This window comes from Pelecanus crispus, chromosome 1 (genome assembly GCF_030463565.1).
Source record: "Pelecanus crispus isolate bPelCri1 chromosome 1, bPelCri1.pri, whole genome shotgun sequence".
NCBI classification, from domain to species: domain Eukaryota; kingdom Metazoa; phylum Chordata; class Aves; order Pelecaniformes; family Pelecanidae; genus Pelecanus; species Pelecanus crispus.
The window spans coordinates 86,246,138-86,318,226 of record NC_134643.1 but is presented as its reverse complement, the minus strand read 5'-3'; the positions used below and the strand labels follow the sequence as shown (position 1 = coordinate 86,318,226).

At 40.8% G+C, this 72,089-nt stretch overlaps 1 protein-coding gene across 1 annotated transcript; it reads left to right on the top strand.

The window, feature by feature from the left end:
• Positions 1-11,495: 11,495 nt before the first annotated feature.
• RIMKLB (ribosomal modification protein rimK like family member B) lies at positions 11,496-50,777 on the top strand. Its single transcript, XM_075727652.1, has 5 exons — positions 11,496-11,670; positions 43,486-43,716; positions 45,652-45,738; positions 48,674-48,877; positions 50,314-50,777. Exons 1-5 carry the CDS (start codon positions 11,496-11,498, stop codon positions 50,775-50,777), a joined length of 1,161 nt encoding a protein of 386 aa, XP_075583767.1.
• The last annotated feature ends 21,312 nt before the right edge of the window (positions 50,778-72,089 follow it).

The following is a 72,089-nucleotide window of genomic DNA, read 5'->3' as shown; positions in this document are numbered from 1 at the left end:
ACTTTCAGTGGGCATTTAAGCAAGTGATAGTGTATTTTTCCCTATACAGTAGTACAGAGTAGGGTGGATGGGAGCCTGGAATCCAGAAGTGGTCTTTGGCTTGCAGCCAAGGACTAATGAGAATCAAGAAGTCTTGGCAAGCTACCTGAGCAGACAGGAGAGTGTCAGGTGATGTCTGGGTAGATGGGGAGTTTGGCCACTGACATCATTTGTGAGGTAGCCTTTTCTGTACAGCATGCTCATGAGGCAAATAATTTTCAGAAGAGCTGTCTGAATCACACCTGAGGTTTGGGGAGTAGGACCCAGATGTTTGCAGAAGGAAACGAACAAACATACATACCCTTCAGCAAAGTCAGTCTTAGAAATGCTCAATGATGTTTGCATTGTGAGTATGTTAACTGTCAGCTGTAATTCTGCAGGCGGTATACCAAAGGTGGAGCATATGATACTATGGTACCTCCTTCTGCAGTATCAATGAATAAACGTTGCAGCAGATTTTAGGGCATTCTGTCTTGTAATATATAGGTTACTACTGTGGAAATCACTCCCGTTGTGTCAGTTAAATATCGGGGGTACTGCATCAAAGGTTTGTATGGCACATCTTTATCCTGCAACCGCCCGCAGGTTTTAGAGCCTGTCTGAAATGGTTCTGGATGTGTCGTGCATAGATGAACTACACTGGGGAGGGAAGGGGTATGTAAAGTGTCTGTCCTTCAGGTGGGAGAGTCAGGATGGTTAGGGTGGAACCACCACATGCTTAAGAGGCAGAAGAAAGCAGGTGGAACTGATTACATTCATGACAGGGTGGGTGTTTGGAACTACCAGACATGTCCGAGTGGGTATGTCCTGTCTTGGCCAGGTTGGGAGTGTAACACAGATTGTTGAGCAACATACACATTGTGCTCCCGGGGCACAGACTGTGTGTGCTGTATGGTTATGGAGATTGGTGAAGGAGAAATTCACACCAGACAGAATCAGGGCAGTAAGTTGGGTATGTTTGGTGCGTGTGGTGAAGCGTGGTGAGATCACACCTGGAGTACTGTGTGCAGTTCTGGGCTCCCCAGTACGAGAGAGGCATGGACACACTGGATGAGTCCAGCGAAGGGCCATGAAGATGATTAGGGACTTGGAGCATCTTCTCGTGTGAGGAAAGGCTGAGAGAGCTGGGTTTGTTCAGTGTGGAGAAGAGAAGGCTCAGGCAGATCTTACCAACATGCATAAACGCCTATCGGGGAGTGAAGGAGGTGGAGGCAGGCTTTGCTCCGTCATGCCCAGTGAAGAGTCTTGTTTATTCAAAGGGCATGAACTGAAATACAAAGAAATTCCATTTAAACATGAGAAAACCTTTTTTTTTTTTTTTTTTTTTTTCTGTGAGGGTGGTCAAACACTGTAACACGTTTCCCAGAGAGATTGCAGAGATACTCAAAACCCGACTGGACACAAGTCTGGGCAACCTGCTCTATCTGACCCTGTTTTGAGCAGTGGGGCTGGACTAGACATCCTGCAGAGATGCCTCCCAGCCTCAACTACGCTGTGATCCTGTGGCAACGGATGGAACGGAGCTCAGTGTGCCACGTACACGAATGACGATTCTTATATGTGCAGTTCGTATACGTGCCCCTTGGTGCCTGTGGGGCCATAGCGTGGGTTTGCTGTGCACACGGCAAGACATCAAACCAGTCAATGCTAGTGCGTATTTGGGAATTCTTGGGAATATCCTGCTAGCCGTCACGTTGGACTAGGTAGTCGGTTGTACCGGGACTGTCAGATATGTGACAGTTTCATACAGGCAGCATTTTATTTATACCGCTCAGGTGAAGCAGGTGAGGTAATTACCAGATGTAAGGTAGCAGCTAGGGGATTTTCAACACGCGCTGCTTAGCAAGTAGTCGTATGCTGCAAGTGCCATTTCAGCCGTTCATGGCAGTACGGGAGATGGGAAAGAGGAAGGACCACCGATGCGTTGGGTGTTTTGTGTGCCCAGCATGTGTTTTGGGGCCAATGTGCTGTCAACAGGGAATATACGGCTAACATGACATAGGGAATAAAAAAGGTGTGGTGCGGAGGAGACCGAGTAGGTGTGCCACAGAAACTGATAATCAAGGTGTGTTGGTTAACACATGGGATGTGTCACAGTCGTGTGTTGCCAACAGTTATTTTAGAGGAGTGATAGCAGTGAGGGATGATGCCGCCCAGGCTGTGCACTGGGTATGTCAGACGTGTGACAGCGGGTGGCAGCTGGCGCGTGGGACACCTCACGCGTTTATCTGTCACACGAAGGGCAAAGGTTTTGGCTCTGCGCACTGCCAGCCGCAGAGACGAGCGCAACGGGCATCACACCTTTTGCCGTAACCACCTGACGGCGCAGCTGCCGGCTACCCGTGCTGTGCCACAGCCGGTCACCCGGAGCAGCCGGACCATGTCCGCACCCACGAGCAGGCAGCCTGTGGTGGAAGCTGGGCCGCGCTGGGCTGCAGGAGAAGCCGGGCGGGCCCGGCGGGGCCACGCCGCAGCGCCGTCAGCCGCCTCTCCGCCCGGGCCCGGGCCGGGGCCTGCGGCGGCGGGGCTCAAACCTCTGGCGGGGGCAGGTGGCGGAGGGCCGGAGCGGGCAGCAGGCCTCGGCCGTTAGGTTGGGGCGGCCTCAGCGCGCCTGCGGTGCCGCCGCCCAGCCCCGGGGCGCCGAGGGCCCGGTGGGGCCCGGGCAGCGGTGCGCTGCGGTGCGCTGCGGTGCGGTGCGGTCCGGTTCGGTCCGGTTCGGTTCGGCCCCGCCACCCCTCACTCGTTGCCTTCGCGCCGCCGGGCGGCGCGCGGGGCGTTCAGGCGGGAGCGCGCCGCCGCCCTCGCGCTCTTCCCCGCGCCCCACCCCGCCGCCGGGCGCCCCGCCTCGCGCGCCCCGTGCCGCAGCGGGCGGCAGCCCAGCTCCGCCGTTAGCGGCAGCGCTCAGGCGGCGGGCGCGAGCGCGGGAGGCGGCAGCGGCGGCGGCCGCGGGGGGCGGGGGTCTCGGTGCAGGGAACAGCCGGCCTCCGCGCCCCAGCCGCGGGGAGGAGGGACGCCGAGGAGGGGGAAGGGGGCGGGGGGGGGGGGGGGGGGGCGAGCGTCGCGTCGCGTCGCGTCGCCCGCTCCCCTTTAGGACCGCGCCGCCGAGCGACCGCTGCCGGCGGGGAGGAAGGGGCGAGTCTCCCCGGAGCCCGCTTCGCCCCGCGGCTTCCCTTCCTGGGCCCGGTGCCGGAGGGGCGGGGGGGGGTGGCGGGCGCCGGCGGACCCCCGCGGGTCCCCTCAGGCTCGGGCTCGGCGGTGCCCGGGGCGGGTGAGATGTCGGGCTGAGCGGGTGCGAGCCCGGGGGTGGGGTCCGCCGTGCCCGGGGGGGGTGGGTGGGGGGGAGGGCGGAGGGGGGGGGGGCGTTGGGACCGTCCCCTCAGCCGTCCCGCCCCGCCGCCGCCGCGCTGCGCCCATGGTGATTGTGCATCCCTGCGCGGAGCGGAGCGGAGCGGGGGCAGCAGCGCTGCGAGCTGCCGGCGCCTTCCCGCCGCGCCCGCGCGGGCCGGCCAGCCGGGGCGGCCAGGTGGGTGGCGACCGGGGCCGCCGGTCGTGAGGGGCGGGCGGGCGGGCGGGCGGGCGGGGAGTGTGGGGGGGGATTGCTCCGGGGCTGGCGGTTCCGCCGGCGGGTCGCGCTCGGGCGTAGTGCTGCGTGTGCGCGGAGGGGGGGCGGGGGTGGGTCGGCTCCGTGCCTCCCGCCTTGCACACGGGCGGGCGTGCACGCCGTCTGCCTGCTCACGCGCGTTGGTGGGTGCAAGCAGCCGCGGAAACGGGGTGCAAAACCCCCTCCCCTGCCCCGTGAATGTGGAAATCTGCGCTTGCTGGGGGCAGCTTTTCACGTGATGCAGGGGTGTGCGTGTCTGTCGTCGAGCCTTACGACGAAATCTTTACAACTAGGTTTCTTCTCTTTTGTTTTCTGATGTTTAAAGAGCTAATTGCACATGGGTGACTTCACTGCCTAGGATCTACCAGGAGCTGCGTTGTCAAAGTGTGTGACTGTTAATCTTTAATTAACTCCATCATTTAAGCAAGCATCCTCTAGACATGTTATTTTGGATTGGTGGGTTTTTTTTCTTTTTTTTTTTTTGTCACCGTTTATAAACCACAGTTTATTTTCTGTGGCAGAGTGGGGTCTAATGCATAGGAATATATGCTTCTGACCTGAAACATACTTTTTTTCCAGTCTCCTCGTCGGAATTCTAAACGTTATTCTGGGGGAGGGGTTTAAAGACTCACACAAATAAATAGGAATAGTTTTTTAAACTTAATTATTCATAAGTTCACGTGTAGATACAGATTTATCTTTCCTTTGAATGCACGTTCTTCAGTAAAGGAACAAACTGCTTAATCTTGTCCCCCCCCCCCCCCTTAAATTGGGTTTCTGTGGTAGTGCATTTCTGTAAATGATTTAAAGTTGCACATTTCCCCTAATTATGTTTATCCCATCTTTTTTGTTTGGCTTTGCTTGCTGTCTTGTACAGTACCTTTTCTTCCATTGGGATTTAGTTTATTAGATACCTTTATATGTTTGTTTATGTCTAATAGGGGTGTCTCTCCTTTTTTTTCCTCCCTAGGTGTTGGTGACTTCCGAGTCATTTAGGGGTTTAGTCCTGAGGAAGTAGAGACACGAGAGGATTGAGTCTATTTTACGTAGAAAGCTACAGCTCTTCACCAGTACTCTTTTTCCTCCTTCCCATCCCTCCTCCTCCCCTCTAGGGGAGGACAATTTGGGAATTAATTTAACAGTCATTTGCTCCCCCTCTCCCCCCTCAGAAATCCGTCTTGGTCCCCGAGGCATCCGCTAGACATTGCCCATTGTAGGACCAGGAGAAGGTTGTCATCATCACCCCTTGCTTGCTTTGGGAGCTTCAGTAGTACCCTTCCCTCCTCTGGAGTGCAGTGCAGAGAGGCATCCAGAAGACTTCCTTGCCACCCTTTTTGGTTAGTAGAGGATCCAGGAAAAGGGGTACCTAGCAAGACACGTGACCTCGTTAAGGGAGCCAGGACTGAAGCAGCACTTGGCACACTGAAGGAAGCACCCATCTTTGGTGTCTTTTTTTCGTCTTCCCCTCCTTCCTCACCAAATTTCTGGTAAGTCTCTTCAGCCCATTCATTCATACAGTGCATGTTTCCCTTCCCCCCACTCGAGGCGCTGGGAGAAGCACGCACAGAGACAGAGAGTGGGGTGGGGGAAGGGAGGAGGGAAAACTGGCCGTGCACACACGGATCGGGGAAGGGGGGGGGTATTGTACCACATTGCAGGGGAACCTGGGCAGAGGTGGAAGAACCTCTCTCCAGAAAAGCAGCTGATGTGGGAGGAAATGGGTGTTTTATTTGCATGGGTGGGCATGCACGCACAGGCAGAGTGGAGGGGGGTGAAAAAGCTGAGAGCCTGTTGTAGGAAAAAACCTTACTAAGACCGAAGTAGAAGGGTAGCTGATGCTGATCAGTATCAAGCTGGTGTTGCAGACAGGGAAGGGAATAGATTATTCACTGGAGATCAGGAACTGGGGTGTGTGAATGAGGAATGTTATCACCTACTTGCAAGCATGAACATAGAGGAGGAAAGACGTGTGGCGGGGGGTGTGGATGTCTGCCTTTTAGAGGCAATTGTGCCTGGAAGGATTGCTGCTAGCATCTTTAACGTTACACTCAGTGCAAAGGTGGGGACAAGCAGATGAAAGCCATGGCAGGGAGTGCAGTTGCCTGTCTGCGGGGGTGGGGGGTTGTAGTGGGGATGAATGGGAACGATTAATATATTCCCATATCCTTTGACTGTTGCAGTCTACAAATCTCACAGGGAAAAGGAGGTGAATACCGTGATACGCTTTCAAAGAGGTGTGCTTGGGGTTCACCTGCCTGCAGTGACTTTAAATTCTATGATGCATGTGTAGAGGGCGGATGATAATGCAGCAGCACTGGACAGATTGCGCTGCAGCTGCTCAATATATTATAAAAAATGCATTTAAATAAATATTTGAATTTTTCAGATTCTTCAGTTTTTTAAAAATATGTTCTTTCCAAGGATTCTCAAACAGTTATGTTGCAGTCTTAGGAAAACTAGTCTCTAGTCGGTAAGAGAGGAATTTTTCTTGAGGTTGTCCTTAAGCAGCATCATGAAGCAGCAGTGTCAGGAATGACTTGATTCATCTTGGATTTATTTTTCTAAAGCAATTTTAACAAGTGGTTCAAGATGTCAGGTTTTATCTCTGTATATATCACTGTGGGTTATATTCATCACCCATACATATTTCCTTCAGGTTTTCTTCAGATGATCATCATTCTGGTATCTTTGTGTGGAAAAAAATTAATGGTGCTTTATACTTGAAACAGCTGTGAACTGTTTTCAGACCTGCTCTCCCTATGACATAGGAAGTCATATTTCTGGGATGTTTTAAATACTGCTCTCTTCTCATTAAGACGAGACGGAGACTTCCATGGCAGCATATGATGGATCATATGCTGGGTCATATGCCGCACGACACTTCGTTAGCTGTTTAACCGGTCTGCTACCTAAGATTGAATTTATAATTCAGATCTGCCTTGAGGTATCTCCTAAAGGAGATAACTTAGGAGCATCTGCCAACTGTTCTTAGGTCTTCAGCGTCTTGAGGTGTGGCCTCCAAAATAGCGTTCTAGAAACTGCTGTAATGGTAGAGACAGTTGGTTTATTGGAAGTGCATACTCAGTTTCAAGCCTTAGCTAATTTATAAAAAGGAAGGCAAAATACCTTTTTCCACTTGAATAACACTGTCCTGCAGACAAGTATTGAGGGATATGCATTAATGATAAAAGCGAAGGCGCAGTGTTACTCGTAGTGAGGTGAGTGCTTAGAGCTATATTTTTTCTAGTTTTCCATTTCCCATGACAGTCATGGCTGTCAGTCTCTTTGCTCTTTCCTTCTCACTTCTGTGAGATTTTTATTATCGTTATCTGCGCTGTAGGGATTAAACATGCCTAGAGGTATGCTAAAACTTAAGATTAGGTTTTACCTCTCTATTAACTGCTGAAGTCTGTGGAGTTGTGTTAGCTGCATAGTGCTGTAACTGAGGCCGAGAGGAGTCTGAGCCAAGGTCTAAAAAAGAGGCGATTCTGGGAGGGGCTGATGGTAATAATTGTTCCACTAACGTGTTTCCCAGATCGCACTATAGGCTATGGGAGCGTGCTACAAGTCGAGCAGTTGAGGTAGCTAGGTCACATTGATTCCTAATGCTACAAAACATCTGGGATTCCATTCGTCATTCCCATAGGGAAGAAACAACCTAGTCTTTTTAGTTTACAAAGGCATTGAGTAATTGCATGCTGAATAGAAAGGATACGGAACAATCTTGCTGCGTACTAGATATCTTTTATGTGACGCATTTATCAATAATACATAAATGAATTAGTATCTGCTAATAACTGGGTTCTTGTTTCAGCTTAGGGGAAAATACATCATGATGAAAAAAGAGACTAGTCCATTTTTCTCCTGCTTTTGGGTGTTGAAGACAGGACAAGGATTAAGTGGACAACGGAGACCAATCTCCCATTCCTGGAGGCAGGTCTTTAAGGCTCTCTCTGTGAAGAGAAGACCCCTTCAAGGGAAAAAGAGTGGTCTTCAGAGAAGATTTCCAGATCTCTCTAGACAGCTGATCTGATTGGCTGAATTCCCTGTTGCGCCAATAAAACATTCACATGTGATGTAAAGTGGAAAAGTAGCACAGTGAATGCTTTTGTTAGAACAGCTGCTGAAGGTGTATTACAGATTCAAGGAATGCAGGAGGAAATACGTTTGCATGTGATGGGGAGGGGAGGAAGCTGCTGTGTGAATGCCAGAATAAAGCCTAGCTTAAGCAATACAGGGATGCCACAGCTCAAAGTTGAAGTGAGCGTTCCATTCCCTCTACAAATTGCTAAGAATCTTTTCCACACGGTGTCTTTCTGAAGCAGATGCAGCAGTGGGTGCTTGGCTGGCGTGACACAGAGTTAGTTTGATTTTTATCATAGAGATTTTACTTTGATGCCACCCTTTTACCTCTCCCAGTCTGTTTCATGCAGTTAAGTTTATGATGATTTTTTCCTTTTTATTTCATAAATCCATTAGTTACTGAAAGATTGTACTTACATTGACCGTAGTACCTTTGAGTGAAAACTGCATTTCAGCTGGCCATTTGAAGACATTTAAACATCTGCACTTCCCCTTATATATACTGTACTTATTTTGCAATAGATGCTTTCACGGATTAGGAAGTATTCCATGCACACCCAGCATTGTCTGAGGCTGTGTCTTTTAGACTGTAATGGGTGGAGTTGGTTTTCAGGGAAAAATTCTGGAAATCATATCCAACTTGAGAGCTCAATGCTCTCGTGCATCTGACTGCAAGGCAAGCTTTCCTCCTACAGACCATTTTCTTGAGAATGTGGGAGGGATTGTTAAGATGTTTGGGTTAATAGGGTAAATTGCAGGTTTTGTGTTCCATGAGACTTCTTACACAATCAAAATAGAGATTATAAGGAAAGGCTGAAACTAAGGAGCAGAATGCTGGCATGAAAAGGGTATTTCTCCAGGTGGAAGAAAAATGTGGTATTGGGTTGGAGGTCAAGGAACCGGTAGTTACGATTACTAGTTTCTGCCTCTGCCACTGGCTTGTAGCTTGATCTAAAGTGAGTTTCTTAATCCTTACCTCCAGACTTGAGGTTGTTACCTGCCTGCCTTGTGATGAGATGTGAGCCCTTGTATATACGTTTACAAAACTTTTAAGATTTGGAGGAAATGAGGCATAGTATTAGGAGGGAGATGAATACTCATACTCAAGGCATTTTTATATGCCTGCTGGTTTAATGTGCTAATTGAGATACCTGGATGGCTCTTCTTGATGATGCTGTAGCTCCTTTCAAAAACACAAGAAAGATGGAGGAAAGAAAAGGATATACTTTTTTTTATTTCTTCTTCCCCTTTGCTGATTTTTAGGAAAGGAAATGCTGAAATGGCAATCAGGGAGAGATGATGGCAGCCTCTGCAGATTTAAGGGGTTGGAGGTGGGGCCACATAGAAAAGAGATTTGAGAAAAATGGGAGCAGGTCCCTGTTGGCAAAGAAATAAAGGGTGGGTAGGAAGCAAAAATGGGGAGAAGGCTGCTGGAGAGAAAATACTTGTTTCTTTGCACGAGTGTTAGAACCAGTACTGAGGGGACCCCCCCCCCTCCCCCCCCAAAAAAAAAAACCAAACCAAACCCAAACAAACCCAACCCCCCAAAAAACCCATCAAACCAAAAAACCCAAACAGGCTGAAAATCTGTAATGGCTTCTAATTTTTTTTGTTTGTTTGTTTTAATTATGACAAAGTTTGTCTAGTATATATTTTTTTAATGTACTCAGTGTTCTATAGCTGTTTTTTAAAATGAAATGGATTAGCCTGTTAGGTAGAGCTGCTTTTCAAAAGAGAGGCGGTAGGTGGGGCTGTTTGGTCTCCCCAGTCATTCATGCAAATAGAAATAAAGGTAAATGGACAAGAAGCCTTCTGAACTGTGCTGTAGCGGTGCCATTTCTGAAGAATATAGCTTGTCCCAATTCTTAGCTGAGGATGTTGTCCCAGGAAGTCTTCTGTAAACTACCATGTAGAGAAATCCATTGTTGAGAGAGCTGAAAGTGGGGCAGGATCTGACAGTGGTCAGCCATTGCAAGCCCAAGCGTCATCTTGCCCTTTTCACTTTCAGCTGCTTTGAAGAAAAAAGGGGTTCTTTGAGATATCAAAAGATATTCCTTACAACCTCCCATACCCATTTTCCCGCAGGGAGCAAACATTCCTTTTCGTGCTTTACCTTGAGCATCTTGACTGCTGTCAAGGGCTGGTCTGCGTCTATGGTTGCCTTTCTCTAGCTTCTGCTTTCTTTCAACCTGTTAGTGTGAAGAACTTCAGTCCTTGGCTTCATTGTTGCTCCTCATTTACCAAAGCAATGGGGAAAAAAAGTCACAGTCTTTGCTTGTTGTCATTATGGTTCTCGATACCAGGAATAAAAATGGCCACTTAATTTTATCTTCTTGTTAAGAAAAAGCTGTACTAGTAGAAAAAAATTGTTTTTTAATTTAAAAAAAAAAATCAGCTTGTTCTTATGGTTGTAACAAAACAATCCTTTTGTCCCAAGACCTGCTGCAGAAACTGAAATTCTTTGTAATATTAAATGAAAACAGTTGTATATCTATGGTCTTTCTGCATTCATATTTTCTGCTGACGCCAGGTCCTGTCATTAGGACTACCAAGCAAACCTCCTGTTTCTGTCCCAGAGTTCATTTCTGTTTGAAACCCATGTAAGCTATATTGGTGAAAGCAATGATTTCTACCTCGTTATTTTCTATGAAAGTTTAAAATATGTCACAGAAAACATCTCTGTTTCTCCAGAATTCTTTTTCACTACACTATGCTGCTTTTTGTTCTTCTTGAGTGTAAATGAGTAGTCCATTAACCTACCTGTAATTGTTTTACAGCTTTTAAAATATTTTAATACACAGTCAAAATTAGTCCAAGTCCTCTTTATTCAAAGCAAAAAGACCAGTACCTTGCTGTTATCACTTCTAACACCATTGAAATTCTTCAATTTGACCTGTTTTTTCTGGTTTTGGTGCTGAATTCATTAGTGCTGGTTATGTATAAAGTTTTTTTTTTTTTAAATTTTGGAGCAAGAAAGGGCTAGCACTGAGATTGAAACCTTGATTTTGTTTTAGGTTACATGTATTAGTGTTCAGTTTTCTTAACATTTTGTTAATGCTCCTTGTTCCATTGATTTTTACGTTAATATGTTCTGGATAATACTAAATATATGTCACAGTAGATGTGAAGTATTTGTATGAGCAAATCAGTCTTGAAATACTTATGTGGAAAATTATTTTTTAATGGATTTGTTCCTTTCTTCTGGACTGCTTTTTTAACAAAGAATTTGGCACACTCTGTCTTCCATATATGGTGGAAAGTGATACATCAAGTTTGTCACTGGTGTTTTAGGAGTACCTAGGAGAGGGGCTGACTTATTTCCAATTGTAAAGAATTATCCCAATTGTGAAGTTGAAATTCTGGCCTTCAGAGATGGCCATTCAACATGTTTTCAGTCCTTCGCATGCCTCTTAGTACTGTCAAGAAAGGATGCTACTACCAGTACTAGTCGTTATCTGGAGTGTGTACTTCTTGTGGATGAAACTAGGATGAGGACCAAGACCTGATTTTTAGTATTTACATTCCTTTGAATGTAAATGGATTTGTTTGTTGTTGTTACTTCTGTTGCAGGTTAGGCGTAGACATTATTTTCCCACTTGGAGGTTGGAAGTTGCCTTCCATTGAAAAGGACTGACTTGTGCAGAGGGAGTAGGACTTGGTACAGTGGGGAACATGAAGATAGGAGCCTATGTACTCTAACAGAGTCTCATCTTCTCCACCATCTAGAAGTCCCATTGAAAGGAAACCTTGAAGGTTGCAAGACAAGTCCAAGATGTGCAGTTCGGTTGCTCCCAGGCTGTGGTTCTTAACAGACCGTCGCATCAGAGAAGACTACCCTCAGCAGGAGATCCTGAGAGCACTGAAGGCCAAGTGCTGTGAAGAGGAGCTAGATTTCCGGGCCTTGGTGATGGATGAAGTGGTGCTGACCATTGAGGATGGAAATCTTGGTGAGAATGAGCTAAGGCTGGGAATGTGCTGAAAGGGTACTTGGAAAAAGATTGTAATATGGAGCATCTCTTTAATAATGAATTCCATGTGTGCCAGACTACCGTACATCGTCTAAATCATGTAGATGTACATGATAACCATATTCTTTAGTATTTATTGTGATAATCAAATATAATTGTTGCCTTTGCTAATTTGCATTAGAACTATTTTGCCTTCCCTCTGTAGAACAGAGAGGAGGGTTGCTTTAGTTTGTTGATTCCAGGAAAAGGACTACGGGGCCTCTGAATTAAGAAGAAATTACTGAGTCATTTTTGCATAGGTACTTGAAGTTTATGGGTCACATTTAAGAGTTTCAGGGGGACTTTTTTCTTCCATTTATGTTCTGACTCCAAGATAGCAAACGCATTTGAAATAAACTGAAAGGAATTTTCAGTGGACAGTACAAATTGTCATGGAGCTAGAGGTAATAATGTGACCTAACTAAAGCATGATGCTGTATGGATGCGTAGTTACGTATATGCCAAAAAAACCCCAGAGCTGAAAAACAAAAATACGTACATCAGAATAATTTGAACTATTACTGCAACTTACAGTGTTAAACTAAATTGTAAGATTTCTGTTCTGTTTTCCTATTGGCTTTTTTTTTTCTGTGACAATTAAAAAGGAAAAGCAAGATGTTAATGTGTGTAAAAATGTTCAGTAAAATGATTCTGTAGATAGTAAGCTTATGTTATAGGAAGAATATTAATACCACCGATGTCAAGCTGTGTAACACTTACTATTATAATTTTTTTTTCAACTTTTTAATTTGGATTTCCTAAAGGAAGGAGGCTGCAGTGTTGTTTTGTATTTTACTTCTTCCATTTCTCTTCCCATTTATCAGTCAAAAAACATCACTGAGATCCAGGGAAGAATTACATTTCTGAAAGGTGTATTGGAATAATTCTGTGTGGGAAGAAAATACAAAAGTACCCTCAGCCTTGAAGAAGAGGCTGCCTTGTGGTCTTATACCTTGTTCCTTACTAGGGAATCTGTATAGGAGGGAAATCTTAAAACTGACTCTTGGGGAAGATCTTTGGTCAGAATTTGTACCGTATTGTAGCATGAATCAGTCAAGCATAAAACAAATGCATGGGAAAACAGAATTTTCGATTCTGGTATTACTAAACTTCTATTTATGTATTTTGTCTTTTATTGTGAGGTATCTATGATTTTTATCAGAGCCTTGAAATTCTGTAGCATGTCTTCAAATCAAGGCAACTTGTCAGAAAGTGTGAACATCTTACTGCTCTGAGCGTGCTGTCCTTTGGACAGTATGTTCTGTGTCTGTGAAGGCAGCCATCCTGGACTGTAGCTGTAGCCTCCAAGATGCATAACTGGTCCTTCAGCATTTCAGTATTGTTTTTATTTTTTGGTGATGTTTTCTTCTTTCCTGTCTTCTGCCTGTTTTTGGGGAATTAAATATGGCAAGCATGAATTTTGGGCCTTTCTGCTCTCTTCCGTTTAATGTCTCCTAATGCTGCATGTGTTGTAAGAAGAAAAGATAAAGTATGCAAGTTGGAAAACTAATACTGAGGAATGTGTAGTACAAGAATGAGAAAAATTAAGGAAATGACCAGAAAGAGAATGCAAAAAGGGAAATGATTTTCATACAAAGTGTTCATTCAAAACGATGTAAATAACTGACCTTTTGAAAAGCAGTGAGGTGAAAGTGCGGGAAGGTTGTGGATAGAAATGTCCTTATAAATAATCTGGTCTGGCTAATTGTGGTGGGTTTTTTTGGTTGGGGTTTTTTTTTTTTCTTTGGGGAGCGGGGCAGGCATGGGAGTTGTCTTATACCAGACAATTCTTTCTGTTGGAGTGACATGAAAAATCTTCAGTCTTCAATTTTCCAGTTTTCTTTTTCCTCATGCTTGCCCACATGTTTTGATACAGATTTCTGGTGGAGGACACAAGCAAAAATTTTGTGTTTCATTTTCCTTGTTGAAGTGCTCAGTTGGCCTAGGAAAAGGTGTCCTGGAAGAAGATCCAGGAGGTAATGCATTCTGTTATCTACTGTTGTGTGGAGGATCCAGGTTGAGTAAAATTCCATACAACACAGAGGAGTTGATGAAGAGAATGTATCTTCAGTGGATAATAACCTGCCTTTGCTTCCAGTTCTACTGTTATTTGTGTTGAAAGCTTAGCAAAATGGGGCTCAAACTCTGACGGTAAATACATGGTATTGGAGGAAGTAATAGTTAGACTTTCACATACTCACACTTGTGATTAGAGCTTTTTTCTGTCCTTTAAAACCCAGGCAATTTCTTAAGTAAATTGTTAGAAGAATGTTAACTTTACAAAGTCAAGTTGGAAATTACAGAATGTGATTTAAAACTTTGAAAATGTGGTATTTCTGTAGATGATACAATCAGTGATACCACTTTGTGGACTTGCTGACTGTCAGGAACATGGCTGAAGACTTCAGAGACCAAAAATTCAGCATAGGACATTAAAAAGCTTGAATTTACCTCACAGAGGTAAAGTAGAGTGGAAAAGACTTCTAAACTTAGGAAAATTGAGCGTAACAGTGGGATACATAGCAAAACTGAAAATTGGCTCTTCCACCAATTACGTGGTATATACCTTAACAGTAGAGCACATTGATGTAAGTATCACTGAAGCCCAGAGCCAAAGGCAAATGTGGAAAACTTCTGTGATGCTGAGGCTCTTAAAAATCTGTGTATGCCAGAGAATGATAAGATTTGCCATGTACCTGATGTGGACAAAGGGAGAGGGAGAGGTAGGGTTGTTTCAGTCAGTGGACACAGCAGTAGCGACTCCTTGGGGCATTACTGTGCTGTACTGCAGGGCTGGATGGGAAGTGTGGCTGGATTCCCAGGTGAGCCAACAGTTTAGCCCCAGCAGTCCCTACTGGTTCCTTTTCTTCCACAGCTGAAACTTGGAATGACCCAGCATCCCAAGCACCCCACACTGCCCCAGTATTACTGGCCACATGATGAACCTGCATGCAGCTCAAGATCCACGTTAGGTGCCTCAACACAGCATGACTCCAAAAATGATTGTAAATGCAAGTTAAGAGATGTAGAATTAAAGTTTTTCCTTAAGTTTAGAAGGAAACTCTTAAACTGATTTATGCTTAAACTGTTTTGGAAATAGTTTAAGTTCAACAAATAGTTTTTGAAAGTAAACATGGTTTATGCCTTATTTAGGTAAGTGCCTGCTTACCTGAGCCATGCATTCCTGTTTCCTTTGCATGCTGGCAGTATTACTCTGTAGATCCCCAAGGCAAAATCTGAGTTAAAATAAGTGGAAAAGTCCAGCTGCATAAAACAATGAATATTTTTCTGCTGCTTTGGTGGGCTGAACCTGCTGAAATGGTTACTGAATGAGATGTGCACAGGAATGTGTGTATGGAAAAAAGTGGAGGGTGATATTGCAGCTGTTCTGATTTAAACTGGCTGAAACTATGGCGTGGCTGTAGCCTAGGTTTCTTAAGAGCTAAACTGAAGCTAAACCCGTCTAGTATGATGTACTGTGGAATGGAGTAGCCGTGTTCCTCTTGTCTGTCCCTTTCCAGCCTTGCTCTTGCTGCTTGCCTTGTATAAGGACTTCATGTCTCTCTTGGCTTGCTTTCGTGTTGTAGCTAAGCTAATCTAATTCAACAACAGGTTGACCAAATTCTCTGCTCGTTTGCAGGGTCTGGCATTTGTGTGAGTTGAGTTGGCTAATCCAATGCAACACTAACTCCGCCCAAATAATTAACAGTTTGCTGTTGGAATAGCTTGCTGTATCAGCCCATTTTGTGGTCACACAATTGCTAGCTCTAGTACATGAAGGCAGGGGAGAATGGCGTTGCTCTTTTAGGGAATGGCTCATATTTATGTTGATTTAGTTGTAGCTTCAAGGCATACTTTAAAACAGAGGAATTTTCTTATGGTTGGGATGCTTGATAGTGTCGGCTTTAGGATTTTTTTGTGTGTGTGTTTCTTTGAAGCATCTGGTATTTACTGCTGTAAGGAAGGCACTGGATTACGAAATTAAATGGCTAGTTGCCTAATCTAGTTTGGCAATTCCTATATTCATTTGAAATAGATAGCAGGTAATTCAACAAAACTCTGCATGACATTTTCAGACACACATCTGAAGTCTTAACAGTGCATCCTGTTAAAATGTGTAATTTTAAACTGTTTGTCTTAAGTTTGCTAGCGCAGTGGTGTAACAGACTTGGGGAATTTGAAACTAGGCAAATTAAAGCTTGTGAGCAGGAGTATGCGGGGTGGGATGGGGGTGGAGGAAGCCTGTAGCAAATAAGCATGCTATGAGACATAGTGGACAAGAGACAAAAGATAAATCATTGGTTGTCTCCTCTTTCTGAATAGACCACTCTTTTTCTTTTTTTTTTTTCTCCCTTCTCAGCAGTGTCTAGGACTTAGCAGTAACCTTCCCCACAGACTACACACCTTACCTGTACAGAAACAGAGTTCAAGAGCTGTTTGTTGGTGAAGAACGTGCTAGGGAAATTTGGATCTTTATTTTGTTAAAATTATATACAAGAATATCTTCATTAAAATTCTTTGCTACCAGAATAGCAGAAGTTGGAGATCACTGAGCCAGCAACTTACCAATTCCTTTATTGTAGGTTTTGGGAATCTCCATATTTTCTGATACTGTCCTGTGAAGGAAAAATAGTTTTAAGGAAAGTTGCTTTCAACTGTTAAAGATGCTGGAGTGGGTGGAATTGGAGTGTCCTAAAGCATAAAACAAAGTGCGAACTTTTCCTAAGACTTTCTTGGCTTTTCCTTTGGGAATGTAAAAGCAAGTGATCAGCCTAGGTGAGGAATAAAAAGGACGCAATAGTCATTTGTTCTTAAACAGTAATACTTTGTGCATGGTCAGCTGGCTTTTCTTAAGTCGGATGGATGACATGTGGGAACTGATCTCTTCATTTCTTCTGCAGAGGAAGTATTTAGAAGATAGATTCTTTTGGTAAAAGTTGCTGGTGTGCTGGTTTAGGCATTTGGGTTTCCTGTGTGGGCCTGAAATTTGCAATATTAGTCACTATTTTGTTTACATCTTTAATCTTGCAAAATACATTTTTTTTGTTTCGTGTCATCTGTCCTTCATTTCTAATTTGGTCTGAACTAGTAACAAATAGTTGTGATCTTTGATTTTTTTTTTTTTTTTTTTTCCTTTTCCTCACACATGAGTTAGATAGCATTGGAAATAAACGTGGAGGAATCAGGATAGTTGAACGATTGCTGTATAGAAAGCTGGGGAAAAAAGGGTAAGGGTTGGATAACAAATTCCTGTGTTTTCAGTGTAATGGTAAGAAAAGCATTCTATTGGCTAGATCTATAAGAGGGCTTTTACATCTGTGAAACAGTTGCTGTGTCAACATACCAAAACTCTTAATATTTTTGAATCATTGTTAAGTCACCTAAAGACTGTCTTCTGTCACACAGTAGGGGAACATGATCACCTCCTCTTCCTGCTGACTGTTTCAGCAGTCCCCTGGCACTTGTTAGTCCAGCGGTGCACCTTACTGTAAGAGCTTTTCCTGCGGTGTGCAGCAATGGCTCTGGGAGTGATGGAGCAGAGGCAAGTGGCCTTGGCAAGGTGCCTTGTTGAGCACTGCAGAGTTGGCCTGTTTCCTGCTACGAACAGCAGCCAGAGCAGCCATTGCTTCCTCTGCAGAGTTGGGAAATTGGTTTGTAACTCAGTAGTGAGAGATGGAGAAGAATCCTTCGTGTGCAAGGGACTGGAAGGTAGTCAGACATGAAGTGAATTTCGTGGTGTTGAAAGTGCTGGGCTCAGAACTACTTGAAGCTGTTTCTGATGTTTTTTCACTGTGGAAGCCAATCACTTGGCCAGTCTGACTGATGTTAAATCTTATTGAGCCATAAGCATTACTAGGAGGCTATTATGGACTGTATAGAGGGGATTCTGGAATGATAGCTGTGTTTAGAGGTGGGTGACTATGTGACCACCCCAACATTAGATACCTCAGACAAACACATCTGTAGTAGAAGAAACAGTGATTCAAACATTTGCTTTATTATCATAGAAACATTTTAATAACAGTGCATTTCAACAGCTGCCACATGTTTTAGGAAGAATTGTTTTCTTTTAGAACTGTGACATCAAACATAACTTTCTTACAGTGCATATGGGAAGAAAGGATTTGTACTGTGACCCTGGGTACCATGCAGTTTTATTCCTTATTGTCAGGGATTTCTATTCTTACATGAATGATTGCCTGTTATCTCAAGCTGATGCTAAATAACGAAGGCTAACAATGAATTTGATCTCAAAATTGTCCTGTTTCTTCCGTAAATGTCAGTATGTCATCAGTGGTAGATATATGCTCAGTCCAAAGCTACCTTTGCAAGGTGGAGAGGTGGGAATGTTTCTGCATGAAATACTTCATTGTGGTCCTATCAGAGGACTGTCTTAAGGACTGAAGTTTTCCATTTGCATGTGTTCTATAACAGTGAGCCAGGAAAATCAGACTTGTAGGGCACATCATCTTGAACATACGTGCATGTCATCATATCTGAAAATGCCAGAAAGTGTTTCCAGATTTTTAATTGTTGTAAGCATTCTCAGGAATGGCCATCTGGAGGAAAAACAATGTAAAAAAGACAAAAGTGAGATGAAAGAGGTATTTCCATACATCACAGTCAAGAAATGAAAATTAGCCTAACGTTTCACAAGAAAGACAGTCTTTAACTGGCTGGAGGTTTCTGTGTCACTTTTCTAACAATCCCTGTTCCAGTGCCACATTGCCTAAGCGAGTTGTGCTGGCACAATTGTCTGAGCTATTGCATTGTGAACCAGGTCTGCATACTGGTGTAGTTTTAAACCAAATCCCTCTTCTTGGTGGAGGATGTTTTTTAGTGCTGCATCAGTCGTCCAAGGCAGGTAAGAACATGACTGCACAAACAGTTAAGTGCTGCAGCACTGAAATCAGGAGGGCACAGTGTGTGTATTGGGGTGTGAGAGATTAGGAGATGCCACAAGTATTGATGTGAAAAACTTATGAAACTGATGACTATGCTTGCTTTACTAGACCTGTGGTCAGAGAAGTTCTCTATTACCTGTTCTTTAAGCAATGACAGTAGCTTTGGTTTTCTCCACCTTTTCTCCAAGTCCAGTTGTTACCCATTCGTGAATGATGGGCAGTTGATTGAGCCTCAGTGACTGTTGGTATGAGAGAGACTGGTACTGCTGAACTTTGTTCAGCATTGAGATGTGTCTTCCAGTGTGCAGACCTGTGTTTTAACTGATACGGACCTCTAGGAGTGCCAGTAGCTGTGGACAAGTCCCTTTATTTTCTTATTCTTATAAACTCTATCTATAAAATGTGGTGAAATACTGGTTTCAAGAATTACACTTCCCTTTTACATCTGCTGCATGAAAAGATTGGAATGAAAAGGAGAACCAAAAAAAAAAAGTGTCACTAATGAAACTATCACTCATTTTTTATTTCCTTGTATTGTTAATAATTAACATTTACAGTGTCACAAAAATCTGTGATGGTGTCCTTTTAATGATTGTTCTTTGAATGGAAGAGCTTACGTGATTTCTCTATCTGTTTAAAGGTCCAGTCCATTTTAGGATTAAAGGTGTGATACGGAGTTTTAAGATGCCTTTGCAATTGTCAAAAGTTTAAGCAAGCTTTGGTAAGCAGAATGTGTTATATGTGCTCTGACAACATGAGCAGAATACCTGAGAACAAAGGTATTCTGCTCATGTTGTCAGAGAAACCCTGCTAGAATTCCACTAATGAACTGCTTAACTGCTTTAACCAATAGAAGGCTTTTCCTATCAAACAGAAAGGCTTTCTTGCTCTGTACTTCCATATAGTGCAAGTATTGAACTGGGAGCTGTCTTGCTGTGCTTGTTACACATCTTGACACATCTATGAGTAAAACATGGATTTTTTCTTTTTTTTTTACTTATTTTATTCCCCCCCCCCCCCCCCCCCCAAGGGCATGCTTTTTTTTTTTTTTCCCCTTTTCCTCCTTTCAGTGAAATTGTACCAGTGAAGAATTTGACTTCCAGACCCTAGGAATATATTTTCATGAAAGAGGGGAGAGGAATGTGCTCTTTTCTAAGCTAAAGTAAAAAAGTAATCCAATGGAATACTTGCACTCTGTGCTTAACATGAGGAAAGTTCTCTCTGTTTCAGACACGTGATGTTGCATGATATAGGTAGCAGTATTGGAGAGTTGAACATGCCCAGTACTAGCTGTCCTGGTTTCAGCTGGGATAGAGTTAATTTTCTTCCTAGTAGCTGGCATAGTGCTGTGTTTTGGATTTAGTATGAGAAGAAGGTTGATAACACACTGAAGTTTTAGTTGTTGCTAAGTACTGCTTATGCTGGTCAAGGACTTTTCAGCTTCCCATGCTCTGCCAGGTGCACAAGAAACTGGGAGGGGGCACAGCCAGAATAGTTGATCCAAACTGACCAAAGGGCTATTCCATACCATATGACGTCATGCTCAGTACATAAACTGGGGGGAGCTGGCCAGGGAGCAGCGATCGCTGCTCAGGGACTGGCTGGGCATTGGTCAGTGGGTGGTGAGCAATTGCATTGTGCATCACTTGCTTTGTATATTATTGTTACTATTATTATTATATTGTTATTATTATCATTACTTTTTTACTTTATTTCAATTATTAAACTGTTCTTATCTCAACCCAGGAGTTTTCTCACTCTTGCTCCTCCGATTCTCTCCCCCATCCCACTGGGGCAGGGGGAGTGAGCGAGCGGCTGCATGGTGCTTGGTTGCTGGCTGTGGCTAAACCACGATACTAGCATAGTGGAAGAACAGATACTGGAAGAGACAGACTAATGATTTGATTCATTTTGGCAAGGGTTGAAGTAAAAAGACTAAATATGCCAGTGTTCTAGATTTTTTAGTTGAGAAGGGGGGTGGGCTGCAGTGACACACTACATAGAGTAGATAATTTTGTTTACAGTAATAGTTGTAATGGAACATCGCTGAGATAATATGCTCAAAATCCATGCTACCAAATCCTGTTTCTTGGCAGTTTCTGTCTAAAGAAGAATTAGATCTGGTATGGAGACATAACAGTCAGAAGATTAATAAATATATCCCTTGAGTTCTAAGAACTTAATTTGAAAGTGTCCTGTAGGTGTCTAGCCTGTTGTCTTGTTGTGTTGGTAGAATGCTGTGGAACTTCAGGGAGACGGGGTTCCTTTTAGTTAAACTTTTTGCAAGGACAGAAGAGCAAGTTGTTTTTAAAAAGTTATGTAAGTGTTCCCTTTGGTTGTTCAGAATATAAAACTATGTATTGTTTGAGAAGTAGTTTAGGAATAGAAATAAGTAAGTAGCATAGGAATAGAAATAAGTAAGTAGCATAGACGGAGCTGTTGGATCACAATACAAATGTGATTCTCATTACAGGTCTCTCTGATATGCTCACCATCACAACGCTGGGCGTCCCCAGTCACTGGGAAGGCATAAGGGGGGTTAAGCCAGCTCAAGGCCACTGCTCTCTTGAAATCTCTTTCGGATAGTCATTCAGTTTTTATACTCTGGGTTGAGCTGAGCCCTGTATGTGCTCCCCCATGCTGGTCTAGTTGTCTCAGGAAGACATTCATGCTCTTGCTGCTCTCCTAGACAAACATACACACAACCAGCTGATACACGCAACTGAGAGTCAGCCAACCCTTTATCTTAAAAGCCACCTTCCGGTCCCCTTTGTCATAGTATAAGGTCAGCTGTTTTTGCCATAGGTGTGGTCAGTCACTTTCCGCATTCTTCCCAGGGCTTTACAAGCACATCACCCTTGCCCATCTCCACTGAGCCTTCTCAGGAGTTTATTGATCCATCACATGGAGAGAAGAGCTGGCAGCATATAGAATCTGGAGTTTGAGGCATTTGCCTGAGTGTAAGAGACTTCTCTTACAGCTTCTGTCTTAGGTGGAGGAAGTAGTGAAATACAAGTGTATTTCTTCCCAGGTTCATGCCCTGACCTTAGAGAAGTTAACATTTTTATCTTTGATCTGGTAGATATTTGCTTTATGTAACGTAAAACAGATTGATATGAGCAGAGCGAGACCAACTTAGGAAGACTCTGTAGCGTAATGACTGCATCAATATTTGGATTCCATATCCAAGTAACTGTCCTTGAATGATGAGGTAAAAGAGTATCTTCACCACCACCAAATGCTTATTGTGAAAAGTGCCAAGATCCCTTTGTGAACCTAATGTGAAAAGTCAAGCTGCTGCTTTCAAGTTTCTTTTTATGCTCCAAATAGTACTGTGAAGGTCTTGAATTACTGAATTGATTCTCTTGTTTTTCCCCCACCCCCAATAAAAATTGCTGACTTCATTTTTCAATTAGCTTCTGAAGCTGCTTAGACCATCCAATTGAGAATCATCTGAGGATTTAATTTTTGGTAGAAACATTGCTTAAATAGATTAGAACGAATTAAATTTGGCACTCAAGGGAATCATGGCCTTTAGTGGCTTTGTTAGTCTGTTTTTGCTACATTGGGACCATTTGTTTAAACAGTATTTTAGGTAGTGATGGTACCATATATCATGATGGAACATAAATGTATATATAGTTTCGCTGCAGAAGAGTCTGACGTATCTGTAGTAGATAGTTTTTGGAGATACACAGGTTTTTTTCAGTTGTATAACTGTTTTACTCAGTAGTCCCCAAATAATAGTAATCTAAATTAATGAATTAGTTAAAATTTTAGGGCTTTTTCAAAACACAGATTAAATCTTCAGTAATGTTCTTGTAGTATGAGTGCAGTGGTTTGCCATGTTTACCAATGCAGAAACAATATATAGGAAAGTTAAAAAGATTTGTCTAAGACACCACAGTAAATAGAGAACTTGATTTATGCCTATGACTAGATAGCTAGCTGCTTGCTTCTGTGTAGTAAGATTGGTGTTTCTAACTTAATTTGCTCGTTTTATGCTTTGACATCTGAATGGGTGACATAACTGCTGAAATAGCTGATGTACTGACATTATGTTTACTTCCTGTGAAAGTCAGGATTTATTTAAAAGTATAATTTTAGACACTGAGGGTGGTAAATGGATGAGATGCAGTAATATGTAATGCCTTCTTCTGTGCTTCCGGTAAGAAGAGTATATTGCTTGCTTTCTCTCTTATGTCTGAAAAAAACCCCAAAACATGGTTGGCCAGGTGACAGTGATACAAAACTAGTACTTTGCTTAGTTTGGGCAAGGAAATTTTGGGGTTTAGTATTGATTCTGTTCTTAAGTGACACACTGTATCTGATAAAACATTGTATGAGGTATTTTTTGACATTGTGGATGGGTCTCATATCATGCATCTTAACATTACAATGGGCCAAAACTTTCCATTAGAAAACAGACTTTTATTGCTCACAATTTGTCCTTCCTTATTCATATACTCCTCCCCGGCCCTGAAGTCTTAAATGTCTTTTTGAGGGAGTCTTGGAAAGTTTCTGCAAAGTGCTTCAGTGGAAGGAGGGCACTTCAAGGAAAAAATAATGTTTTTCTATTTTTCCCTAAATTTCTAAGGATGTTTTTGGACGAACTAGGTTGGAACAGGAACTCAATTTGGCTGAAGTTGCTTTTGCTTGTTATACCTGTGAAAGTAGACAGAAATTTGTTGCAAATAATTACACTTTCAAAAAATAGTCTGTTAAGCATCTTAGAAACTTGTTTAAGCTTCACAGCTAAAACATTTGAAACTTACCCCTGTATTATGCAAACAAAGGAGTTCTGGTGTTGTGGTCTTGTCTGTTGTGAGATGGGCTTCAGTTTGGTCTGAGCGCACATTTAAAGGAGATTTTCTTTCGTGTTGGTTATACCTCCTCTCACTGATACAAAGGCCTGAATGCAATAAATCACTCCATTCAAATGTAGCTGGCACAAGAGTGAAGGTGGTTGGGATTGTGGGGACTGTGGTGTCAGTGGGGAAAGATCTGGTGTGAAGGCAGTGTGCTTTACAAACATGCTGGAACAAGAAAGGGGAACAGGAAGTGATTGCAGTGAAACTCTTGGTAGATAAGAAATTGCTTCCCTCAAGAAGGAAACCGGAGCTGGAAACCAGTGGGAACATGGGTTGTGTGTTAAAACTTTTTTGGGAAGAGATACAAGCTGAACTAGAAGCCTCAAGTGGAAAACAAGTTTGAACAGAAGGCAGGAAGCTGAGTGGTCAGAGTGGTAGTTCAGAATTGCAGGCAAAGCAGCTACTTGATAGTAGGAGAAATCTGTACTTTGGAAATTAACTGGAAAATTAAGGAGAATAGAATGAAGGTGGGATGGAGAGGAGATGGAAGCACAGGTGTTACATCTAGGGGGATGAATTCTATGGGGGGGTGAGTGGGGAGTGAGAAATTGCAGCAAAGCAAGCTGCATGCATTAGTAGCTCACTTCCAATGCCTGGAGTGGAATCAAACCTTCCAGAGCTTTTCTCTCCTGCAGAGAAACATTCCTCTGCCAGCTGGTTACACAAATATATGCTGACAGTGGAGCCCATTCACCTTAAGTCCCGGTCCACATAGAAGCTGCGGGCACTTAGCTGTCTGCTCAAGTGTCAAAGGTCTGCATGGTAGATGAAACTGTTCTAACCCTTATGCACTATTCCACCAGTGTCATGCATGTGTTAATTAGATGCCAAGTGATGAAGTTTGCTTTTGATTATCTGCAAATGTAAAGATAAAATACTGTTATGAGTAGCAACAGCAAATACTGAAAAAGTAGAAATTGGCAAAAACAAATTTGCATTTTTGACTCCTTTGTTGTGATTTGTTTTCAGATACGACATTTTAAATTACTTCATCACATGCTACTTTTTCATCAGCCTCCTTAAAGTACAGGATATTCTGCTTTGGAAATGTAACTTGTAGCACAGTGAAGGAGAAGACAATTTGTAGGATGCCTTCATTGTGGTTACAGGAATTTGTGACAATTGAAGCAGAACATTGCTGGAAGAAAAGTGTTAGTCTGGTGATTTAAACTGGACTGTTCAGAAATTGCCTTTAATTGCATGTTTTTGCATTTTCTGAGTGCCCAAACTTTGGATACCAGGATCAGCTTTGTGAACGTGCTGAATACTTGCATCTACAAATAAAATAAATCAGAGCAGCATCAGCAACTGAGAAATCATGGTCTTCCAAATGTGGCATGTAGAATTTCTTCCCTTCCCCATATGGGAAATCAGTAGAATACTCACTGGTTTCCAGTGGTGTTGACAAAATAAATTAAGATTGTGAAGCACTTAGATGTTACTGTGATAAGCACAATAAATAAAACTCAAGAAGAAATTAGCAATGGTGTGTTTCAACCAAGGATTTCAGTACAGGAACCCATGGACTACACACTGAACAATATAGAAGAAAGTACAGTGCTGAGTAACTGGTTGTTAAGTGAGTGCTGTACCTCCTGTGCACATTAGATAAATGCTGTGGGGAATAATAACATTTGTTCATGTAATCGAAGACAGTGTGTGGGTGGGGTAGCAGATCAGTGCTACAGATACGTCCTTAGTTGTGGCTTTTTCTAACCTTTATGTGCTTGACTTCGTGGCTTCAACAGTTTTATCTTAGTGTAGCTTTTTAATGTAATGTTGTATACACACATTCTTTGTAAATAATGTATGTGCAGTCACATAGGGACTGTGCTGGATGCATCAACACTGTTTACTAGCCAGGCTTTGAAAAATGTAGATGTAGGGAAAAACAGGAGTGATGCAATGATAACCAATTACTTGGGTAACCCAATACTCTGTCTTTGAATATATGTCCATGGATATATTTACATTCAAGATACATATGTATCCTGTCAGCGAGACTGAGGAATTATTTTACCTGTCTAAATACCTGGAGAGGTTGTGCTTGTGCCTTGTTCTCCCTCATACTTGTTTCATGAAGATGTAAACCAGCGCATCCCCATTGTTATATTACTTCTCAGCTGCTTTGGAAAATGGCTTATTCGATTCCTGGAATTTTTTTTGTTTGGGTTATTTTGAGAGCACTGCTTTCAGTGTTTATATTTCATATTTTATGAGGTGCCTTGCAGGCTGTTTTTCATGGTTAAGAACATCTTCATATATATATATATATAAAAGTAATATATTACTTTTGGATATCAACGTGAAGTGTTGGACCTTCTGTTCCTGGAGGAGAAACAGACCCACGGGGTGAGCGACATTCTTAATTCTGTGGCCAGGCAGGATGCTGTGCTTTGAGTTGACTTTTTGCTTAATATGAAGCAGGAAGGGAGCACTAGTCAACCTGACTGAGCCTGCTGTGGTAGAGGCAGTCAGTTGTTATGATCTTGAAATTAGTTTTTAGGAGTTCCAGGATTTCCTGCACCAACCACATGTATCTTTTAGGTTACTGTTCTAGAAAGCAGAGCCATCCAAATCTTACCTCTTCATGTTGTTGAGGGGTAGCTTTCATTCCTATATCATGCCTTTTCCTTCTCAGTGAAGAAGGTTTTTATTAAAAACAAAAGAGGCTGTATCAAGTTCTCCTGCTAGTGTTACTATGTGTCCCTGTTTCCCTGACTTGGATGATACTCGTGAATGTCCTGTAGTCTAAGATTAAAGGTTTAGCTCTCCTTTGCCTGGGTTGTAATCCATCTCTGTTTATTCCCAATGAGACAGAGTTTTGGTAGTTGTACCTTAAAAATTCTTCAAAGTTTTGGAGTAGCTCCTATTTGTTCCACAAAACTAGATTCAAAATCAACTCAGGACCTAAAGGGGACTACCCTTTGTGCCCCTGACAACCTTCTATATCCGTGTCTTTCTGTGAAGGACTATATTGTTGGATGACTGCTTCTGCCAGGAGGACAGAATGGTTGTGAGCAAGACGTGTTTTCAGTTGTTTATTTATAGCTTAACAATAAAAGCTTCATAACTTTTTTCCCCTCTTTGTGACTTTGCTTTCCAGACAGGGCTTGCCTTTACCATATACTGAATTTCTTCTTAAGTCTCCTTCCAGGTTTCTTTGTGGTCAGAGAATCAGGCTGTGGTTCACCCCCATCGGTCAAACCTACAGAGGCACTTTCAACTTGAAGAACTTTATTTTTTTAATGACTGTAAAAACTTGTCAGATGATCTTGATCGTGCAAACAAAAGAGAGGACATTTCCCAATGAACCCACACATCTAGTTTGAGCTGTGAGATAGTGCATTGTGGAGCATACATCCTACTGTTGCAGCCACATAAGAGGCCAGGCATACCACAGGAGAATGCCACAGAGAATCATAGAATAATTGAGGTTGGAAGGGACCTTTAAAAGTCATCTGGATCAGCCTTCTGCTCAAAGCAGCCAACTTGAAAGCTAGAGCTAGCTCTGAAGTTAGATTGCTTGGGGCATATCCATTCAGGTTTTGAATATCTCTAAGGATGAAGCCTCCACAACCTCTCAGGGCAGTCTGTCACAAAGTTTGACCACCCTCACAGAGGGGGGAAAAAAATCCAAACATATGGTCACAACTGTGTTTGCAAGTGGTATCTGTTGCTAGCCTCTTGACTAGCTCTGCGCACTCCAAAGCAAAGCTGCATGCATGTGATCCGTTCCTTTGTGTGGAGCACAAACTCTCCTCACTTTGACAGCTTGTCCTGAAACAGCCTTTATCCATTCACCACTGTTCTCCAGGCACATGAACTATCCAGCTGCCCATGAGGAGAGATTACGGGTTGGAGTCATGGTGTAAGTGCAGGTAGAAAGGTGGAGAGAAGTTACTTAATGACTGGAAGTTTTTGAGATGTGCGTGTTCATATCCCGCTTCCTTTTGTTTTTCTGTCAATCTTCCCAGGATCATTCTGGCCTAACACTGAAATGGTTCTTTGTGCACTCCTCCTTACATGCTTGGGACTAAAGGTGAGGCAGGATTCTGAAAGTGCATGCCCTTTGTGGATGCTTTGAGGTGAATAAGGTCTGTGGCTGCAGGCGAAAAGGATGCTGTACGTGTAAACTGCATGTCCTAATGCTTGTCATCGTCATGCTTCAACAAGGCTGGCAGCTGTGCCTTTATAGCAATTTTGCTGCAAATTTTTCTTACCTGGCAGAGTGGGAGCCACTGGAGAATGTTTTATCTGCATAGGACAGGAGAGCAAGAGTTGGAGAAAGAGAAATCGGTCTGACAGGCTTGTTTTTACAAAGTTGGAAGCTGGGCTAGCATAGTGACCATAGAGTTGTAAATGTAGTAAAGAAAAAAAAAAGCCACTATGGACAATTCTGCAGTCTCAAAATGACACTATCTTGACAATTTAAGCTGTTCAGATCATTGCTGTTTTTGCTATGATCCAGCCTCCTCTGTTGCTGTTGACACTTGGATTGATCAGATCCTACAGTGAGCTGGTTCAGCTTGCACAAATCGAATTCCACAAAAGAACAGAATAGTTTCCTGCTGGTGTAGGAAGCTTAGGGGCTCGCCAGCGGGTCTGATGAGCACTAGTACGAGTGATAGGGAGTGGGTGGTACTACATGCCGCTGCAGCATTGCATGGGGCTGGAGAGTAAAACTGTTGCAGCAGAGTGACTTAAATTGTCTTAGAAGCACAACCTTATGAGAATGTTTTGTCCAACGCAGGGATTTCTAAAGAGGTGGTAATTTCTTCCCCTTTCTTGCTTGGGTCTTCCAAGGTGCATAGGAAGTGGTTAAACCTTTTCCTGTAAGACTTTTTAACCTTTTTAAATTGTTACAGGCAGAGTTTAGGAGTGAATGTAAATGACAATTCTGTTACTGAGAAAGGATCAAGAGTGGCATCTGGTAATGATATTTCTATGATTGTGTTGCTGTAATGTGGAACTTGAAGTAAAATGTAATCTGCAAATATTTAAAGGAGATTCTTAGAGGAATCTATGGAGGAGTGAGATAAATGAACTAAGGAGACTTGTCATACCTGATGCTGGTAAAAAAGCTTCTGTTTCCCATCTCTGCCATTGATTTGTTTGTGATGAGATCAGTAGCCCCTCAGTGCTTTTTGTTTCTTCGTAAATTGGTCAAATGCTTATTTCAGAAAAGACAAGACAGAGAGAGTTTTAGAGCTTGTAGTGCAGAGTAAATGCATATAAAGATATTTATCAGTTTGTAGGGATTGGTAAATTTAGGACTACACTTACAATCTAGAGATGAGTAGTAAAATAGGTAATCTCTTAAATGTGTTGCCTTCAAAGGTCAAAACAAACTGACAGTGGGGGATGTCCCTTCTGCTTGCTTTAGTCTGCTGTCTGTGAGTAAAATACTACCACTGCATGATCTTTTTTTATTTGATTGGTCTGGCTGGAAGGACTGTATACCTGTGCAATTCTGAGGAGTATTTTCTTTTAAGAAAATAGTTATAGATTGTGTGGAGTGCTTAATTAGGGAACACACTAAGCAAATGTCTTAATTAGTTAACATCTTTTTGGCACTAGGTGGAAGCTTCTGCATCCAGAACAGGTGAGAAATAATACTGGGGTGTTATACTTGTATTTTCATTACAGTATGGGCATGGAGCACATGTGCAGCTACTGCATTGTAGTTTTAACCCTCTAAAGCTAGGAAGAGGGAACAAGCCCAGTGAGCAAGCTTACAGAGGTGTGGGACAAATGGAATTCTTCCTTGTCTAGCTTTGCTTTGCATATGGTTTTACATTAATGTCTGTCAAAACTAAGAAATTTTGGGTTATTCATTTGGTCTAGAACAATTTTTTATTTTGGAATTTTTTTTGGTGTAGGAAAACACTGTACTCATGAAGAGACCCAAAACTGTTGTATAGTGCGTATCTGAGTAAATCAAAGTTTTTTCTGACACCCCCCCCACACACACACCCCCCCCCACCCCACCCCCCCCACCCCCACCCCCCCAAACAGAATCCCGAATCTCACTGGAGATAGGAGTTGATGTTATGTCTGCAAGCTTTAGAGTCAGTTTTAAACCCAAATTTTCCTGAAATCTCACGGATAAATTCCTTCCTTTAAGAAGGACACATTTGTCTCCAAAATCCAATTCATAAATTTGATGCAATTTTGACTAGAAAGTCCTTAGACTGGAACGACAGGTCAAAACAGTAAGCTGAGGGGATTTTTCCGTTCCCCAGAATTCAGACTCAGTTAAATATGTTTAGGAACACTTGGAAAGGACAAGTAGTTGGATATTGTTTATTAAAAGTTTCTGACAGTGTAGAAGTGCTTCTAGATGTCTTTTCTGTTATGGGAGACAGATATGAAGGATACATGTCTTCATTACAAGTTGAAAACTCACATGGGATGCTTCTCTGTTCAGCAGTTTGCTTAAGTAATAGAAGGGCCAATTACTGAGGTGAAAGAAAGTATTGTTTGGTAGCAGAGAGAGATGAGGTGTGTAAGTTATGCATTTTAAAGGTATTTAGTAGATTTTTGGCATTGCAGGGAAGATTTTAGATTCATCTCAGATCAGGGGAGAACCCTGTGCCATTCTGGGTTGCTTGAATTCTTCCTCTGGATTTCTTTCTGCTTTTGGAAAGACCTTTCCAATTACTCATTTTTTTTTCAGGTGTGTCCTTAATTTTTTTCTTCACCTGCTATTTAAAATGAACAGAAATTGGACATTTGAAACATGGGAGAGACTGACTGACTGTTAAGAGTCAAGTGAGTTTGCAGTAAAATTAGTTTATGTATATTTAGGCTCTACTCTTGTTCTGTAATATTTAAGACTTGCATTTTAGGATGGGATTGTTTAATGCTTATGACATGCATTTGGGGGTGGGGGGATTCCAGAATGTGTTATTTCTAAGGCTCTCAGTGTTGGCAGGCTTATATAGATGATATAAAAGGACAGATATCTGCCACAAGTGGGTGTTCTGTCAGTTGAGGATGCTTTAGACTTTGCAAAGCATGCTTATTTGACTCCAGAATGTTCTGAGATCTCCTAGTGGGAATGATTGTACAAAAATCCTGATGAGATACAAGAGGTCTCACCTACAGCCATGTAGAAAGCAAAAGATCATGTCTGAATTATAAACAGATGTCTGGTTTTGCTTTTGAAGTGTGGTCTGTGCTGAGCAGTGGTTTTGGCAAGGCCTTATGATGAAACCTTTACCTAAACAGCTCCTGGCTTACAAAATGGGGTGCCCTTGTTTCCCTCTCGCACCCCTGTTCCCAGTTATGCCATCATTTTTTCTTTGTGCAGGCACTTCCACTCATCTTCAATCACAAGCTAATTAAGTTCCCTAAAAACCCCACCTGTTTCCACCTGTCAATTTTCTGACATTCCAGTTTGTTGAGGTGGCCTGTGGTGCAAGCATGTGGGTACCAAAGCTGGCTCTAAGTGCAAGCAGTAGGGAGATGGGTGTAGGAATATCTTCTTTTGATGACGGAGCATGCTCCTCTTGTTTTGCTTCCTTTGTGTTCGCTTTTCTCTGAGCTCTGGTGACTGCTGAGTCTCTGTAACTCATGGGTGTTTGGGTTGGGTTAGGACCCTACTGCTTTTGTCAACTAAAGCAGGTCAGATAAGCAGGAGAGAGGTGAATATGGGGGTAAGAAGACAGCTTTTAATTCAGATCTCAGGTAACCATTTTTGTAAGTTTCAGTTCTTCACTACTTACTAAGCTTTGCATGGTCTGTTCTAGTCACATCTCTGTTTTCTAGATAGATAACTTCCCCTTTCTTTCTCATCCCTACTGTTTTCTTAGACCTGGTCCCTGCTGCCTTTGACATATTAATATGATACTGGCTTTTCATTTGGGAGTGCTAATCGGTTTTCAGAGTATTCATAGATTGTTAAAACATTGAGTTTCTAAGACCATTACAATTGTGTACAACGTATTTGTCATTAATACTAACTTTTAAATAGTTTTGGTACCATTTTGAAATGGTCTGGTTTTCAGTGCATGTTTAAGGTTTTTCCTGCTTGTCAGTACTAGAGATGAAAGACAGCAACACATCTTTGGGTCACGCAGTGTTCAGTTGTCAGGGTATCACATTAATTTGACATTCATATTCACTGCAGATTATCTGAATATCTTTCTAAATTGATTATCTTATTTAAAAACCATAATGCAAAAGACAAAACATCATCTAAAGGAAGTAGTACAGAGTCCCCTGTAAATAAATAAAATCCTTAAACAGAGGGCTGTATTCCTGACCATTCTCACTGCTTTCTGTTATTGTTTCTGCATGATGCGTGTTCTCAGGTGTTTGCTCAGTTGTCACACTGGTTCCACACTTGGCTCAAACTTTTTTATGGCTACGTAACAGGCCAAACTTAGAAATTGCTCTGGGGTTAAAAAAAAAAAATGTTGGTGGTTTGGTATTAATTCAGAGTAATTGCCTCATCCGATTTACTTTACAACCACATGAATGTTGCTGCTAGCACAAAAGAAGGAGCAGTGTGAGGAGATTGATTGTGAGTACTAGTAGCAGAATAGGACCACTTTTTTTGAATGCCAGTGCAAACTCAGGTCTTACAACTTTGCAACTACAGTATTAAGTGAAAAATATGATAAATTGCTTCGTAACATAAATGCAGACCATTGCTGAAAGAAATGGTCCTGCTGTCCCTCATGCATTAAGCATTCCTATTGCTTCCCTTGCAGTTGAATGATTTCATGACTACTTGGTGAGTTGATCTCCCCCCCACTCCCCGCCTCAGAGCAACAAGCTGATCTGACTTCCTATATGGTTGTATGGTCACTAGGTCTGATGCAAGGTGAGAATTAGGAGTATGGGGGTACAGGAGATGACATGGCTTCTTATTGCTGCAGCATGCAGTTGAACCAGGTTATATTTAACATGAAACTGCGTATTTTATTTGAACAGTTCTCTTTTCTAGAGCCTTATCCATGTTTTATGAGGTCTGCCTACATAGAAAGGTTTTCCTGTTATCTTTAGGGAAGACCAACACCTTACGGCATTTCTAGACATTTCTGGAGAAACTGCTTATGCCACCTTCCCCCCCCCCCCCCCCCCCGATTTCATCAACATTCCTTCGTACTGTTTTTGAGCAGGTGAGGTTCCTGAAGCTGTGGCGCAGCATTTCCACTCCCATGGTCTACACAGTCAGACTTGAATTGGTATGTTAGCACTGAAGCAGTCTCGCTACTACTGATGTGCAAGCTTTTCCTGATTGTGGATACTACTGTTAACAATCTGTGTTACTGTCAAGTGTGGGAATTGTAATCCTGTATCAAAAAGGCACTCCTTGTTTTAATAAACTTATAGTCTTAATATATTAAAGGAATAACCCAAGCCCTTTCTCCCAGCAAACTTTTGAGCTTAAAATTTGGAATTACTTTGCAGCCTTTAACACTGTTGATCATTGAGGAGAGCACAAGAAGCTGATAAAGCAAATAGGAAAGTGCTGTGTTAGAACCTCTTTTAAATTCGTTTTGAGAGCTTTCTTTCATATACAGTTTCTTAAATGTTGCTTTTCCCCTGTTACCTTCTTGTATTTTGCATTTGTAGTTCTCTCTGTGGCCAAGAATTTTTTCCTTCCTTTTAGAGAAGAAGCTAATAGCTGAAAGATAATAAAAGATATTAAATGCTTTTGGTTCTTTTTTTTTTTTTTTTCCCCCCTCCTGTTTTTGACTGAGGTTCTTTCAAGAAAGCTAAAGTTACTTTAAGCATGCTGCAGCAAACTTGGTAGTAGCAGTGGCTGATGAACCTGTTGTTGCTAATCCAAATAATAGTATCTAAAATCCTGGTCTACTTCAGAAGTCATCTGAAAGATTTTAAGATGCAGAAAAGTTTAAGATGACACTGAAAGAAGTAGAGGAAAGCCTTCCCTATTATTCTTACCTACATGTTTTTGCTTCTGTGTTGCCTTCTCTTTCTGTGGATTTAGGTCATCATGTAGGTGTGCAAATACTTTTGCAGGTAAAGTGGAGAGGCATTGCGGGATTTGGAAGCTGCAGCTGCAATAGCAGAAGAGCAGGACTGTTTCTTTCAGTGGCAGTGCTGACTTACGCTGATTTATCGTTTGTGTCTGAGTGTGGTGGTTTGTCAGACGTTAGAACTGACTGAACTTTGACTGCCCAAAAGGCAGTCTGTCTTACTCCTCGCCTCTCCTTGTCGGTCCATACCCACCCTTTGCTCTTGCAGTATGGGATCTGATTGACTGAGGTCTTGCCTCACAAATGTCTCGGGTAAGTAACCGAGTGCAAAACCACCTTGAAAGGTGGTCTGCAAATGTAGGTGTCTGACCTAACTCACTGAGAGCATGAGACAAGTGCCAGAAATGGAGCAAAGGAGCATGGAACTGTATGGTCAGAACAGGGCGGTAAGACCGCCTCCTCTTTCGGTGACAAGTTTGTTCTCTCAGCTATCTTGTGAAACCTCACCCCAAAGTTAGTTTCACTTTTTTTTGGCTTATGCCGATTTAGTACCTTTCTATTACTCAAAGCAGCAGTGGTGTTCTCCCTCTCATCCTGCTTTATTTGTTTTTTTGCAATGTTGATACTAACAACTGCAAAGTTATGGTAAGCTGAAAACTTAATACTGTCTGCCCCCCTGCCTTGGCTTCCTCTTTGTTCACTAACACCTGGACAAAGGAGAGATGCTGGGAGCACATTGCTGGTAGTGTGGTAAAAGACAAGATTGTCCCCATGTATGTCAGCTCTGGCTTAGAACAGATAGGCTTAAACTGATCATGAAACTCGAGGTCTTTTGTTTTTTCATGTAAGAACAAGAAAGTAAGTATTTGTAGTGCAGTTGCTAGAAATGCATTTTAAAGGCACATAGTGAGTGAGGGCAGGATACATAAATCCTGTTTGTGAGCCTGAGCTTTCTCTTAATATGAAGAATAGTCATACTTATTGAGAGCTTTGATGGGAAATAGACAAAAGACAATCTAATCACTGCTTATGCAGTGGCTGCGTGGCATGCGTGCATGCATATACTTGTGTAGGAATTGGGGGACCTTTTTGCAACATTCAAGTCAAAACCATCTGCCTTGCACTCAGTCATTAACTTGAGCTGTGAGAGACTTTGCTTTGTTATAATTCAAATAATTTAAAACTTTGATCAATAGCTATACTTAATTTTTCATTTCAGTAAATTTAAATCGGTCTCATCCTAAATATTTTTTCTTTGGAGTTTATGCTATGGAAAATATTTAAAATTCTTCTAACTTTGCCCAGGAGCAAATTAGAAAAGCAGATGTGTGATGAGAACTTTAAATAAACTCAGTGGGAAAAGCAGAAATTGACTTTCTAAAGTGTTTGAAATCATGTCTTTTCCAACACTGTTTTGTTTTGTTTAATGAATCTTTTGATTCCCCTTTTGTGGCATTTTTCTTTACAGTTTTTTTACAACACTCCATTTAAAATGCATCTTAACTGTTATATCTCTAAAGCATCCATGTTTGGGAACAGGGCTAAAATACTGTATATTTCTTTCTGTATTTGTTTGAATGTCTTTTAAGTAGTCTCTGAAAATGTATTTTTTTGTTAGTGATGCAAAGTTTCTTAATTGTGTGTTTATATACATACAATAATGGTAGCTAAGGCTTTAACGTGATGTCAGTGTGGTTTCCATGTTTATATACCCACCATAAAATCATCAATTATCAGAGCAAGATGGTGGTCTAGAATTAATTTGTGTTTGTAATACACCTTTTACATATGTTTTTTTATATTTGGGTCCATTCACTTTGGGTCCATCCATACATGCATGACTCTGAAGAAGTGCTTGTGGTTTGGAGTTATAAGAAAACAGTGTATTGTAACTAGAAATATAACTCAGAAGCACAGATTTAGCCATAACCACTCTGCTTAGTACTGATTTAGCAAGGTATGCATACAGGCACCTGGTCTGTTTTCCCCCTTGTGCCCAAAAAGAACCCTTAATCCAGAATGGCCACAACCACCTTGAGCGTTGTTGTCCTTGTCAAGTTTTTCACCGTTTTCAATAGCCTGTGCATTTCTAAGAATGATTCTGTGTTCTTCCTGGGGTAGGGAAGAGGTCCTCTGAGTCCAGGAATGGAAATGAAGTAGAGCTGGTTTAACTGGGGTGCTTGCTTGCTTTCTGTTTGGAGCTGCAGCAGTGGCCTTTTGTGAAAGTTTTCACAGTGCTTGCGTTAGGAATTTACGAATTGAAGCTGAAGCTGCTCCTCTTTATTTCTCTGTTCTCTGTTTCAGAATAGAATGGCATAGTACTGTTCTAGAGAGATCAGTTTTGTCTCTGCTGTGTGTGATTTCATTTGAACTGCTGAGCTATGGAAGTGTATCTTGGTGAGAAAACCTCTTTGGTTAAGTTTGTGTGGAGAAGGAGATTGAGTTCGTATTAAACCCATAGGGTTAAATGTCAGCAGCACTTGTTAATTTGGTTTGAAAAACTAGTAAATAGGGTAGGAAGGGAGAGAACATGAACTTAAAACACCCAGCACAGAACTATTGTAGAAACCTGTTTCTGTGTACACTAGAGTAAAAAATAGCTTGATAACACTAGGTATCAAAGGGGCTTTTTGCATGGCAGTGGAATTTTGGAGAAATTGTGACAACTTAGTGTTTGAACTAATAAACTGTGGCTGTCAAGTGGTAAGTGATGTAAAAGAGAAAATGCCTGTGCAACTCCAAAGGACGAAGTTCAATTTGGTGTTAACAAATCGGTGGATTTCTAAAAATTCAGTGCTTAGCTGGTCTTCAAAGGTTAAGTTCTAGTTTAAATAAAATTGCATTTAAAGTGCTATACTTTACTACGTATCACCCAATTTGTGGGAATTTATGTTGCTTACAGTTGTTTGATAAGATAGATATGTAAAGCCAAATCAACATATTGCAGCAAGCTTTTGAGATACAGAATAGTATTTTGTTAATGTTAATTCCACTTTTGTTGATTATTCCTGAATTCTGCCACTCTTTTGGCAGAATGTATGTTCAAAGTATGCTGAGTTTTAAAAATTTTAGAGACCTAGTTGTGTTTGAGTTTTGTGAGGGAAGGTATATCTTGTTATTGACGGTAACCTGCTGTTAAAGTTTGGGGTATTTCCCTTTTGAGCTTTAAGCTTGCTTTTATATGGCAATTAGGACGAAACACATTTAATTCCCTGCAAGTAAACTGTAAATAATTATTAAACACTTTAGAACTTTAACACAAATATTATGCAGTGTCTTGTGGCTGACAGATAACAGAAGGACGAATGAACCAGAAATAGTAATGTGCGGTGTTGAGAACAGGAGTGAGTCTAGGTTTGTAGAAAAATTCAGTGATTTTTGTTAGAATAACTGATCAGTTGGGAGAAGCAGGTAGCAGAATGTGATGTCCTCAAAATATGAGGAAAGGTTCGTGTGATGGAAGGGTAGCCTGTTTTTCCCAGCTGAGTAAGTTGAATTCATTATAGCCTGCTTGCTGAGTGACTGTTCATTTGGGAAACGTTAGCAACTCCATGGATGGATGGATGAATAAATTGGTTTAACGAAGTTGAGAGAGCTGGAGACTTTCAGGATAGCATACAGATCTCTGAGGAAAAATCTGGGTAATATTTTTGGAAGTTCTCAGTCCCCATTAGCTCCTGTTGGGAATGTGATGGGAGCTGGTGTATGTTTAGCGCTTTTGAAAATTTGATTCAAATTTTAGTTTTTGGAATGCTGCATGCACAATGACGATGCATTATTCCACTTGTATGCTATGCCTGTTAGAAATGTATTGCACATACTGGATCCGTCTGCATACTGAAACACTTTTTTCCTGCTTCGTTTTACTTATATATTTCAGAGCAATTGGCCTTTTTTAGGGGTTTTGCCAAAGACGGAGGCAGTCACTGGAGTTAAATTCTTCCGAGAAGTGGCTGCTTGTGGCAGCTGTGGCCACAGAGGTGAGGATTCCTTTTGTAGCTATCCATGCTCTATAAGGAATAATTTAACTTTGTTATCACATTTGGGCTCTTCTCATAGTCACACAGTTTTCGGATAAATTCTGTGAAATGTATACATTTGGAAGTCAGTTTGAAAGAAGAAGGCTTAATGACTAGAATGTTTTATGTGGCTGGATTCATGGCAGAACTGCAAACCCATCATTCCTGCTCTTTTGATCCACTTGGTCAGAAACGTGATATGATAGGTCATGAACTTCCATGGGTAGCAAGGCAGTTATCAGTTGTCTTCAGGCCCAGATTGAAAGGCTTGATGTTTTTCGTTTACTGATTCAGGTTTTTCTAATGTACATATAGAAGTACCTGAGAAAGTTTCTTCTTCGTTACTCTTCTGTCAGTGTTTTTTGGGTTTCTTCCTCAGGCCATAGCTTCTGACAGTCCCAGCTACTGCAGTCTTTTCATCTATCATAGTCTATCAATTAATACTGATGATTCAAATTGTATAAAAATAGGAGCTTGATATCAGTAATTTGATTTACATTTAAGCCTACCCAGATCTCCTTCTGCTTGTGTATCAAAGACTTGAAGCATTTACCTTTGTGTCATACCATTTTATTGAAGAAGTTGGCGATGGTTGTTATGGTCACGGGCTGTACTTGAAGACCTGAATTTGAGTTCCGAGTACTTTATGGTCTCGGTGACTCAGTTTGCTTTTTTTGCCTGTTTTCCAAACTTATAATTTGGAATGAAAATACTTTTATAAATTTATTTGATATTACTGAGATTCATTTTTTGTTAAAAATGCCTGATGTTTGACATTTTCAATGAGAGTTACAAAAGCTCTGTAATTATTTTTGATGTACTTGGAAATCTTTGAGATTTTTAGACCTATCTCCTGAAACTATGTTCCTTTTGTGGAACAAGGAAGGAAAAAAACCCAATTGCATTTTTTGAGCTGAAAGTACAATTGCTCATAACATGCAAACTGGACATGAGATAGTGCTTTGCAGTAGCTATTAATCTGCTGATGAACTGATTCTTGTAGAGATTGGAAGGGGTGCGTGTAGAGTGCAAACTGAATAGAATGAGTTTCAAAAATGTCTAGCAATTAAAAATGCTGCTTGGGTGTGACTTAAGATGTTCAGAAGCCTCACAAAGTTTCTTGAAATCTTGATCCTTTCTGGTCATCCATACTACCATAAATGCAGAAGTGCTTCTTAGAATTTCTAAAGCACAAGAAAGTAGGATAACTGGGCAGATGAAGCACCAATGCTTATGGATTGTAAAAGGTGTGAGGCTGCAGTTTAAGAATTTATGTACTCTGGCTGTGGTTGTGATTGACTTGCAGAAGTGTGTTTGGCTTGCAAGTTTTACGGGATATTGTTACAATGCCTGTATTTGGGCGCTTAGCTTGTCCCAGTTGTATAGTGAGATCCGCTATTGTTGAATCCCTTCACTGAGGCTTAAGTCAAGCATTTTGCCTTGTGTTCTACTGTAGGGTGGGAACAAGCACATAGTCAGCTTAGGAGTCTTAGCTGATGGGCAGCAACTTGTTAAATCAGGATAACCCAGTTTTGTTTGTAAGTTTGTATTTCGAGGCATTTAATTTGGAATGTGTGCCACCTAAATGATAACTCTCTTAAGAGGGTGAGGCTTTTTAATTGAGAAATTGTGATTGTGAGATAAATTTGTCATGGGGAAGAAGGCAGAAGGTACTAAAAGAACCCCACATGCATGAATGAGGGCTGGGAAGTTCCAGAATTTTGTGGTTTTTTTCCAAAGTATGTGCATCCACCCTAAAATTGTACTAAATTGGGTTGTCGAGAGGCAACTCTCATCCTGAGTATCTTGCTATGCAATTAGGCTCTACCATGTTAGACGTTACTGTCTTGAGAACTTTCTTAGGGTATAGATACATGTCTTCTGATCTCACTGGTAACAGCAGTAGAAGTTTCTCCCTCTTTCTTCTGTCTTCACTAGAGTTTAATGCTGTTTCCATTTACTGTGGACTTCATGGGTTCATGGGATGGCTTCTAATCTGTTTGGGTCAAAATAAGCCTTTTTATCAGAGACCAGCTACTTTGCAGTTTAAGCTCATGTACTTGGGAATGAAAAGCAGCAGGAGCAGTTGGGCCAACTGATAAGGAATCATGCATTTACCCATGCAGTTCTATCATGTGCTGCTTTGAGCTCTCTTTGGGAGAAACTTGAGGCTTTTTGGCTTTATTTGAGGGATGTGGCATAACTGGTCAAGTTCATTCCCAGGTGATTACAGTTTACATGCAAAAATCCCTTTTGTACTTTCATCTGAATCATAGAATTGTTTAGGTTGGAAAAGACCTTTAAGATCATCAAGTCCAACTGTTAACCTAACACTACCAGGTCCACCACTAAACCAATTAAGGGTAGACTAATAATTAATTTCATGTTTCCTGGCTTGGTGGCTGGATTATTTTTTAATGAAAGTAAAACTAGCATAGAATCATTAAGGTTGGAAAGGACCTCTAAGATCACCAGTCCAACCACCAATGCAACACCACCATGCCTACTCAGCCATGTCCCGAAGTGCCACATCCATGCATGTTTTTTGAACACTTCCAGGGCTGGTGACTCCACCACCTCTCTGGGCAGCCTATTCCAATGCCTGACCACTCTTTCAGTAAAGAAATTTTTCCTAATACCCAATTTAAACCTCCCCTGATGCAACTTGAGGCCATTTTGTTTTGTCCTATCTCTAGTTACTTTGGAGAAGAGGCCAACACCCACCTCACTACCACCTCCTTTCAGGTAGTTGTAGAGAGTAATAAGGTCTCTTCCAGATTAAACAATCCCAGTTCCCTCAGCCGTTCCTCATAAGACTTGTGCTCTAGACCCTTGCCCTTTTCTGGACATGCTCCAGCAACTCAATGTCCTGAATACTGTGATGTTTAGTTTATAACGTTAAAGGTCTACCACGTTCCATTTTGGAGAGTTTCATCTTCCAGAGGAAGAACAACAGAACGTGGTACTGAGTGAAAGAACAGGTCTTGTTCAAGTGCAGGATTTACATCTGTTTTTATAGTGTGATATTCCAACTCAGGAGTCTTCATCTCATCAGGCCAGAGAATACCCAAATGTTTTATCATAACCTAAGAAATTGTTCCCCAGGCACTGCTAAAATGGTTTTTACATGTTGGTAAAGTTCGTGGTATTAGATAAGCATGAAATCTCCCTTTCCTGGCTCTCAGTATTGGTACTTCAAAGCACTGTATGGCTGGTTTGCTGTGTCTGCAACGTCATGGGCATCCACTGAGAAAACCCAACAAATAGACCACCTTGTTATTTGTCATGGTACTTCTGTATGATCTGAACATTTGCCTTCTGCATGTTTGTGAGGTTGGTTCGTTGTCCACAGGCAACTGTGAATGTAACTCACTACTATTGTTCTGGGACCAGAATGGTACTATTACTGCGAAGGAAAGAGAGGTCATCTCCATTTTCAAAAAAGTTTGACTACCTCTTAACCACTCTTCAAGTAACATCTCTGTAACGTATATTCTCTTTTTTCCTTTCTCCCTCTTTGCATTCATGAATTGGTTCTTTGGAAAATAAATTAATTGTATGCATTAATATCTTCTATGTTACTGCTTTCAGCACGTCATAGTGAATAAATATTATTTTATCAGCCTACTTGGCAATAGTGACCATTAACCTGATTGTTAACTGCTGGGTCTCAGGTGGAATGCTCAATACAAGCTTGTTCCAAAATGGCAGAATCTGGCTCTCCTTTTTACTGTAATAAAGCTGCTTCTGTGTGCAGCAGTGTGTTGCTGGGAGACTGCAGCTAATTTTTATGGTGCATGTCAGTAGCAGTGATTCAAATTATACATTTCATTGAGTAGGTATTCTCTTTGTTTGTAAACTGTCTTCTATGAGGGGAGAGATTTTTTTTTTGTTCTGGGGACAACAGTATTCAGACCAGAGAAAATGATTGAATCTGTAACAAAAGCTCAGACTGTTCTGTTGATAACATCATTTTACTTCCAAAGTCACTCCAGGGGGGATGGTGGCCTGGCTGAATTTACACCAGTCTGACAGTAAAGTCTAATGCAGGTATTCAGGAGAATTCCAGGTGAGGCGCATACATCTCCTCAAACTGCTGTTTTTCAGACTCTGTGGTGCAAAACTTCAGCATGTGATGTGACTTTAAAGCAAAACAACAAAATAGACTCTGAGAGATTATGAATTAGAAAACTCTAGTTTTGGTTCACAACAAAGATACAGTGGCAATTTTGGGGCTCTGTAGAAAATGTAGTCCTCTTTAAAATGGTTGTTACACAGCTTGCACATGGATCAGGACATGCATGCAATTACAGTGGCAAAAAGTGGGTGTAATTGGGCATGCACCTAAATGAGAAAATACATGCGTAAGGTGGAATCTGACTGTAAGTTAAAAATCTTTTGCTTGCTGAATCTGTACTCCTCTTCTGCCTAAAGGACATGGCAGTCCATTTCCTGATGTTCACATTCTGCTTAGGTTTTTAGCAGTGTCTTGTTTTTAAGCTTGCTTGAGATGCCTCTATAAAATGGTGTGTGTGTGTGTCTGAAGCCTGCTTGCTTAAACACGCAAGTCATGTCAGCTGCAATGCGGCAGTGCTTGGTGCTAATGAGGTGAGCAGCCAGAGCACCCGTCTGCTTATGTTTTCTCATCTCTGTGCAGTTATGGCAATGGGGATTCGAAAAAGGGATTTGTATTGGATATGGCTCTGTTTTCGGCCTTTGCAGAGTGTGGCTCTGTGTCCTCCTGAGGACTGGACAGCATATTTCTTCTTCCATTTTGTGAGTTAGGTGGTCGCTTCACTATATTTAAGGCAAGCTCTAAAATACATCCTGGTTGGGAGAAGATGGGAAGTGCAGAGAGGGGGACACCCTCCCTTCTCTGCCCCCCCCCTTCATTCAAATGGACCTTGAAATGAAATATATTGTCTGGCAATGTGTGTCTTCAGGTTGAGTAGATGTAAGTCTGTATTTGAAAAGTAACATCTTTGGAATAGAGCTAATCAGGTAATTAATTTGGGCTAGATCTGACTAGTTACAGCTGGCCTTTCATAGGCACAGAAATGCAGATGCACTGTGATTTCTCAGCTCACCTTCTTTCTGTTTTTAACCCTTAAGGTGCTGACAGTGGTGCGAGCTGTGTATTTTACGCTGAAGTCAGAAAGTTTTACTTTCAACATAAGGCAAATAAAGTGAATATCAAATCCTGTTTGTCTTTTCCCATCCTCAGATGCCAGACTGTCCATCGAGCTTGATGCCTTCCCGTCCAGTCCTGTCGTATTCCCATTCCTGCAGCCTGCAGTCTTTCAGTGTTTCTTTTTCAGAGACATAGTCTGTAAAACTTTAGGTCATGATTAAGTAATACATTGGTCTTGGTGGCAAAGCTAGCTTTCCTTCTAGTTCGTGCCTTAATGTCACAGGGTGCTGCCCTGTTAGCTGATAAAGTTATTTCTGAGTACTTATTTAGTATAAATCAGACTGTTGAAATTATCTGTGTTTAAAAATACTGCTTTTTTTTTTAAGGGTCATATCTAATCTCTGTTATTTTGGCAGTATGTTGTGTAATGTGATACCACAAACAGAGGGATCAGTACAGCTGGGACTGGGAAAGGTATGAACTGTATCATGTAGGCAACAACCAGCGGTGGGAGGCAGGAACCTCCTGAGCTATTGATACTGCTGATGCGAATGTAGTGTGCAGGTAATGCCCATAGAAAGGATGACATGTCAACCTATAATAAAATCCTTCACCCTGGGAAGGAGCCCAAGATTGTCTGCCCTAATACAGCCTGTTCTTTGCACAGTCCTAGTTTTAAGTGGGTTAAGAGTGATATGTATGAAACAGCACAACTAACAAGATGCATTTTAGGGAGAGTTGTACTGTTTTAACGCTCACAGTTGAAGTCTGGTATCTCTGTTGTGGTCACATATAGTGCAGTGTTTCTTTGTCTGTTTACCTTTTCCTGAAGACCTTGTAGTTGATTGGAATGTTTTTCTCTTCCTTCTTTAGGTCTCCGGGTGAATGGGGAGCTCATTACTGCTTACCCGCAAGTGGTGGTTGTGCGTGTGCCAACACCTTGGGTCCAGAGCGACAGTGATATCACAGTCCTTCGCCACCTAGAGAAAATGGGCTGTAGATTGATGAATCGTCCCCAAGCCATCCTCAATTGTGTCAACAAGTTCTGGACGTTTCAAGAACTTGCTGGTCATGGTGTACCTCTTCCAGACACTTTTTCATATGGTAAGACTTTTGGATCAAAAGGATAGCATAGTTGCCTGCCATAATTTATGCTTTTGCAGTGCAAAAGATATGAGTCAAGTTTTGGAAATCCATAGAATTAAGTAGCATGAAACTAGTTCCACAAAGAAGTGTTCAGTAACAAGAAAAGGAAATTAAAATCACAACACTCACATCCTGTTTTTGGCTTTGTTGATTGTCTGTGATGCTTTGGGAAGAGTACTTTAACTGTACCTCAGCCTCCCAAGCAACTAACTTTGGCTGTTACTACTAAAACACTTTGAACTCTTTTCCAGTTGCCCGACACAACAGACAGCAACTTGTGGAACTAAATATCATAGGATACTATAAAGATCTAGACTTTGGTAAAACCTGAAAGTAGATTAAACTTCTACATGAATAAAAATATCTGAAAATATATTAGTTATTGTGAAAGGACAAAAAGAGTACAGGCTCTTGTGTTCAACTTTTAAAAATTGTTTGGGGTTTGTTTCCCACAAGAACAGTTAATTATTAATGTTTCTTGTGCCTGCCTCTGGAGTCTGTGGTTCCTGACAGAGTGCTAGATTAGAGGAACCATTTGTCTGAGCTACCCTGATGCTATTTCTGCTTTTAATTACAGTATATTAAAGAATTGAAGATACCTCTCAGCCTTCCTTTCCTTCTTGGGAAATACCAGTGCTTTCCTCCCCTTTGTGTGGTTGCACCAATAGGCTTTTGTAATGGGAACTTGATGAAAACACAAACAAACTTGACAAAAACAAAAACATGGGTTTCCATCAATTACTATGAATTACTATTTCCATCAATTACTGTGAAAACACATTTGAGAAGAAACATACCCTTTCTTTACAGATGTGGCTGCTGTAGCTCTTTGAGAAAGGAATGAGTTTTTAATTTTTTGGGGGGGAAGAGGAGACCACAGATGATGGGGTGATTGCAGAACATCTCTGTTCATAACTCCCTGCCATGTCTTTTAATGCCTGTCTCTGGAATGTGACAGAAGCATGACTCTTTTTTTTTTTTTTTTTTTTTTTTTTTTTTTGAAAAAAACATAAGTATCAAGTGATCAGTGAGAGCTGGCTTTGCCAAGAAAAACAGGATGTGCTGAATGACATGTTATTCCATGACACGCGTTAAAATCCGTGGCAGGGTAGTGATGGCTGCTGCTGGCTTTGTGACCAGTGTCTTGGCTTGACTTCGGCGCTTTACTGCACATGCTGTTGGAGGAGTCTCATCCCTTTGCCTGCTGACTTTCTCTTCTGTATTTTCTTGTACTGTGGTCAGCCTTCTGTGAATTGAACTGAACTCAAATAACCGCGAAGCATCAAGCATAATCACGTGAATGGTCATTAAAAGCTACTCTCTAAGGTCCTTACAGATGCAATGAGACAAAAAGGTTGAAGTACTATTTCAAAACAGGGAGAATGAGATACAGGAGACTTAAGCCTTGGAAAGGGGGGAGGTGGAGTGACAAGATCTGGGTTGCTGCTTCCCTCTGGATTATGCCTTGTCTTTGTATTCCATATTGCTTTTCTGGTTAGTAGTTTGGATGGAACTGTTACTGGTGTTATGTCTGTGCTATTTTCCTGCTAGACATTTGAAAAAGTGGGAGTTGGTAAAGTAAAAGGGATAAACTGGAACAAGATGGTAGAATCGGGGCATTCAGATTTGGAAGATTGGAATGAGCCTTTTGGGGTTGTGATCAAGAGGCCTTTGTCAACTTGTGTCTTCCATTTCAAAGGAAGTAGGAGTTAGTATCCCACAGATTACACACCTTCAAAGTCTGATCATGCTCCATGACCAAGTTCCTCTTAACTGATAGTTTTTTCTGCATTATCTAAGCTCTAAGGGTGGGAGGAATGTGTGGCAATTACATCCCCGATTTGGCCACACCAGATTGGTGGCACATAATGTTGTTGGTTTTCTTTTTGCCAGGTGGTCATGAGAATTTTGCCAAAATGATTGATGAGGCGGAAGTGCTGGAGTTCCCTATGGTGGTGAAGAACACGCGGGGTCACCGAGGTGGGTGTGAGGTCAGGGGTGAGGGCAAGGAGTATTCTGAGCAGCACTCTAAGATTTTGTCTCGTCAAGGGATGATAGTTAAGAAGGTCTTCTATTAGGTGTTGGACTTCTTTGCAGTACATCTAAATTCTACCACCCTTCGCCTTCTGAATGTTGAGTAGGCTGCAACACTGGGAAGCAGTTTTAGTAGAACCTAGTCTTGCAATAGCAGAGGGGATAGGGATTAAAAACTGTGGTGCATTGGTGACTTCTATGAGGAAGGCCTTGAACTGGAATAATGGAAGGTCTGGCCTTAGGGAAGTAGAGAGAAGCCTACATGGATTTTAGGGATGTTTCTAAATAGGCGTAAGAAATGAAATCTTAGTTCATTTGGCCTTAATTTGACTTTTTTTGTACTTTGTCTATAATTAGGATTCTGATTTAAATAAAATCTCATGTATTGTTTGTCAAACTGGATCTCTTTTCAGAAAAATATCTCTGACAGTGCTGGTGATAATACAGCAGGTTCAGATTAAATTGTTCTGTTACCAGTCTTTTGTTTTAAGTGTTGAATATGAAACAATACATCAATTTTGTTTAATGTTAGATAGTGATCTACTAAAGGAAACCAGGTTTAAAACCAATTTCAGAGGTTATTTGCACAGGAGGTTGCACTGTTTTTAATTTACTTTAAAACCAATTTAATAAATACTAGAACTAAAAAGAGACTGAAACCGAGGTTCAAGCACATAAACCAGCGGCTACCTTTAAAGCGTAACAAAAGACACCACTTATTTCTTCTTATTGTCCGTCAGTTTGTTCCCACTCTGTGCTGCTCTGGTGCATCTTTTCTGCTGGCATGAGTGTTTCTGTAGCCATGTAGTAAATGGATTCAGGAACTGATGTTGGATGAATCTAGATGGATTATTTTTACTTGGATTAATTCCTTACTTGAATTATCATTTACTTGCACAAATGCTTGTGTTGATGTAATGGAAGAGTGAGAGCAAAAGGCTGGGGCAGAGGAAGATCAGACCTGCTTCTGTTGGCAGTAATATCTGTTTATATGGTTTTAAAGTGCTTGTGGAGCTATGAAGCCAAGTTGGAGTTTAACTTTGCAGCAAGCTGAATTTGACAACTGTGGAGTATCTGAGATAGTGGATTTGACTTGACACTGCTGCTTGTTAAGATCTACTAAATAATTATAGAGTTTACAGCTATTGACTTTCTTCTCCCTTTTTTAGCCAAAATTAATGTAAATCTCTGTTTATAAGTTTTGCTTTAGAGCACTTTAAACTCCAGGCATTAAAATTTATGCACAGTACATATCCTTTCACATTAAGAGAGTTGGGGAAACTTTTTGAAATTAATTGAAAAGCAGCCATTTGCAAATTGTATTCTAAAAAACCAGGCAAACATGGTCATAGGTACTAGCTGATGAATAGAAGTCATACTCTTGTAGACCCATTTTCTGTGTAGTTTGCTGCTGCAGCAAATGCGCCAATCTTATTTTTGCCAGGCTGTCATGATGCTGCATAATTCCCAAGAACTAATTCCCCTCCGAGGCATCATTCTTTCTATTCCAATTTAGGAATACAGTATTAAGTGCCTATATGAGAGCTAAAGTTGGGAATGGGAGAAAGCACGTGGAGGTTTTTGCTTTCTTGTCATGATTTTTAAGCCTGCATTCTGATACTCTGTTTGTGATGAGAAGTTCCATGTTCTTCAAGCAGTGTTCTGTGTTACAGATACCTTAAACCCTGACAAAGCAGAGGCTGCTTCAGTTGGGCTTTGGAGCACTTAGTAAAATTCTTCTTCACATGTTATTTCTCCTAGTTCTGCTACTGCTGCATTTCTGTTCCCTTAGTTAAGATAGGAGGTTTATCAATTGATTTTTGTACTCTGTTAACATTGTAGCATAATTAGGTGACAGTTCTGCCACACAAAAAAAAAAAAAATCGTGCAGCCTTATTGCAAAACATAAATCTAATATGACGCATAAAAGAGTCCTTAAGAAAGGGGAAGAGGAGTTGGGAAATTGTAGCTAAAGACGGAAAGGGATGTCATCTTGTGAGACTAGAAATGAGATGGAAAGTGGTGGAGTCTTGTTTCAGGAGTGACTTTCATCAGTATTAGTAAAATTGGAAAAGAACAAAGAAGTCTTTGGTGTGCTCTAGAAATGAAGAGGAATGAAATCACATGTTTTAGGTTAAACAAAAAAAGTCCTTGAGATGTTTGCTTGTAGAAAAGCTAGTGATTTCCAAAGAGTTTTTTCTCAAAAATGTAGTACATTCTGTTCATTTTATGTCTTGTGGAATCTTCTGCTAAATTATCTTGGATACTGTGGAGTCTAGTGTTTTCCTCTGAACATAGTTGTTCCACTGCAGAGCCTCGTTCTGGAGTTGTGTAAGTGTTGGGAAGAGCAGCTCTTGGCAACTTCCCAACAGAGAAGTGTTGGTTCTGCAGTGGCACACTAGTGACTTCAGAGTTCTTAGCTGCCTGGTGTTTAACAGTTTCATGTCACTGATTCCTGTGTGTCGAAGCTGTAGGCTGCGGGTCCAGTCCTCTTGGATGAACAAAACTGTGTTATTAATTCAATGTATGGTGCTCTTTAAGTATTTCTTCCTTTTTTCTCTCATTAAGGACTTGTACCAAAAGGAGTTGAAATTATAAGACCACCTCCTTTATCTAAAGCTGTTTTCTCTTTCTTTTTTCCTCTTCTTTCTTTTTTCCTCATATGGCTCCTCAACTCTGTCAGTACTTGAACACTTAGAAGCACTGAAGCAGTGGAACACTGATGTCCACAGAAGAATTTGTAAATGGGTCTAAGCTACAGATGGGGCCTGTGAGAATGGGCAGCGTATTGGTCAGAGGTTTTACTTTTATGCGCTGAATCATTGATGCAGCTCAAATTGGTAGCTTCTTCCAATCTTCCAATGTTCTTTTCTTCATACAGGTAAAGCTGTATTCCTGGCACGAGACAAGCACCATTTGGCAGACCTGAGCCATTTGATCCGTCATGATGCCCCTTACTTATTTCAAAAATACGTTAAAGAGTCTCATGGGAAGGATGTACGTGTCATCGTAGTAGGAGGCCGTGTGGTGGGCACCATGCTCCGCTGCTCAACAGATGGGAGGATGCAGAGTAACTGCTCACTTGGTAGGAAAAGCATTGTTGTTCATAGTTTTGATCAGAATTTTTCAATCCAGTTGAAAAATCACAAATGCAACTGAAATAAGCTGCAGGTTTTATTTTGTATTAATTGTGCTTACTGTTGGGGGTTTACAGAGGAAACATGAGAGTGAGATGCGTGTTGAGCAAACACAGAAGGAGAGGCAGTCTCTGCCCAAAGTATGATTCTATTAGATGGATAGGACGGATGAAAAGGAGGGGAAAGTTCTAGGAACACAAATGGAGCAACTGATGTGATAGTGGCAGTGTCATGCTAATGCCCTGTTATCATTCATTTCATCCTGTTAAGAGGAACAGAAAAAGAAGGAAGACAGAAGACGAGGCTGAGGGAGGTGGAGGAGACAGCCAGTTGGCAAGAGGGTAGAAGAGAGTGTTAAGGGAGGAAACCGTTGAAAGCAATAAACAGTTGGATTGCATTGTGCAGCTGCTGTGCTGCCTTAAGTCTGTCTGGCTCTTATCTGCAACCTTTTCCCCCAAAGACCATGCCTGGGAGGAAGAGGAATGTTACTGCACTGATTGTAGCATACTCAGAACCAAGTTTCTGTATAGCTTTGGGTGTAGGACATGTGGGTTTCTGAGGGTAGAAGGAGGAAGGAGGGTTGAGGTTGCCTGGCTGAAACTGTACTGAACCTGATCAGGGCTGGGACAAAATGTGTTCTGTGTGGTACAGTTTTGGTTAATCAAAATGCCTGAGAAGTTTTAGTTACTGCTTGATGCTGAGGATGTTGATCCTGAAAGATGTTTCTGCTAGATGTTTTTTGGTTTGTTTAGACTTATGTGTTGTGATAGATGAAGTCCAAGTCAGTTAATTCTTGGATGATGGACTGTGAACTGGACCAGCTGAGGTTCAGACACAAACGTTCCCTAATTCTTGCTTTAGAGACAGTAACCTATGATGGCAAGCTAAGAGGGACATGAGCAGATGATAAAGTCTTAACCCCCGTCCCCCTCAATTACATCTGTTAGAGCTGTGGTCTTATCAGGAACACTTGGTTTAATTTTGCTGAAAGATTTCTTGTGATAACTTACAAATATGTATGGAAAGCATCTACCTTAGAAGGAACAAGGGTGGATTGTTAGGTCATCTTTTTAATATCACAGGATCATAAAAATGTATGATATCTTTATTGACTGAAAAGTCAGCACTTAACTGTTTTTTAAACAAGTCATAATCTTGACCTGCCTTTGGCAGGTCAGAATCTTTTGAAATCCTGCTGTAGCTACGAGTTCATTAGTAGTCACTGTGGAAAGGAGGTTGATTTCTGAGTTACCAGCACTATGCTTGCAGGCTTGCTTTGGAGCTTCCCAACCAAAAAGCACCAACCACTTGAGAAGGATGTCAGTCACCTGTGACCAGACTGCAGACAGCAATTTTTTTTTTTTGTTTTTTTCACTTTTTCCAGGTGGTGTAGGGATGATGTGCTCACTGAGTGAACAAGGCAAGCAGTTGGCAGTCCAAGTGTCAAACATCCTGGGGATGGATGTGTGCGGCATTGACCTGCTGATGAAGGACGACGGTTCATTTTACGTCTGCGAGGCCAATGCAAATGTAGGTTTCATTGCCTTTGACAAGGCTTGTAATCTAGATGTAGCTGGTATCATAGCGGACTATGCCGCTTCTCTCCTTACCCCCGGTCGCTTGACGCGGCGCATGTCCTTGCTCTCTGTGGTGTCCACGGCAAGCGAGACTAGCGAGCCAGAGCTGGGCCCTCCAGCTAGTGCCGCTGTCGACAATATGAGTGCTAGCTCCAGCTCTGTCGACAGCGACCCTGAGACCACGGAGAGAGAGTTGCTCACCAAGCTCCCGGGGGCTCTATTCAACATGAACCAGCTATTAGCCAATGAGATCAAACTTCTTGTGGAGTGATGCCACATGTAAATAGATGACCAACAGAACTCTCTCTTGTAAATTTTTTTTTTGAACCAACTTGCAATGCTGTTTATCAGAGAAGCTCAGAGGAATGAGGAAAGGGGGAGAGTGTCAATCAAGAGAGCAAGAGATAAAAAGCATGTGTGCTGTGATTGCTGCCCCTACTTTTTTGCAGAATATGAAATTGTGTTTATTCTTCAGCATCAGTTTTCTAATGAAGATGCTCAGTTCACAACATAAGTGGGAATTTTATTTGGATGCTGCTTTGGTCCCCAGACATATTGCAGTTCATGTGTGTTCACAGGCAAGCATTGAAACATGATTCACACTTGAAGATTTTCAGAAAGCTGTCTGGCAGCTCTCTAGAAGCTTCTGTGAATTACCGCACCACTTAAGTCTCTTATACCTCTGTAAGGCTTGATCCTGTAGATTGCTGAGTGCCTCAAATTCTCAATGTGATTTGAAGGTGTTAAATACCAGGTATTTCAAAGTTCCTGGACACCTACTGTTCCTACTGTTGTAGATGAGAGCTGTAAGTTCAGGATCCTTTTAAAGTCATCACTTTCTGACCTTGCAGGATATGGCCTTTCAAATGATGAGGCTGAGAGAAGTGTCAGTTGACTTAACGTGAGCTTTCTGTACAAATCTGTAATTTGTGCCATCTTGGTATTAATTGGCAGCTTTGTGTCTATATTTCTTTATAAAGCCTTTGAAGGAGGATTTTAGTACTTGTGTTTTTCTCATTTCAAATCCTGATTTTGGAAGGTATGTAGGGGAATTGGTCATATTCTATTTGTGGCAGAAGTGGCACGTTTTAACTATTTTTTGCATGATTGGAGGAGATAAACAGCACTGTAATGTTTGGTATACAAAATAATGTTTAATCCAATGTGAAAAAGAATTACACTAGTTTAAAGCAAACGTGCATCGACTTGTATTTGTTAGTGTTTTAGTCTTTCTGAGAGAGATCTGCAATGTTAATGTTCCTTTTTCTTTAATACATGCTAGTCCAACACTCCCTTCTCTATGCCTGCATCTTTAACAGTGGCCAAAGTGAAAACACTGCAGACTATCTGTTAAGAAAACACTGAGTTAAAGCCTGTACATTGGTGGGGTGGATTTTTTGGTTTTTTTTTCTTTTTTTGGGGGGAATGTGGTAAGGTGTGGAGGAGGGAAAAGTTGGTTAAAAGTGATTAGACATCTAGAGGTACTTTAGAATAAAGCTGCAGTTCATACAATACTTACCAGGCTTGCTTTTTCCCCACTGAACATAAAAGCTGATCTTGGCAGAAATCCAAAGAGTATAACTGGGGAGAAATACTTAATTCTTAGCTTTGGGAAACATGCAGCAGATTTTAAAAAGAAAAAGTAAAAAAAAAAAAGGGAAAAAGAAAAAAAAAAGGAGAAAAAAAAAAAAAGAGAGCTCAGCCAGAATTAAAAAAAAAATAAAATATATAACCTAGGTCCATGAACAATTAATAAATTGATCCTGGACCCTTATGTGTGTGTGGTGTGAGTGCACACACTTGTGTGTGTTTGTGTGTGCGCATTTGCTTTGCTTTATTTCTTTTTGGGTTTTGGCTGTTTAGCTCCTCATTTTTTTCCAGGCTGCCTAATTTTCCTTAGTCCTTCTGGCTGTGCATTTTCTCATTAGCCTTGAGCTGTTTTGGAAAACAGATAACCAAAACAGATACTGAGTCCATTTTTCAGTCCCTATCTTCCCCCCTCTTTTTCTTCCTACCTTTTCATTCCTTTCTCATTCTCTGGGTTCATAAAGCCCTGGAACTATAGAGAGAGATATATATAAAGATAAGCCTCTTTTTTTAAAAAACAAAAAGTAAAACGTTTACAATTGAAAAATAATCTTGTGAAAATAGGGTTTGTTTGGAGGGGGGTTGTGTGTGTGCAATGCTGCTGTTTTCTGGATACTTTAATGGAGCATGTCCCGTGTACCCTCTGAGGCTCTGCACTGCCCACCTCTGTGGCCCTTCCTCACCTCTCTGCTGCTCTGCTGTTTTATCTTCACTTGGACCTTAAACACAACTCACGGACACTATGCAGAGAGTCTTCAAGAGGCAATAAACAGAACAGTATTAACCTGCTTTATGGAGGTTTGATCATGCTTCTTTGTACAGTTTGGTTTTTTTATTTTAAAAGGAATGTAATAAAATGGCTTTTTTTTGTAGAATTAAATATTATTATTAAAATCAAGTGAAAGGTTGACTGTTGGTGTTAAGCAGGAGAGCGGACCAGCTGGTCCAGCAACAAAAGGAACTTCAGCAGTAAAGGTATTTTCAAATCTTTCTTCCTTGAGCCTTCAAGCGCACAGGTTATACCTGAAGAATATAAAGGTTTTTAACTTCCATGAAGAGTTGCAGAACCACAGAACATGAAAGAAACCTAATTTTCTAGTCACTGAGCAGTAAACTATCTATTCCAGAGGCTCTTCTCCCCTTGCTTGAATTTGGGTGGCGGTGTTTGTTTTTTGGGGGGTGGTTTGTGTTGTTTTGTGTTGGTTTTTTTTTTTTTTTTCCCTCCCTTTTTACTGGTAGGTGCCTGCATTCCTTGAGAAGCTTATAGGGTCAATCCTTCCCTTTTCAGCTTTGGCACACATTGAGCACATGTGGAATAACAGCAGGGAGTAAACATGTGCTAGTTCATATAGTAGGACCTCTGTATTTCTGTCCTCTTTTTAGAGGAAAGAGCTGGTAACTGAACATTTTGGACTGTTTTTTGAGTCTCTATAGTATTTTGTGGCTCACGGGAACTTTACATTTCTATCACCCTTTCAGAATGTCCAGGTTACACCTCACAGTAGTAAAATTTGTGAAGTAAATGTAAGATTTTTTGAAAGACAAACAGTGTTGAGGGATTTACAGTTTGGCTCCCTTGGGATAAGATGTTCCTCTGTGATTGGTGCTTCTGTTGCTAGTTTGGAGATAAGTCGATGCATAGTGGTCAGGGAGGGAGACAGGATTTGAGACATCATGAACATTTGTTTGGACATTGGGTGTTGATACTGTATGAAAACCTTGCTTGAGCATTCATTGGTACAAATGGGCACACTTGTTTCATGTATTTACTCCCTACTTACCCATTGCTCCTGAAATAGTGAAGTGTATAGAGTGGGCTGGGGATGTGAGTGGGGTGTCTTGTGTTTACTTAAAGGAAAACATCACCAACAGATCTAGCCTGTGGTAATCGGGCAGTGTTTCCCATTGAAGGTGAACTTTACAGACATCAGCTTTATACACTGTATTTCCTTCAGTTCCATGTGCTGAAAAATACATGCTAAACTTTCATACAGTTACACTAACACTACCTCAGTATGTGGGTTTGGAAGTATGTGCTGAAAAAATGGTCAATGTAGTGCTGGATTACAGTAGTGCTGATACACCTGATGGTGATACAACTATTTTTGTATATTTTAATGTTTGAAAGAGCCAGTTAGAAACTCCTGTTTGCAAGAATAAGTTTCTTAAACTACATCTGATGAATTTGTTCTTTGTAACACTGGAGGTTTTCTTCTGTTCAACTTACCATGTTTATAATTGCTGTCTTGCTATGTAAATGTATGGATTGTATCTTAAGCCTTGTATTTAATGCTTTAATGTATTTTACAAAAATCTCTTCTTGGAATGTTACAACACCTCATCTGTAACACAGTGTCAATGCTTGATGCATATGTGGACTGTTAACATTTTTGTTCTGAGCTGATGGAGCATTTTCTCCCACTTCGTGTGCTATCTTTCATGTGTGATACTTAGGAAATAACCTCTGGAACATCTGTGTATGTCAGACACAAAGGAGATACTTCTTCAGATGTTATACTGGACTTCAAAATCCAACAAATGAAACCAGTGACGTTCGCTAAATCTTTTTGCCCCCTTATTGCAAAAATCTGTCAGTTAAATTCCTAAGGGACCTTAGGGGCTTAGAGAGACTTTGAAAACAAATTGCATGTACAGTATCTTTCTGATGGCTCACTCTTTTTGAGAAGGTTTATGGGCTTTATGGCTGGTGTGAGACACACGACCCACTCCTGTTCTCTCTATGGAATAGTAGGTGCTCGGACAGGTAACTTCTGTTGCTACTGTCTTTTTTAATTTTTAATTTTTTCACTGTTCTAGGAATTGTTTTAAACTGAACACTGCAGGATTTATAACCAGATGTTTGCTGCCTTTTCCTTTGTTTTTTTTCTTTAAGTCTTTCTTAATCTTTGAGGGTGGCTTTGGAGCATTCTGATGGTGGATCTTGACCTGCTGTTGGAAGTCTTCAAGCCTCTCATATTTCCAATTTGAGTTGAAAAGTTTTTGTTTTGTTTATTTGTTTAAACCAATGATACAAATGAGATGTGCAGATTTTGGGTGGGATTTGTTGTTGCTCTATTTTGTGTGACTTATTCTCCCTTTTTTAACAGAAATGTGTTCTAACAGTTCACACTTTGTTACTGTTCTTTGCAAAACTTTTCAGGAGCCAAAAAAGTCAAACAATCCAGAGAAAACCTTCCCTTCTCCCCTTTCCGATGGCGAGAATGAGAACTTATGAAAAGTCCTTGAGAATGTTCCTTCCTAAACTTTTCCCCCCAGTAATGCAAGCGGGTAAAATGGTAAACGCAGCAGTTTGGTGACATCCAAAACCGACCTGTTGTCAGGTAAATTGACTCTTTTCTGCTCTTACTGTAACCTTCATAAGTTTGCTACCTTGTCTGCCTTCCTTTCATCAGTTCATTTTGGTGAAACTTCTTGAATGATTTCTTCAACAGCGATATTTAGAGAAAAATCGTACTTTTCTTCTTTATTTCCCCTCCTTCTACATGTTGACCTTTAAGAAAACTGTCATTGTCCTTTGCTTTACTCAGGTGAGACAGAAGTGAGTCCCCTCATGTAAGTATATGAGGGGTAGTTTTGTAATACGTTAATTCCACCTCCTGTTTACCACTTCAAGGTAGTTTGCCTTCAAGTGTACTATTTTAGCTTAGGTTTTTGAAAGATACGATGCTTTCCATTGGCCAAGTAAACGTAAAACATAACTGCATCAATTAGGAGTTGACAGGTATGAAAAACTAGTACTAAGAATGTTAAATATATTAAAATTCAATAGAGCAGGATCCTGTAAAGAGGACAGATGGGAGAATATGTTTGCTAAAGAAAAAGACTGTGGGGCTCATTATTTCTGTTTGTAGAGGATGGGGTGATGTGTTTTATGTTGCCCTTACTGCTGTATTTTGTACACATTTTTTGTCCCTGGTAACTCCCTCCCTTAATCTCAAACCACTTAAAAGTGCTGGGAACTTTAATATTTTTTTACTTCATCTCGGGAGGAGAATCTGTATTTTACTCACATAGGTAAATATCAGACGATTGGAATACCATTCAAAATGGAAGAATATGAGCCTTCAGACAGGCTTTCAAGTTTCCTAATGCAGTATTTTATTTCCCATGATATCTATAAAGAATTAGCACTTGTTTCAGACTTTCTTCTGTGTACATTAATAATTCTTCTGTATCATCATAAAGTAGCCTACTTTTCATATTCTCATTTATATTTTCCTGAAACACAGCAAATTTATCAGCAATACCATAAATTGCAGCTTCAAATTAAGGTGGGAGGGAATAATTTTAGAGCCAAATTTTGCTCTCAGTTACACTGAGATAAACCTGGAATTGCTCTGTGAAAGTCAGTGGAGTGATATCCAATTTCACTGGTATAATTGAGTGTATAATTTGTCTTTAATTTTACTTGCAAGATAATTTTACAGAGCTGTTATACTTATGTTTCCAATGCTTTTTCCTTTCAGACACACCCACTTCTTGCGTCTCAGCACTGGGCAGGCCTATTCCTTTATTTGTGTATATTTTTGTGCATCAGCTGCTATAGGACACGGGTGTAACACTTTCAGGCATGTGGTTGGGTGTCTTTTTGGGGGAGATATTTGTGGGTTTTTAATAATGTCTAAGAAAAGGAATTTATTTTCTTCAAGTTTGTTGAACAAATTCATGTTGGCTCACAGTTTTGCATCTCTAACCTGATTTTATATATATTATGTGAAGATTTTCTTGAAAGAAAGTACTAGTTTTTTGCAGTCTGCAAATGATCTTTCACAGGTAGAGTTGGTCAAAATTTACTGCATTCTGCAGAAGTTCACGTCTTAATGTTTCTTGAAAGGTAGTTTTACAAATCATGCTCCTTCCTCTTTATGGAATGGCTTTCAAAGCCTTGTATTGATCTTCGTTGTGCCCAGTGCTTTGCCTAGTGTATGGGGAAATGTTGTAGAACTTGAATAAGCCATGACATCTGAGACAAAGGATGATGATTATGTGCGTGCTGAACAAGAACTTCTTCTATATGCCCTTCTGCTGCAACAGAGTAATAAAACTGGTAGGTGGCAGCAGCAGCAGAAGAAACTCATGTGACTGTGACCTGAGAAACGTCCAGTACTGGGAGAAATGGATTGCAAAATATTAACTGAAGTAAGGGGGACGGAGGAGAGAGGCAGAGTCCCTGAGCTGTCCCTTTGAATGGTGAGTCTAATTTACAGAATTCTAACCGTCAAAAGACTAGCTGTAGTAGAGTAGACACATTAATCTATCTGATTTGATGTTTGGTTACCTGATGTCCTCATTCTGATCTTTGATTCAACATTCGAGTTTCTCCACTGCCTCTGCCAGGCACAGTATATGCCCTAAAAAATTAAATTTCACCAGAATTGCCACATCTGAACAGTACTGGAAAATAAGGCTGGAATGAATTTTTCTAGTCTATCCATTTCCCTGCCCTACAGGAAGATCAGTCATAGTTATGCCATTGGTGACATGTTTGGTTTAACCTGGTTTAAAAACCAAGGAGTAAATGAGGAAGATTCTGCATTACCTATGGAATTTTGTTTTATGAAGGTGAAAAGTATCCTTACTGTCAGCCAGTGGTCAACTTCATGGGCTGAGACCCCATCTGCTTTTTTCGCTACTTCCTTTTTTGCCCATCTGCTATCTAATGCTGCTTTTGGGGTGATTCTCTTAACGTACTTCTTGTACATATAGGTCTCTTCTTGCAATGTTCTTGAGCATTTTATCACTCTGCTACTTGGTGGTAACTGAAATTATATGTGTGTATACATGTATTTAACATTTCACATCAAATGTAAGTTCCTTTGAATCTAACGTCTGGTACCCCTTTGAGTGTGAAGAACTTCTCATTCTTTCTGTGCAAGGAGCATAGTTTACAAATGCATATAATAAGCAACCAGCTTCATGCTGTAGTGACACTTTTAAGAACTCAGAATTTTCACATGGTATGTGATGGTTACTTGCGATTTAAGGACAGCAGCAGAGATTCATCTAAAATAAATAGGTTTGGCATTAAGTCTAAATCATATCCTTAAATCACTCTAATTTTGTCTGGTAGGGCGCAGTGGTGCACACTTAAACAAATTAATCTGGATGATTTTTTTTAAAATTCTGGTATGAAGTTTCCTATATATAAAAAGCCTCTTTGAGACTTTCCCCTCTGTTTCTGAATCCTGGCCTTTTTTTGATTAGTTTAGCTAGTCATATCAGTAAATCCAAACTGATAAGTACGGAAGATCAGTTGCTTCTTAGGTTCGTACCAGTCATTTGCGCATTACAATATAATGAATAGGATTTAAGGACTTCTTATTAATTGAGATGCTCAAATGTCAAATTTGTTTCTACGTAATGTTAAAAGATTTTTATGTAAGGGGGAGATAAGATGTTGATACAGGAGCAAAATAAAAGTGCAAAATGTTCTCAGGCACCCAAATGCTATCAGTCCCAAATTTGGAAATACTAAGTAAAAGCTCTAAACCAGGAAAAAGCCAAAACCCAGATCCATTATTCTCTTCTGTGAATCTTATGTAGATATTAATTACTGTGTAATGGTATTTGTAGAGCACCATATAGATTAAATGATAGATGCCTTAGAAACACCATGATAGTAAAGGACAGTGCTCTTTATGGAGACTTCATATATCTCAAGATAGAAAAAGATGTTCAAAGCACCAACAATTAAAATTCTTTTTGAAAGTGGGAGAAAGGGGAAATGCAAAGTGTATAATGTTTCTGACTTAATGGCTGACAGTTAGTAGTTTCAACCACCTCTTCAGTTATCTAGACCAGTGGTCTCTAAAACTTTTTGATTGCACATCCCTATCAGTAAAAAACATTTTGAGCATGCACCCCAATACATGTTTATTTATAAGTTATATACATGTACTACCATGTACAGTATAAAACATACACAAAACCAGAAATTAAAAAAGGATGAGATAAAGGTGAAATGAACACTATTTTAAACATCTATTTAATTGTATTTATTAATGGTGCAAAAAATACTTTCTTCCTGCAGCCTTATGGGTTGTCTGTGTACCCGCCCTGGGGAACGTGGACTCCACTTTGAAGACCACTGATCTAGACATCATCAAAGAATTAGTTGCACATGTCATTAGTATGTTGCATCATCACAATACCTCCATTTTAAGTTAAGTCTCCTACCAGAGATTAAAATGCTGACCTCTAGTAGGATGACTTCTCTTTCTGAAAAGAAATTAAAAGAGGAGAGCACAGCAGCTTCCAGAGCTTCCAGCACTGATGAATGGTCTGGCGTAGGGGAAGTTTGAATCTGGATCACTTGAAAATGCAGAGAAATGTGTCCAAGTGGATTGGGAAAAAACCTCTGTTCAGAATATATACCAATATGCAGAACACAGCGGTAGCTTTTGTACTTTAATAAATGCTTCTAGTTCACTTACAGCTAAGTATTAGTTGATAAATTCCAAATTCCAATTTCCTGTCGTTATCTGGGGTAGTCACACTAAAATCGGGAACAATGCTCTACATATGGGAACTGAGCTGGATCTGAGTTTTTGATATTCAGGCAACTAGTCTCCAGTGCACATCAGGTACCACTTCGGACTATGGACAACTGGTGTGCTTTTCTCAGTAGCCGCTCACTTTTCATACAGCCTTTAAAAGTATTATGTGGACCACAGGCTAGAAATCCCAGAACTGAGTTACTGCAAAGTGAAAAGAGATCAAACATGCAAAGTGAAAAATATTTTGGATGGAGATTTGGAAAGAGTTTTGTTAAATATAACAATGAGAAAAGTGTGTGTGTGAGATGAAGCTCACATAGAAAGTTTTTCAAATCCAATCAGGCTGGAGATGTGAAAGAGAGAAAGTGAATTCTGGTAGTAGAGGCAAAGGAGTCTGAAGTGTATGTCAGTCTGTCAGCAGAGAGGGGGATGAGGCAGTAAAACAGCTTTTGCTGATCGTGAGCATTCCCAGCCTTTTGTTGTAAGGAGGAATCTCACTGGACTTTCTGTACATACTGTATGCTAGGCATGCTAGCCTTTGGGGGCTGGATGTCAAGGAGGAGAGCTGAAAGTTGATATAGAGCTGTTGATATGGAAACAAGCTGGAGCACTTGCCTACTAGAATGAATGGTCATGTGGATTAAAAGTGTTACTGCACTGAGTTTAGATGACAGTAATACTTAGGAAGAACGGTGTGTCATCTGGCCCTGAACATGGGCTTATTTGCCCAGATATAGCTGTAATCTTCTTCTTCTCAGCATAGTAATGGATAGAGGCATAGAAATGTATGTAAGCATTTTTAATGAGCAGGGGGACCATTCTAGGTGACTTAAAGTCAACCGTCAGGAAATATTTTTTGGGGGGAATTTGGAGTACTTTCCCAGATCCTCCACATTTTCACATGTGGCTGTCAATACAAAAGAGTTTTTTTTTTTTTTTTTCTACTAGATGTGACATAGCAAACATCTTGTTCTCTGCAACTTTGATGTGGGAGAGATTTGAAGAAGGCAGAATATTTTCCATTCTTATCATAGACTTCCACAGGCAGGCAAGGGGTGCTATGTATGTGAAAGAAGGAATGGATAGGTTCCTTACGCTGACTGAAAAGCAGATTATGGATTAGGCTGATAGAAAAGTTAACATTTACATTGTACTTAGGCACAGCATTTTCAAGGTATTTTTGCATCCCCCTTTTGTTCCATTTAGGAGTACAAGTGTTACTAGAATACACAGAGTCTGCATAGTAATATGTCAGAGTATTAAGCTCTGCCAAGTGTGTGTGGGGGAAGGGTTCATAAAAGATTTATGTGAATTTCTGTGTGTCTGCTAAGTGTACTTTATTTGGAGGCAATTTGCTATATATAAGTGCATATAGTACTTTGTCTTCGTGAATAGATTTTTTGTTTTTTAGAGGGAAATGTGTTTGGGGAGTTAAATATGTCATTCTGTTGTTCATTTCTATAGGAAGCAGAATGGTTAAGGGAAAGCAGTCAAAATGCATAGGAACTACACAACTAGTTATATCCAAAGTCTGGTGTCAGTTGAGTACTCATTGATGTTGCTGGGGAGAAGGCTTTTTGGTCTTAGCTTTTAGTAAGAGGAGACAAAAGAAACATCTGAGAAAGGACTTTGAAAGTGTTGTGTACATTGAATTATATCTTCTGTTGCTGGTTTTGCTTTCAGAATTCTTTGAAGTGCTTCTGTACACGTATCTTATTAAAAAAAGTATTGGCTGCTGAAATGTCTCTGGTGCGTAGGGCTGAGGTCAGTCAAACGGAGAATAGATGTGGAAATGCTTGCTAACCGAGAACAGTCAGCTCTGCTAGTCTGGGCCTTGACCAGATGAGGACAGAGAGTTAAAGTCTAACATAGATTCTGCTGGTCTGTATATTTTTATTGCAATATATGCAGTAGTAGCAGAAGTCTTTGTCAAATAGTATCCTGTGTAGCTGTCACCAGAAAGTGCAGTTTCTGTTGATCAATGGTGATTTCTTAAATTTCCCTTATCATGTAATGCTTTGCATTTTCCCAAGTACAGGTACTGTATTATGTTAATCTGTGGTTTAATGGAATATAATACATACAGTTTTCCAAATCAGGATTGAATTTTTTTCTTAGATAAATTGCGATATAATTGAGGTATGTCAATGCAGGAATGGAAAAGAAATTGAGTTTTATTAGAGGTCATTGGAATTTTTTTTCAATAAAGTATTGGAATCAGAAAAAGTAATTTATCACATTCATAAATTCTTGAGGATATATGTTAATTTCCAGAATTTATTGGGATGACCCCTCTTGTACAAAGTAGCATTGGTTGTTAGAGAGGGAGGCAATATCCATATTATGTTAGCCAGTAACCCAGTTGTTGCTACCTCTTTGGCCAGTCTTGCATTTTTTCTATGCAGATTTCCTGTTTATGGTGGAAGCAGTGGTACTACTAAGCTTCCTTGATGCTTAGTTTATCTGTTTTGTAAAATACTTACATTTTGGGGAGAAAGGAGCTGAAGAGGTGGCAACTGTACACAGTATTAATGTGGACGAAACAGGAAGGTGCCATGAAGCAGAGAGAAGACTAAGCGGTAGCTGTATACACAGGTATCCTTTCAACTCTGTCTTATCAATGTAGTGGGAGGTGAGGAGTCCAGATGACTGTTTCAGTTATACTATGATAAGGAATGGTAATGTCACATTTACTGTTTGTGCAACTTTAAATATTTCATATCTGGTGTTTAAAGAAGTGTGTTTTGCTCAAGGGTGCATGTGCAGTTTCTCTTCCTCGCTGCTACTGTGCAAAGCACTGTCTGCTAGTATTTATTATTCTCTGGATTCTGTCTGTTCAGTGGTATTGTGTATTAAGCCTGAAACTTGCATAGTATTTTGTAAGTTTCAGGAGGAAACTTGGTAGGCTTGTGTGTATATTTTCCCATGCTTCTAACAAACACAAGGCCAACAGAAACAACACAGATGTTATGGTTACTCTCCCTGCAGCAGTGCATGGGAGGAGTAGCGCAAATGTAACGTGATGTGGGAATGCTTGTCCATGCCTTAATGGAAATGTTTGTTTACCGGATGGCGAATACTGAAGCTTTATCAGTGAGAGAACTAAGCAGAAAGAGCCTGCAGTTTGACTTTGCTAAACTTTTATACAATTTTTCCTCCACATGAAATATTTCCACAGGAATGTAATGCTTGTGAAAGATGCTGGATCAGCAGCTGCAGAGATTGAACTCCTCTACCCACAGGAAAGGTAACAGGAACTAGATTTTACCTTTAGAACACAGCCTCCACTGCATCTCACTCCTTGACCTGGAAAGGCCTTTTCCAAGGTCAGAAGAGAAGTTTGGTACCCATGGCTCAGTCCTTGGTGCATCTCTAATGCAGCTATCAAGGAAGCCAGATAGATGCCAGTTACAGAGATCTTTTTTTATGATGTCTGCTTGAATTTCTGATCTTAATATTTTGGGGAAAAAGACTAACTTCTTCAATGGTTTGTTTCTCTAGGTTTTTCTACACCAGCAGGAGGTCTTCTCTTCCCTCTTATGGGGATGCTTATCTCTTGATAATGCCCCCTTCACAATGAAGGGAAGAAAGGATGGACCAGCAGCAATGTGGAGTGGGGTGATGTGCACACTTGGGATTAACGGTCATAATGAACACTGTCATACTAATATGGAGAACTGAATAAAAGAGTTGTGAATTCTGATTCATGAGAGCGTGAGGTTCTTTTTGGTATCTTCTGCACCAACGCCCCTTTCTTGAAAGTGCTGGCTTACTTCAGAAATCTGTTCATCTTGCAGCTTTGATATAGCTAAGCCAGAAAAGTAAAACCTGTTGGATATTCTTCATCATATCAGCATATTTTTTCCTCCAGTAATTTTGTTCCTAAGAGTTCTAAAATGCTTTATATTAACATGAATAATTTTCTTGAATGCCTTGGAAACCTCAATATTGGGCCTTTGGTTTTCAGTCATGTTATGAGTTCACCTAAGTCACTGAGAATACAAGTCTCTTGAGTTTTAAAAGGAAAATCATACTATGCTGATCATGGTATGGTGACTGCTGGAGAGACGCAGAACTGCAACTCTGTTAACCTGTCAGAGATTCTTTAAACTATTAGATAATGTGCCTTTGGATTTTGAGGCCACAGTGGCAGGGCTTGTTACAGACATGGTCATGTAAATTCTTACTATATATTGTTTCTGAAGAGAGCTAATCTTTAAAACCATAGGTTATAGATCTTGCATCTGTCTTTTTTGGTTTGTTGTTAGTGAAACACTGTAAAGAGACATACACTGATGCTATTTCTATAATGTGCCTACTTGAAATTTGTGTTATAAAAGTGAAGCAAAAAAGGGAACCAAGATTTGGTATATTATCAGTAAACACCTCTTATTCTTGAGAAGGTAGAATGTTCAGTTTCCTTGTAATCTTTTCCTTCTGTCCTTGAAGGCTAAACCTTTCAGAGGTGATACTGCATTATAAAGCTTGACTAAATTAATTTCACCAATTCCGTGTTTTAAAATTTGAAGTGGAAAACAGAACCAAATGTAAAACCTTTAGCTAATTGGTAATTGCAGGAGGGAGCATAAGGAAATAAAAGGCTAGTATCTCCTTGGACTTTAAATCTTCAACATGTTTTTAAGTTAGATTGCATCACACCAGGCTGAAAGGTAGCACAGTTTGGGTAAAATTAGTATAATACACTTTGTGCAGAAAGTGCCCTTAGATTAGGAGATGAATGAATTGGTTTCAAGGTGCTCTTTAAGCCAAGAGTTTAGCAATTGTTTTATTTTTATAAGCACTTACGTGACTGTCATCTACATGATGACTGAACCGCCAATGTACTGTACCAATGAGAAACGCAAACAATGTTCAGATGTTTCTAGAGAGGTATTCCAGTCAAAGAGGGAGAGAGATATTCAACGCAAGGTCGAGCTGAGAGATCACCTTTAATGCTGTAAACAATTCTGGTGGCTCAGATTTGAAATGGAATTCCTCACACTGAGGCATGTCTTCCAGGGTAATAGGTTCTGCATTCTCTAATACAACAAATAGTACAGGAACTCGTTTTCCGAAACCTGTCAAAGAGTGAGGGTTGCTGCTGAAGAAGCTTCCATGTTGGTGGTATGGATATTTTCATTCCTGCTTTCTGTATGGTTGTTGTAGTGATTTATGTGTCAGTGGAAACTAGGAGTGTGACTGGTACTCTGTCTGCAGCTATGCCTTTCCTCAAATAGCTACAGTTTGTGGTTGGTTGTTTTGCAAATCTGTGTATCAAACCTCTGGTAGCACTCTTTGATACCTCTGTAAGCAGGTAAAATGGCTGCCTCTGCAGACTTGTGGCCATTTTACCTCTTGTGGCTCAGTACTTAGGAGTATGCTGATGTATATACTAATGCTTCCATAAGTGCTTTTCTATCATTTTCCTTAATATTTAATGTTATAAAAGTAGAACAGCTGAGAACCTTCTAAATTCCTTCTTAGTTTCATATATCCCATCTTGCTAAGCTAGTCCCAGGCCCCTGTGTTTCAGGTCTCTCTCATTTTCTTTGTGGATGCTCAGCAACATTCTGTTCTGCTGCCTAAAGTTCACAGATTTGCTCCTCCTGCCTTTGTAGTCCAGAATGACTTTTTTTTTTTCCTTTTTTTCTTTTTCTTCCAAATGCTCCTGCATGCTTGTCATAGGAAAAGACCTACTGTTGTTTCTACTCTTAACCACTGGCCCTACTTGTTCTCCGTATCCCAGGCACACACAGAGTAGCTTAAGAGTGTTTCTTACTCAGTGTCTTACAGATAACCGTTCTTTGATATTTGTGTGAATTACCCTAAAAGTGTGTTTTCCTTTTTAGGGGGAGAAAGACAGGTTTTGTTACCAGGCATTTTCTTTTGGTATTTCACAGCCCAAAAATGCATTAGAAGCTAAACAGAAATTAAAAGAAGTTAATGGAAATAGAAATGTCTAGTTTCACTGTAATGTCTCAAGTGAGTGAGAATCAGCAAATGGCAATACTGAAAATATTAATAGATCATTGCACTCATTTAGCTATCTTTCGTGAGAGGGATTGGTCTCCTTGCAATCCATCTCTTCCTGTACCTCATTTAAAAGCTCCAATTCAAGAGCTATGGTCAAGAATGTGTTAGTAACATGTTAAGTTTTACTTTTCTTTGTCTTTCTTTTGTTCCTTTGAACATGAATACTGGGTATCAATAATTAAATAGTAATTGGATATTCATAATACAATATTTTTTTGTTATTGTTTGTGCAGTACAGTGAAAAGAGTAGTAATAGGTCTGTAGTGATAATACTGACCTGTGGTGTGGTGGTTAGGGAAACCTGGTAGAAACATTTCCTTTTGCGCTTCTCCTGCATTTCCTCTTAATTGGAATTGTGCTTTTGTGCTGGCTACTTGTAAAACTTTGGTTTTCTTAGTATAATGAGATCTTGGGGTGGAGTATATTTGTATTGAGGCCAAACTGGGAGAGAGGTTGTAATTTTGTTTAGTGTAAGATCTGGAAAACCTCTGTAACTTGGCTGGCCTGCATTCCCAGTTGTGCATGATAGAGGCAGACAGCTCTGTTTTGGCCACTGTCTTTTTTTGTTTTTCTGGGTCACTTTCCTTATTTTTTGCCTTATCGCCTTTGTTGCTTCTCCAACCTGCTCGTTCTGTGTCTCAACAACTTGGTTTATCACTGTACATTTACCTCTAGGCTGGCCTGCAAAATCTAGGTGTCACATTGGAACTAGACATTGCATCATCTGTGACTCTCTCATGCCATGCTGTCATCACTTCAGTGTTTTTCAAGACACGCTACTTTGGAGGGCTTCCTCTGCTGAGATGGTAATGTTGTTGAGAAGGGAGAGCATGCAACACAATGATGAAGTTGCCTCAAAAGCCTCAAGGGTGGAATCCATCGGAGAAAGGCTGCTGCTCTGTAGTTCTTCCCCTCTCTGCCACCCCTAGTTTAGCTGTTCGTGCACAGGCTAGTAAGCAAAGCACAAGCTAATAAGCTAAGCACTACACTGTTATCTTAGACATTGGCATGCTTCTGTGGTTGGGATAAACAGCACTTCTCCCTGCCAGTTGGTGAGGTCAGAGATTACTGTGTCAGTACTGCTGTGCTCTGTCTTGCTTTGCAAATGTCTGGTTCTGAGATTCAGGCAAGTCCCTTAGTATCCTCCATCTTTGCCCTGATCTGCTGTGGATCTACTATCCCAGTTTATGGAAGGAAGATGTGTAATACTGAGCTCCAAAATCATGTGAAACACACTAGGAGGAGTTTCTGTCAGAGGTGGAGTTAAAACTGCTCTGTATTTTTCTTCAGTTTTTTAATTTTTTTTTTATTTTTTGTGACAGTGCTTCTGAAGCTTTGTAATGAAGGAAAAAGTTCTCCTAGTTCTGCCCATCTTTTCCTTCCTAGAGAGAACATACAGCAGCTGTCAGAGCTGTGGTGTTACTTACTGCTTCTTCACTACAGCCCTTAAGAACCAGAACAAAGTGATTCAGAAGAATACAGTGGTGAGCTTCCAAGAGAAAAGAATGGGGTGTTGCTTTCTAGCATCCCTGATAAACATCCACGTTGAGCTGCTTAGTGGTGACAGTGCTTGTCTCTCTAAGAATATGATACTGAGAGAGAAGGAGGCAGGGAAGGAAGGGGCAGAATCGCCTCCAGCTGTGATAGGTCACTAATGGACCAGTAGTCACATCTGTGGTGAGGGAGAGGCAGGGTGTACAGCTTGGGCTTTTGGAGAAATAAAGGAGCAACCTCCACATTTTTCTAGTCCCTTCTTTCCAGCCTTGCGGCCAGTGCTGTGTTATAGGGAAGAGTATCTCCTTAGTTTTCTGTGTAATGTCACACCGCACAGCTTTCTGTGGTCCTATTTGCAAGGTAAGACTCTGAGGGAAGAAGTCCTCCACAAAATCATTCAAAGCATTCTCTGAAGCCTGAATCCTTTCATGGCTTGAATTGTTGAACTTTCATTTTAGCCCAGTCTTAGTAATAGCTTACGTATTTTGAAAATAGATGAATTTGTGAACAGGGAATGGAAATGAAAAATTGCAGCCCAGTTATGAGACTTCACTCTGGAACAAGCAAACCCTGAAAGGGGAGAAGAGGCCCAGTAGAGGGAAGGAAAGAAGGAGTATTTTCAGTATCTAAGTTTCCAGATTTTGTTAGGTGGGTGTGTGTGACTTTCTGTTACAACACCCCTGGTTCTGATTGCATCAGCTGTTGATTAAGTCAGTTTGCTTGAATGGGAGATGTTAAAGGAGTCTGGCTTTGGTTAGATGCAGCTGACTCTGCTTCGCATAGTGATGGCATAGTAGCAGAAGGATAAGAGTGGTCTCTAAAGATGCTTTCTTCTTTAAACAGTCTTCCTCCCATTGCTCTACTGAGATACTGTTTTGCAGAGTGATTTAGTAGGTGGCTTTTTTACTTTTAATTTCAAGGTCAACAGTTCTTAACTGTTGCAGGTTCCTTCTTTTGCAACTGAGCTAAGGTCTTGTGGCACTTCCTACAAGACTGGCCATTAATTTAAAAAATCTGTGTGTCTGTCACCTTGCCTAAAAGGTCATGGGGGAACACTGAACTGTATTTTTCTTCTCAGTTTTAATGGGTTGTGGTTAATGTCCCTTTGTGCAAGACCATTTTGTGTCATCACTGGTATGGAGCTCCTGCTGGTTTTTACACCAGCTGAGTTAGCTGTGTTTCCTTGGAAGTGGCATTGAATGTGTGTTATTCTAGACTGTACAAAAAAATGAGCCTACTCTGGAAGGCATACAGTCAAAGTAGATGACAAGGTGGAAAGAGACAGGGAAACAGCATGTCAATAATTAGCAGTTGTAATACATCTGTGATGCAGTGACAGCTACCCATTCTGCTTTAGGATCCATTGGATTGAGAGAGATGAAAAACTACCAGGATTCTGTATGTTGGCTGACTTCTGTACTTTGCATGCATCCTTTTTTTAACATTCTCATATATGCTATTACTGCCAGAGCCATACTGCATTTGCAGGTAGAAACTGTGGACATCTGTTCTTAGGCAGCTAATGTGTTTCCTAGTCTGCATACTGACAGGAAGTGTAGTGATGACCCACCTTCCCAGCCTGAGTTGCCACAGTTTTCTTTGTTACACTGGGAGCTCCCAGCAAGCTGCATGCAGCTGAAGGTGCCAGTGACAAAAGTGAGAATGCAGTCACAGGAATTTAAGGACACTGTGCAGACCCGCTTTTGATGACCAAAACTCACAAAGTCACATCAGGTCTCTGCGTGCAGTGGCTCAGAGCTCTTCCACATGCTGGGGGCAGGAGTACAGTAAGAGTCAGAGGAATGCATTTGTGATGCTCTGTGGGAAATGATTTGAAGTGCTTAATTTCGTCAGTGCCTCCTGACTTCAGAGAAAAAAGAAGGTGCTCAAAACTTTTAGGATGAGGCTGTAGCTGACTTTGAACGTGGGGAGGGAAGGAAAAGAATGTGTTCTTAAGGCAGCCAAATATTGCAAAATTACTTGTCATAGCCATCAACTTCTGATTAAATTTCCATTTCTTTCCCTTAGCCCAAAAGACTGGTGTTTAATATCACTGCATTCAGTGTCCCTTGGAGCAGAGCACACTGTGGTGCATTGTTTTGTTTGTATAGAGTTGGCAAGCAGGTCATAGTGTGTGTGTTTGCTTTGGTTGCCTGGAGGAGTTCAGCATCTTGTAATTAAATGTTTTCCTAAATGTCCTTTAACAAATGTAACCCTTAGGAGCTAGAACAGTGAGTATGAGAAGTAGGCTGGTTTGGAGGGATCTGGAAGAAGATGTGAGCCCAGAGCGGTGAAGGGCTTTCAGACAGGTGAAATTCATGCTCCTAGGCAGTCCCACTCTTGGAAGCTTTTTCTACAATTCCTGCCTTCCCTATTAGTTTTGGAAGCCCTCTCAGTGTTTTGGATACATGCTGTCTGAAGACACCTCCTTAAGGCAGCAGTGTTCCCCTGTCTCAAAAGCCCTAGCCTAATATTGCGCTTCTCTTTTACATAGAAAGGGTGGGGGTGTTCGGGACAGATGCACTGAACCGGTGTGTGAGAAGTGCTCTTAGAGCTAGCTGACCATGCCTGTTCATTCTGTGTCTTTTTTCCAGAAGCGGTTTTGTCACAAGCACCTACCATTGCAGTGGCTAGTGTTTGACTGACATCTTCCAAGGTGAGAGATGTGAATTCCAACATCCAGAAGTCACTTCTAACTGTGCTGGATTTGGATCATACTTTGTTAACTGCACTTTGGACCCATTAACTTCATGGAGAGTAGGAAACACTTGTAATCTTGAAAAAAATCAAGCCTGAGATGTCCGAGTCATATATTAACAAGTATAACTCAAAGCAGAGATAATTTTTATTTATTTCTGTCAGCATACATTGTAAATAAAAGATATGACAACATATCGTACCACATATCAATGGGTCTAATTTATCCCTGGGTAAATCAGTCAGTTTCCATGGATGTGATGGGTAAAAAACATCTCCAAAAGGGTGAGTTCATTCTCTTGAGGCTGTGTTTCCCTCTGCTGGCATATAGTTAATACTGCCGACTTTTTTTTCTCAAAACCAAGCTTCTGAAGCTAGTGCTTCCTTGTAATCCCAAGAAACATTTAAACTGTATTCAGTGACCAAATATAGCGTATTAATCAAAATAAAATTAAGACAGAAACAGCAACAGTGCTAATGAGTGAAATAAACTTCTATTGTAAACAAGATCTTTAAATATGCTACATAAATACAAACTTGAAGTGCTAAGGGAAAACACACAGAGGCACTAGAAATACTTTGAGTAGAATAAAAATATTTCCTTGAAATACTAAAAAGGAACCATTAGAGTGGAACTATGAACGGAAGTAGAGTTGATGTAGTTAATAGTGTTCTTCAAGTGTCGGGAACTATAATCTGGAGTTTTTCTTCTAGATTATGTAAAGACAGTGTTTTAGGGTACAAGCGGTTATAGCCTAAAGCTACAACTAGGAAAATTTCAACTGGACGTGGGAAGAAATTATTCACCCTGAAAGTGATACAACACTGCAACAGGTGTCTGAAGAGGCTGTGGAATCTCCTTGCCTGGACACTGCCCAAATTTGGCTGGACAGGGCTCGGACTGACCCAGTCTGGGTGTAAAGTTGGCTCTGCTTTGAGCAGTGTTTTGCACTAGAATGACTTGCCAGTTTTTCTGAGTGTGATAAGCATGGTACCTTTTTTCTGGGGAGGTGGGGGGGGTGGAGAGGAAGGGAGGAGTTAGACTGAAGAGGTGAACTGACAATTTTAAAAGTCTCCTATTTTCATTCATCTAGGGTACTGATTAATACTTTGGTAACCCTCAAACTTAGAATATTTTTGAAAATGCATACTGCTGTCTGACATGACTAGCTAATCTAAGTTACATGGAAATTCATAAAATTCATCTGAACGTTTGTTGTAGTGCGTGTTAAGATAAAAAAAAAACCCTGTGAAATTACAAGTAACACTTTTAAAATCTGTTTTACTAGTTTCTATTTGTAAAACTGCTATAGATTAAAAAAAAAAAGATTGAAGTTAGGGCCTTGGATAATTTAGAAACTAAGATGTATAGTTTTGCAAGTGAGTAATAGTACTGATTTCCTGAAACTGAAATGGAGTTTGTGCCCATTTGTGTATGTTTACATGAGTAGAAGCTAAAACTGTACTTCAGATCTTATTTATAAATAGCAATAGTTAATAACCATGATGCCCCCATATAAAATTGTTAGATTATATAGTCTGGGTAGGCCACATAAAATCTTTTTTCAAGTTGCTCATAAGGAGTTTTAAAATGCATTTTTCCATACCTTGTTTTTATTATTTAGACTTTCATGCCTATAGTAGCAATATTTCTTAGAGCTGCTTTGCATATGCAAATTTAAAAGCTGTTCCTTTTCTTCTGTACTGTACTCAGAAGAGGAAATTTGTAAATACAAAAATCTGTACAAAGCTCTTTCAAAGCTTTTTGGAATACCATAGCAGTTTCAAGTACAGTCCAGTTTTAAGCCCTTACAGCTTCCATGCTACATGTATTAAATGTGTGTGTATGACTTGGATAAAATTGTAGATTGTAGATGTAGCAGAGGCTCTGCAAGAGTCATACATAATGTCTGAGATGTTCAGGAGGGTGAAGCGAAAGGGATGAAAGTTGCATGGTGTGTTGAGCATAGAATCATTTAGGTTGGAAAATCCCTTTAAGATCATGAAGTCCAACCATTAACCTAACACTACCAAGTCCACCACTAAACCAATTAAGCATCTTGGTATATGTCTTAATAGGACTAAAGCATAAGATTTGCAGACAGTCCCTTGTGTGGCCCAGCAACACTAAACTCAGCATGAAATTTGGTAGCCATGGCCTCTTGTTCCAAAATTGCCTGATGGTGGAGGAAAAAAATGGTGTTACCTCCTTTCAGGGTGCTGAGAACCTTTATCTCTATTTCTTACTCTTAAAG

Excerpts from the sequence above, each read along its gene's own strand:
- RIMKLB (XM_075727652.1), top strand. The coding sequence starts at position 11,496 with ATGTGCAGTTCGGTTGCTCCCAGGCTGTGGTTCTTAACAGACCGTCGC. Across the intron at positions 43,717-45,651 it reads TCCAGACACTTTTTCATATG|GTGGTCATGAGAATTTTGCC; the intron begins GTAAGACTTTTG and ends TCTTTTTGCCAG. Across the intron at positions 48,878-50,313 it reads GCAGAGTAACTGCTCACTTG|GTGGTGTAGGGATGATGTGC; the intron begins GTAGGAAAAGCA and ends CACTTTTTCCAG.